The following is a 72089-nucleotide window of genomic DNA, read 5'->3' on the forward strand; positions in this document are numbered from 1 at the left end:
GGAACAACGACGACTGCTCGCCCAACATCTCTGTTAAGGAAGACAACAAGCTGGTGTTCCACCGGCACCCCGTGGCGCAGAGCACGGACGCCATCCGCGGCCGGGCGGGCTACACGCGAGGACTGCACGCGTGGGAGGTCAGCTGGGCCAAGCACCAGAGGGGGTCCCACGCCGTGGTCGGAGTGGCCACGGGCGACGCGCCGCTGCATTCGGTGGGCTACACGGCCCTAGTGGGAAACAACACCGAATCCTGGGGCTGGGACCTGGGCCGGTGTAAACTCTACCACGACGGCAAGAACCACGCGGGCAGAACCTACCCCGCCTTCCTGGAACCCGACGACACCTTCATAATACCAGACTCGCTCTTAGTCGTCTTGGACATGGATGAGGGAACGTTGCGTTTCATAGTAAATGGCCATGATCTAGGGGTGGCTTTCAGAGAACTTAGGGGCAGGAAAGTGTACCCAGTAGTGAGCGCCGTGTGGGGACACTGCGAAATACGAATTCGGTACATAAACGGACTCGATGCGGAGCCCCTCCCTCTGAGGGACCTGTGCAAGCGTTCAGTGCGAGCGGCCCTAGGAAGGGAGCGCCTGAGCGAAATCCACGGACTGCCCCTGCCCCCCTCTCTCAAGAACTACCTGCTCTACCAATGACGGGGTCGATGACCGGGGGGGAGAGCGCGCTCCGGGCCCGGAGCGGCCGCAGCCATGCAATTCTCATGTCCAAGTCTCATCCATCCGCGGCCCCGTTCTGTTCGGGCCGCCAAGCCACCCAGTCTCCAAGCGTCCGCTGTTCCGACCCTGCTAATCAAGCCATCATAAGCGTAGGTCCTGCTCCATCATCGTTCTCGGCACGACGCAGTTCCACGACGTGGCCGGGGAACTCGGCCCCACGATTAAATGCTATCCAGCCGGGACGGCTCGCAGCATCGCCAGCCCCGAGCGCAGGGAACGCCCGCGGAGCGCGTCCCGGACAGCAGTCGAGCGCAACGGTAACGTAATCACCTCTTTAATACATAACAGTGCCATATCATTTTAGCAACCAAATCTTAATTTCAAATCACTTCGGCGTGCTTCAAAACAATCATCTAACCATTCCCTGCGGTCCGCACGTCGGGCGCGAAGGAAACGAGCTGGGCACAAGTAGCAATGCATTCATCATAGTGAACGAACGATCTCTTGACAATCTCCGTGAACTGGTCGTTATATCCTCGCCTACAGCTAAAGAAAGACGGCGGAGCTACACTAAATGTCTCTTCATCCAATAACGTGAAATTAAATAACCTGGCGCATTCGAGAGCAAAACGAAGAGGCTAAATCTATGGAGAACTACACACATCTCTAACGTGTTAAATAATTAGGCCCAAACAATTAACATCAAATGTATTCACACATCGTGCTCAAATTGCATTCATTGCATTTATTGCACAATTTACAATAGTCAACAGCCAGCCAGAATCATTGCAAACGGACGTTCAAAGCATCAGTTAGCAATAGCGTTCAGTTAATCAACGTCTAATGACAGCCAGATTCCGTTTTAACAAAAAAAAAAAAAAAAAAAAAAAAAAAAATCCCTTCGAGTCGATGCTCCAGCCACCCAGTCAAATTAACAGAAGCCGTGCTGCTCACTGAATATACCTTTCTCCGAGTCGATGCTCCAGCCACCCAGTCAAATTAACAGAAGCCGTGCTGCTCACTGAATATACATACAGTATATATACATATAACATACATATATATATGATCGGACATTTAACCGTGCGGCGGGCGATGCCCATCACCGGTATACGGCTCCACATATAGGCCTACTCTCACTCCACGGTAACAATGCTGCAAGTTAAAAATATCCATTCAGCGACCATTGGTGTCCAGGCTTCTCCAGGCATTGCCGGGCCGTCATCACCGTGCGTCACCGCATCCTTGCATCACTCACAATAATAATGCTTCCTGGTATCATGCCGCTTGCGGAGGGGGCGTTAGTTCATGCATGCCTATAATTGCGATATTTGAACGTGCTATCCTGCTGGCCAAGATTTCCAGAGTTCAAGCAGTAGCAATGCCCCGGAGTAAGCCGGCGGAGCGCGGAACAAGTGTTCCCTTCCAGCGCCTCCCCGAAGTTATAGCGCAAGGGGGGCGCTAAAGTCATATACATAAACTTCATTCCAGACTCGGGTCCATATAAAATACGTACACAAACACAGACAGCACAATAAGAAAGAACTAAAATAAAATAAAACCACACAACTAATAGATCTAAAACACATACAAGCAGCTATTGCAGTGCTTCCAGAAGTGCATCATAAATTTTGCTCACTTCGTGCAGGCACCCGCTAGTGCCATAATAACTCCATTCTCCGACCGGCTAGTCGACGCATAAAACTGTAAACAAACCGTCCCAGAACAGCACGGAAAGCGAGCACACTACCGCTCACAAACACATGGCTAGCACCTTTGCCGCCATGGCCCGCTACCTAGGGATTTGACCCCAGACCGGCCCGTCCGCCCCCCTGTTCCTCATCTCACCCCTCCATCTCATGACAAGAGCCTGGTTCACTCTCCACCTCAAGCGGATCCTCCAGATGTGCAACCTCCCAGCGGAGCACTATTCCGGCCACTCCTTCAGGATCGGCGCGGCCACATCAGCCGCCGCGCAAGGGGCGTCCTCCGCCTCCCTGCAACAGATGGGCCGCTGGTCCTCGTCAGCCTACGCGGCCTACATCCGACCAGAGCAGGCCGCCATATTGTCTGCCCAAAGATCTCTCCTCCCCTAGGCGTCACACGGTAAGCACATGGCATCCATCCCTACATTCCTCGCAATAGCCGTGACTTCACATTCATTGGTGGTGGACTCCCCGAATCAGTGTCGATCTAATTGATTAAGCGCTCCAGGTGTCGAGCAGCCCGCAAGTGCTCGGCGTTGAACAGCCCGCAACAAATCACTAATTCCGACCACGGTAGACTACTCGAAGTGTTCTAGGTGCCGAGCAGCCTGCAAGTGTTCTAGGTGCCGAGCAGCCTGTAGTCACACCACTAATTCAGACCCCAGCAGACTACTCAAAGTGTTCTAGGTGCCGAGCAGCCTGCAAGTGTTCCGGGTGCCGAGCAGCCCGTAGTCTCCCCACTAATCAGTGTCGATCTAATTGATTAAGCGCTCCAGGCGTCGAGCAGCCTGCAAGTGCTCGGCGTTGAACAGCCCGCAACAAATCACAAATTCCGTTCTCGGCTCTCACCCTCTCATGAGTCCGGACCCACGCCCTAGGCCCCCAGCACCCCCTCACGATCCCCGCCTCACCCAGCTACTCCACGTCACTCAGTCCTACATCAGGGGGGGGGCTGGCCAGCTCCACAGCCAGAGCCTACGACGGCGCCTGGCGGTCGTTCTCCTTTTTCTGTGCCTCGGTCAATCTCCCCGTTCTCCCAATCCTGATCCCCCGGGGGGGGGCTCAATCCAAATCTCAACACTGAGGCAGCGTCACTAATTCGTCGATCTAATAGATTAAGCGTTCCAGGTGTCGAGCAGCCTGCAAGTGCTCGGCGTTGAACAGCCCGCAACAAATCACTAATTCCAACCACGGTAGACTACTCGAAGCGTTCTAGGTGCCGAGCAGCCTGCAAGTGTTCTAGGTGCCGAGCAGCCCGTAGTCACACCACTAATTCAGACCCCAGCAGACTACTCAAAGTGTTCTAGGTGCCGAGCAGCCTGCAAGTGTTCCGGGTGCCGAGCAGCCCGTAGTCTCCCCACTAATCCAGACCCCTGGACTACTCAAAGTGTTCTAGGGTGCCGAGCAGCCTGCAAGTGTTCCAGGTGCCGAGCAGCCTGTAGTCAGGGGGGGGGCTCAATCCAAATCTCAAAACCGAGGGGGCTCAACCCAAATCTCAACACCGAGGCAGCTTCACTAATTCAGACCTCAATAGACGACTCGAAGTGTTCTAGGTGCCGAGCAGCCTGCAAGTGTTCCAGGTGCCGAGCAGCCTGTAGTCACATAACTAATCCGGCAAGACCTCAGCAGACGACTCAAAGTGTTCTGGGTGCCGAGCAGCCCGCAAGTGTTCCAGGTGCCGAGCAGCCTGTAGTCAGTCAGTTTGGGGGGGAGTTCAACGCCGAACTATGCCAACGCCGAATTATGCCGAACTACGCCAACGCCGAATTATGCCGTAAGTCGCCGTGCTGCCGAACCAACCGGCCGGCGACGTTTCTCTCTTTTGGGGGGTTCTCCGAGCAGATGCCCTCCCGCCTCAAGAAGAGAGGCATCCTGCCACGGAGTCACTACGCCAAAGAATCAGTTGCCATGCTGCCACGCCATCAGGATTAATGCCATACCGCTTCAGGCCATGAATCCTATCGCCATGCCATACTTTAATAAAGCTTGCTGATTAACCTTACCCTCTGGTCTCTCATGATTGAAATGATGGTCTCGACCTAGTTTCAAGATGAAGACCAGACACGCTGCCTCACGCCACACGTAATCTAGAAACATAGCGACCTCAGCATCACATGTAATGCTAGCGTGTCGACAAGTGCAGTAATCCCAGAGTGACGCGCTAATGCCGTCAGTGCAGTAGTGACGCACTTGCCTAGGTGACGGCGTTAATGTCGTCAGTACCGAAGCTATGACGTGACAGTATTTATAGCCACGCCGAGCGCACCACAGCCCTTGTTCCCTGCCCTCTAGCCGCTGCATTAAGCTGATCCAATTCCTCCTCTGGAAGCCGCGTTTCACCCCACCCACCTCCCCAGTCCACCACCAATGTATTGACTCCCGAAGAATCCCCTACGGGGGGGGGTTCTCCGAGCAGATGCCCTCCCGCCTCAAGAAGAGAGGCATCCTGCCACGGAGTCACTACGCCAAAGAATCAGTTGCCATGCTGCCACGCCATCAGGATTAATGCCATACCGCTTCAGGCCATGAATCCTATCGCCATGCCATACTTTAATAAAGCTTGCTGATTAACCTTACCCTCTGGTCTCTCATGATTGAAATATATTATACAAGTGATCTGAGGTAAGGGTCTATGACATTTCAACTAACATCACATCTATTTTACAAGTGATCTGAGGTAAAGGTCTATGACATTTCAACTAACATCACATCTGTTATACAAGTGATCTGAGGTAAAGGTCTATGACATTTCAACTAACATCACATCTATTATACAAGTGATCTGAGGTAAAGGTCTATGACATTTCAACTAACACATCTATTATACAAGTGATCTGAGGTAAAGGTCTGACATTTCAACTAACATCACATCTATTATACAAGTGATCTGAGGTAAAGGTCTGACATTTCAACTAACATCACATCTATTATACAAGTGATCTGAGGTAAAGGTCTATGACATTTCAACTAACATCACATCTATTATACAAGTGATCTGAGGTAAAGGTCTATGACATTTCAACTAACATCACATCTATTATACAAGTGATCTGAGGTAAAGGTATATGACATTTCAACTAACATCACATCTATTATACAAGTGATCTGAGGTAAAGGTCTGACATTTCAACTAACATCACATCTATTATACAAGTGATCTGAGGTAAAGGTCTATAACATTTCAACTAACATCACATCTATTATACAAGTGATCTGATGTAAAGGTCTATGACATTTCAACTAACATCACATCTATTATACAAGTGATCTGATGTAAAGGTCTATGACATTTCAACTAACACATCTATTATACAAGTGATCTGAGGTAAGGGTCTATGACATTTCAACTAACATCACATCTATTATACAAGTGATCTGAGGTAAAGGTCTATGACATTTCAACTAACATCACATCTGTTATACAAGTGATCTGAGGTAAAGGTCTGACATTTCAACTAACATCACATCTGTTATACAAGTGATCTGAGGTAAAGGTCTTTGACATTTCAACTAACATCACATCTATTATACAAGTGATCTGAGGTAAAGGTCTATGACATTTCAACTAACATCACATATATTATACAAGTGATCTGAGGTAAAGGTCTATGACATTTCAACTAACACATCTATTATACAAGTGATCTGAGGTAAGGGTCTATGACATTTCAACTAACATCACATCTATTATACAAGTGATCTGAGGTAAAGGTCTATGACATTTCAACTAACATCACATCTATTATACAAGTGATCTGAGGTAAAGGTCTATGACATTTCAACTAACATCACATCTATTATACAAGTGATCTGAGGTAAAGGTCTATGACATTTCAACTAACATCACATCTATTATACAAGTGATCTGAGGTAAAGGTCTATGACATTTCAACTAACACATCTATTATACAAGTGATCTGAGGTAAAGGTCTATGACATTTCAACTAACATCACATCTATTATACAAGTGATCTGAGGTAAAGGTGTATGACATTTTGACTAACATCACATCTATTATACAAGTGATCTGAGGTAAAGGTCTATGACATTTTGACTAACATCACATCTATTATACAAGTGATCTGAGGTAAAGGTCTATGACATTTCGACTAACATCACATCTATTATACAAGTGATCTGAGGTAAAGGTCTATGACATTTTGACTAACATCACATCTATTATACAAGTGATCTGAGGTAAAGGTCTATGACATTTCGACTAACATCACATCTATTATACAAGTGATCTGAGGTAAGGGTCTATGACATTTCAACTAACATCACATCTATTATACAAGTGATCTGAGGTAAAGGTCTGACATTTCAACGAACATCACATCTATTATACAAGTGATCTGAGGTAAAGGTCTATGACATTTCAACTAACATCACATCTATTATACAAGTGATCTGAGGTAAAGGTCTGACATTTCAACTAACATCACATCTATTATACAAGTGATCTGAGGTAAAGGTCTATGACATTTCAACTAACATCACATCTATTATACAAGTGATCTGAGGTAAAGGACTATGACATTTCAACTAACATCACATCTATTATACAAGTGATCTGAGGTAAAGGACTATGACATTTCAACTAACATCACATCTATTATACAAGTGATCTGAGGTAAAGGTCTGACATTTCAACTAACATCACATCTATTATACAAGTGATCTGAGGTAAAGGTCTATGACATTTCAACTAACATCACATATATTATACAAGTGATCTGAGGTAAAGGTCTTTGACATTTCAACTAACATCACATATATTATACAAGTGATCTGAGGTAAAGGTCTATCACATTTCAACTAACATCACATCTATTATACAAGTGATCTGAGGTAAAGGTCTTTGACATTTCAACTAACACATCTATTATACAAGTGATCTGAGGTAAGGGTCTATGACATTTCAACTAACATCACATCTATTATACAAGTGATCTGAGGTAAAGGTCTATGACATTTCAACTAACATCACATCTTTTATACAAGTGATCTGAGGTAAAGGTCTATGACATTTCAACTAACATCACATCTATTATACAAGTGATCTGAGGTAAAGGTCTATGACATTTCAACTAACATCACATATATTATACAAGTGATCTGAGGTAAAGGTCTATGACATTTCAACTAACATCACATCTATTATACAAGTGATCTGAGGTAAAGGTCTATGACATTTCAACTAACATCACATATATTATACAAGTGATCTGAGGTAAAGGTCTTTGACATTTCAACTAACATCACATCTATTATACAAGTGATCTGAGGTAAAGGTCTTTGACATTTCAACTAACATCACATCTGTTATACAAGTGATCTGAGGTAAAGGTCTATGACATTTCAACTAACATCACATCTATTATACAAGTGATCTGAGGTAAAGGTCTTTGACATTTCAACTAACATCACATCTATTATACAAGTGATCTGAGGTAAAGGTCTATCACATTTCAACTAACATCACATCTATTTTACAAGTGATCTGAGGTAAAGGACTATGACATTTCAACTAACATCACATCTGTTATACAAGTGATGTGAGGTAAAGGTGTATGGGGAATACCCGAGGTCCCAGCCGGGTCTTTTTTACTTTTCCTGGAGTATTTTCTTACCAGTACTTTCACTTGTAGTAGGAGAGTAATATTTCAGTAATGTAACAGTACTTCTACTTGAGTACAGACTTTCAGTATTATTTCCACCACTGCCGGTGAGTGGCTGTCACAGCGGTCAATCACCCATTTTTATATCGTCAAATACCTCAAAACTAACTTATCAGAAAAACGAGCACTTGAACCTCCAACAGGTCTCGGGTATTACCCGAGGACCTGACCCAGACATTGATCGGGCCTGTACGGGTCCGGGTCTCGCCTTTCTAATAATAGGCGGGTCCAATTGGTTTCGGGCACACATTTCCCGGGTCCATTAGGGTCCAGGTCCGTCATTTTGGACCCATGAAGGAATGGATGGATAGATTTTGATGTGATTTGGAGGTGGAAGCATTAGCAACTACCTTTGTGGCTGGATGGAAGGTTGAGTTTAACATGGCATGAACAAAATCTTAACACAAATCACAAAAATTGAAGACTTGTCATTTGTCTCAAATTATATGTTCAATTTAATGTATCAGTGAATTATTAGTTAATGATGACACAAAGACATGAACAAACAAGCCAAATTATTTGGGCAGCTTGTTCAGTATTCATGTCCAGATTGCCAAGGTATCATTATAGCCCAATAACTGTTAAAGATGCATAAATTAGGCCAAATATGACAAGCTCTGGGTTATCTTCATTCAGTTGAAGAATGTTCTGAAATTATGAAACAGGAGGGTTTATGGTGGGAGGAGTCAATTACTTTTTAAATGGTGCATGCAAGATTAATTATTTGTTTACATTGTTTAGCACCATAAATAAAAATAACACACATATATAATACACACACACACACACACACACACACACACACACACACACACACACACACACACACACACACACACATTGGTTCCTCTCCAGACCTTTATATCTTCCTATAACTTTGGGCGTTCTGTTATTAGAGACCCGGAGGTTACAAATGGCCTGGCTGTATGAACAAGATCTAAACTTTAACTCTGGGTACATGTTTAATGAGCTATAGCCTACCATTTTGATTTGATTTTTCACACGGCTACAACTTGACTTCTACTTCAGTAAAATATGAGCAAATTAATAATACTAATTGTAGACATTAGGACATTGTAGGGCGGGCTAGTACTATTTCCACCACTGGACATCAAAAACAATGCAAGCAAAAATCCCACATAGATGTGCTTTTATTTTGAAGGGGGAAAAGCGGGGGGGGGGCTTGGAATGAGCGTCTTTTCACGTTTTCACGTTGTGAGTGAGAGGGCCACCAAGGCGTATTCAAAATCAGGTAGTATAATGTTGCCTCGCATATCAGCAAAGCATCGCCTATGTAAAATAAAAAGTAATATTTTTTGATTGGTTTGGCCAAGTTACGTACAATAAAACGGCCAGATTTGGAATCGAGTTTGGTCAGGTGTGAAGAATGAGCTTTTATTTTGGAAAAACTCTGGCCGGAAGTGGCCTCTCTTCTCTTTTCTCACGTAGCACCCGCGCACTAGTCTGGGCACCTTCCACCCCGCTTTTTGTCATGGGGGCGTAAACCCCGGACCCAGAATTAACACCGGATGGCAATGCGCCTAACAACGTCTTTGTTGCCGTTAGCTTGACGCGGTGATGTTACCTAAACTAGAGTCTGATCAAAACAAAGCTAGCGTTACATAAAACAAAACGTTTATGCAATATGGCATCTCCGCCACCACCGCCTGACACACCGGTCAAAACGGTGAAAGAGGATTCTGATACTTGGGCAAATTGTCAAGTTAACGTGAAAGTTGACGAGCTAGAAACGCTGCCATCCGGTCTAGGGCGGGCTCTAGGCGGGAACCAGTAGGGTGACAAAATCAATTGTGGGCGGGAGCCAGGCTCTTTCTCGCCGAGAAGAGCCTGGTGACGCGAGGTTACCCGCGCACTGCACTGCTCTGAGCGAGCCTGGTGACGCGAGGTTACAGCAGAGCAGAGCCGTCTGTCAACACCACACGCATCTCTCCCCCCCGGGGTAAACAAACCAGCAGGGATTTTTCACACATTGAAGAAAATGATCGAAAGGGAAACGTTTTCCACTATATGCTGGAATAAAAGTCTGTATCTGTAGACTTCCTGGTAAGTTGAATCTCATGTTCGGTCAGGCTGTCTTGCTGCCCCGCTAGCTTATATGCTAGCCAGCGGCTAACGCTAACTGCTAGCTAGGGTTAGCTAATGTTAGGCAACGCAATGCAAAGGCAGGCAGTAACGCCTAACGTTGTCTGGTCTTCTGGTCATTGTCTGGTGTTCAGTTGCAGCCAGGGGAATTTAATCATTCGCTCGTCTTCGGAACCTACCTAACGTTAAACGTGTTTGCTGTCAAATTGTATCTTATCTGAACACAATGTATAATTTCCCTCACATATTCATGTCACATCAGTGACTGACAGCAACGTCACCCAGCAAGAGGAACTGGCAGTATCTGTCTGGCAGCTAATGATAAACAAGGTGTCTTTAGTTCATCAGTAGAGAGACAGACATAAACGGACGTCCGTAGTCAGTGAAATAAACAGCTGATTTGTTGTGTTAGGAGACCTTCCCATGTCTGTTCAAGGGCAAATCTGCTGTTTGACTGACTGACTTCATGTGCCAGCTGCAGTCAGTCTTATTATTACAGTGCACTCCTCTTATAGTCATCAACACCATGGGACGGGTCAAATTGATCACTATAAGCGGATGATCATTATAAGAGATTTTTTCTTATTATTATTTCTCATGCTGATTACCATCTAATTGACATTTGTATATGTATTGCATTACATATTAAAGGAATGTTATTGGCTTTAAAAATCCATACAGTGCGTGAGTTGGGCCTCCAGCTATTTCAAACACAGTGGTCTCGTGTAGACAGAGAGACCGCAATCTCTCCATATACAGACAGACATGCACATGAGTATCGCTGCTGTATGTATCTTGTTGGCTCATTTTTGGCAGTTTATAAGTAAAAATATCTAGTCAAAAAAAATCCATTGTTCTCAAGATTCAAGATTTTTATTGTCACTCCGTAGTACAAGTATCACGTGTGAAATTCTTGTGCTGTGGACTCCGTTTACAACATAGTACAAAAAATAACAGGGCATATATGGGTGCAGGAAAACAACAAGAGACACAACAAGCAATAAGGCAGTAGAGTGATAAGACAAGTCAGAGACAGTGGCATATTCACTGCACATAGGTGCGCATGGCATGTGCATACTTTAGACGTACTTAAACATAGTTGACGTTCTGTTTGCACAGGTGCAAATAGCATATACCTAATTAAACATACAATTAAACATTAGACATAGGTAATGGTAGCAGCTACAGTACGGTGCAGTACAGCTACTACACTGTTTGTGTATGTTAGGAGTCTCGTGGCCTGCGGGAAGAAACAGGTGGGACAAGGCCCAAAATGATCACTGTAGCGGAGTATTGATCACTATAAGCAAATGATTTAAGCAGCATGTGTATAGCAATGATTCAGGACCAAGCTTTTTGATCAATATAAGCATTTGATCACTATAACCGTGTCACTATGAGCGGATTCCACTGTACTGTGATATCTTTTTTATTTTATTTATTTTATTTATTGATTTCAGGGACAGTGCAACATTAATGAACATTTGCATGTAAATGTGCCGGATTATAGCCTTAGCTAATTTCCATCCGTAGTCCCTCGACAGGTAGAGGTAAAGTACAAAAAGTTTAAAAGAAGAATAGAAAAATGAGTGCATACATAGGGCAACTGACGGGGATACGATGTAAGTGACATATACATACATATGGGGTAAAGAGGAGAGGAGACATACATATACATGAACTTTCCAATTCAGGTGTGCACATACAGACTTTCAATTCAGGTGTGCAGTACAAATAAAGCCAAAACAGGAGACATTTAGGGACATTGACTAAGGTAGACATTGGACTTTCAGGGTTATACATATACAAAAAACAACACATGAAACAAAAGGGTTTAGATGTGGTCGTAGTTTTGCGATAATAACAATTAGTAATAACTAATTGGTAATAACAATTACCTGCTCAACCTGAGAGAGACCTTTGTTGACGCTGTTGTAGCATTCAGAATGATATGGACTCGATGTGCAATAATACATCTGTTACCCCGTTAATCAAGGTTCTTAACAGTTATCATGATCTGTAAATGCATCAGGTCATAGCCAACAACGTATAGGGCTGTTGGAATAAAGATCTGCCAGTAAAGTTATTTTCCCTGCAATTGAATCATTTGAGCATGAAAAATACAAAAGAAAAAGGGCATTTTCATATGCTCTTATTAAGAACGAGACACTGGTGTGCAAAGACCTACTGTTGTAATTATTGGGAGTTAAATGTCCCTGCATCGTTCCAGATTTCCCAGTTTCACACCCAGTTTGCTCCTTGTTTGACTGCTATGAACCCAGTGAGGATTCTGCAGAGCGACATGTACACGCTTTTTCAGCATCCACTAAAGCCCTTTTCCCACATGCGCTTTGTACCGCAAAATGACCGGAACGTGGTCAAATGGCTGCATGTGGGAAAGGCGCCGTGCCGGTATAAGCGCGACCCCGTCGTCGCGGCCATTTCACCAGTTTTGAGCTAGTCAGAAGAGCGGTATGCCGCGATAGACAGACAGGTGAGAAAGGGGTCCAGTCATTTTCCGCTATCAGTGGGCTGTGACTTCGTGGACCAGGTTGCACACAGTAGACAGTCCAACACCAAATACACAGCTGATTGTTCGATATTCCCCTGGTGTTGCGTACCACCAAAGGACTATTGCCAGTCGCAAACGCGCTTCCAGTGGTTTTCGCCACCGGGTGATCTTGCGTGCGGGTCGGACCAGACTCAGCACGTAATACCGGGACATGCGAAAATGACGCTTCCATTCCACGTCGTCAAAATTGTTCAGAGCATCTTCCCAAAATAAATTCCCTCCTGGTCTCTCTCGCTTCCAGACGGCTCTAGTCTCACGCAGCAGCGCAGAGGTACATAACACTGTCATGATCTGTCCCCGGTTTAGTCTATCTTCATATTCTGCACGATGTTGAGCAGAGAAGACTGCGAACATTAATCTGTTTCTGTTCGCACGTATATCCCCTTTCCATTTTCGCCTTAATTTGTCTGCGTCGCTGTCTACGTTTGAGGAAAAAGCACGTCAGCAATATTATCAAAAGAGTGGACGCCGGCTCCATGTGTGTTTTTTTTTCTTTTTCTGACTGGCCTCAGTGGCCTGCAGCAGCACAGACCCCAGGCCACTCTCCTCCGCCCCCCGCCCGCTCCGCCGCACCCCACCCCACCCCCAACATACCGGCTATTTGACGACTAGATTCTCACTTGCGAACGCGGAGGTGTGAAGGGAAATTCAGGGAAATGTCCGATATTGACTTACAGGTAATTTTCCGGTACGCATGTGGGAAAAGGGCTTAACTGTCACACACTCAGTGTTGCCAGATACAGCTGTTGGTTTGCAGCCCAAAGACTGTTCAAAAACCACCAAAACGCACACATAACCGCACCAAGCAAATGCAGTACTACGGAAACAAGCGACTCTGTAAACCTGCCCAAGACCATTTTCCCCCGCTGTGGGCGCTGAAGGAGTGCGTGCCCGCCGTCTGCATGTCCTCGAGTGCCTGCCGCCCGGGTGGGGTCGTCAAAAGGGCCTTTTTTGTGTGGAGTTTGCATGTTCTCCCCGTGCCCCCTGGCGGTTTCCTTCATATAGGAACCCCTTCACCAAAACATGCAATATCCTCGTCGCTGAAGTGGTGCCTCCTCTGGTCGTTAGGGGCGCCTGTTCGGAGGGAGGGGAACTGGTTGGAATAGCGTGATCCTCCCACGTGCTATGTCCTACCGGTGAAGCTTCCCCTGTCAGGTGAAAAGAAGCGGCTGGCTAACTGCCCATGTCTCGGAGGAAGCATGGAGCCAGTTTCGGCTCTCCCCAGATCGGCAGAGGGTGGAGCAGCAACCAGGATAAATCGGGGGGGGGGGGGGGGGGGGGGACCATTCGCAATCCAAACCAGCCCAATGGGCGGGAAACCGCCTAATCTGGCAACACTGCACACACTTGGAAGCTGCCGAGTACAAAGTGGGACCCACTGCGCCGGTCACTCTAAATAGCCGATTCTGTGAGCCGATTTTCACATGACGTGCGCGCACCCCAAAGCACCGAGACAGGCACCCAGCCACCACACCACACACGCCAGCATACCTTCCTCGTTGTGGATTTTTTTCACCGTCAGTGAAGTAGACAAAGCTCGCAGTTTGTCACACATGCAAGTCGAAAATAAGCCGTGGAGACAGAGATGCGGCCGAGTCCCGCTCGGCTGGAGTCCAGTCAGAGCGGCTCGCTTCACCTCACTGGCCCCCCTCTCTCTGCTCTCTCTACCCGGGAAGCAGTGCTGCTGCACCCGGCCACAGCGCACAGCCGACTTGGCGAGGTGAACGCGAGCATTGTGTCCACCATTCTCCGACCTGCCTTTTCCATTCCACATCAGCGCTGGTGCCTCAGCCTGTCAGTCATGTTGTAACGTAGATACAGGAGAGACTATTTGTTTCGTATTGCAAATAGAACGACGGACATAATAATAAAAATGCATCGGACTCACAAGTGTGCAAGGATTTCTGTGCGTGACGATATTTTTTCGGATGGCAGATAAAAATACGCATACCAAACTTCGGACTGTGTGTAAACTCCGCCTGATATTCAGACTGAAGATCGTTACTGTAACTCATAAACTCATTTCCCCTCTACTCAAGAGGACTGGTCTGGAGCCAGGCTATAAACTCCTTGTCCATGGATCATTTTGATGTTCTGTTGCACCTGTTTTCTTTTGGAAAAGTAAATGCATGATAGCTGTGGGATATAGGCTATTGGATTTAATTTAATTGTTGTATTCATTGTATTTGCACAAAAAAGCTCTGTCCAGTAGCCTAACCTGGAACACTTTTATTTTGAGATGTGTTTGAGTGAGATGGTCCTACTTCATGCAAATGATAAGATAAGATAAGATTATTTGGATCCCCATTAGATGTAAGAATTGTTCTATGAATCTTAATTTTCAAACAAAGTTACAAAAACGTTTGTGTAAGCTGTCAATTGTTGTTTTTAGAGAAAAAAAATCGGAATCGGCAAAAATCGGTATCGGCAAGTCAGACTATTCAAAAATCGGAAATCGGAATCGGCCAAGAAAATGGCAATCGGTGCATCCCTACCACCCACCCTCCGAGCGTGTCCCAACCTCTCCATCCATTTCCCCAGTTTCTGCCGCCGGGTGAGGAGTGTTTCTGGCAGGAAGGAGGGATGCCGGTAGAAAGCGGGAGCAGCGGCGCCGCCCGCCAGGCCAAGCAGAAGAGGAAGTCCCACAGCCTCTCCATCCGGCGCACCAACAGCACGGAGCAGGAGCGCTCCGGCCTGCAGAGAGACATGCTGGAGGGACAAGTAAGCACTCGTTTGTTTGGCACATTAACGCTACAGACACAACAAAATGGCAGAAAACAGAGGGATGACAAAAGGGCGTAAAACACACATGGGCAAAATACGGGCCCGCGATGGAATTGCACACAATTTATTTTTATTTTTATTTTTTTACAGTGCACCTGAACGCAACATGCAAGATACCCGCTGAATAAGTGTCCAGATGTTCATGTCATTCTGGCCAATACTCCACTTCTGTTATAACATTTCAGTGTGGAATATGGAATATCTTTCAATAATCTTTATGACTAAAAGGCTACATTGAAGTAGAAATTTAAATAATTAACTCATTGGTTTTGGATTTGTTTAGCTTCAAGAGTGCATTTTTGTTCGTGTGACCCTCAACACAGGCTTTGATCATCCCGGGCCACTTTTCTGATACTTATGCTTAAATGAACCCACTCATATTCTGGTTTATTTCAAGAAAAACATTTCGGCTAGTGGAAATTCTAATTGGCTGGTAACTTTAAAATCTAGCAGCCATATTGGCAGGTGGTCAAAAAAGTTAATTTCAAGCCCTGAGAGCAGGTGGTGACATAGGAGTGAGTGAGAAAAAAGAATCAAATATTGGTGGTTAAGACTGAATAATGACATCACAACTGTTAATTTAAAATGAGTTCTTCCTCTAAACCTGGCTTCAAATGCCCCAAATTTTTCGCGCTGGCGCCGTTCGGCCCTCAGCAAAACCTGGTAGCGAGGACATTTTTTGTGGCCCTCTCTATCATCAAAGTTGCCCATCCATGGGTTATGTCATGACAATATTTGTTCGGCCCCCCGGCAACAATCTGGGTTTCTCACGTGGCCCCCCCATGAAAAATAGTTGCCCACCCCTGGCGTAAAAGGTTGCTAGATAACAATGACACACGTTCTATAAGCGCTCTCGCTGTAAGCCTAAGCCAATTAGTAGGGATGGGCATCGAATTTCGAATTTTCGAATAATCGTTGTTATTATCAAGGTCGACTTTTATTATTGAAAGTCGAAATTCGATTTTTTTTTTTTTTTTTTTGTGAGTGAAATGTTGCATTGTCTCCCCTGATTCTAAGTATAGTCGAATCGCTTGGTTTGAGCAAGTAAAACAATTTTTATAAGCATTTTAAGCAAGGTTTATGGAAAAATGAATGGCGGATGAAATCCCATGAAGAGGGAGAGGGGCTGACTTGGGCACCCCTTTGGCACTCAGACCTGAGCCTACTAAATATTTAATGAACCACTCATGATTGTCAAAACTGTTTTTTATTTTCAAAAATGTCAATGTCATGTAACATGTTCTTTACTTCAGTGGTGCAATGCTTGTTTGAGCTAAAAATCCACAGCAGAAGCTTTTTCTATTAATTAATAAAGCCTTAGACTTAGAATCAGGGGAGACAATGCAACATTTTACTCACCCAAAAAAAAAAAAAAATTTTTTTTTTTTTTTTTTTACATTTTTTTTTTTTTTTTCGAATTTCGATTAAAAGTCGACTTTGGCCAGTGAATTTCGAATAGTGTTTTTGCTAGAAATGCCCATCCCTACCAATTAGTTCTCAATGCATTGCTGCAATGCAGTGCTGGCTAGTGGTTAAAGGAACACTCCGCCCATTTTCAACCAGCTTTGTATCATTAGAACATCAGTAGTATATCAGAAAACTGTAAACGGTTTTGAAGTCTGTCATTTAATTTGACAGTTATTGAGTGTTAAAGTGTGGACCAGTGACATCACTGGTCCACACTAACTCAAATTAATAACTCATTAACTCAAATCAACTCTCAATAACTTTCAAACTATTCATCATTCATCTAGTTTGACAGTTATTGAGAGTTGATTTGAGTTAATGATGAGTTATTAATTTGAGTTAGTGTGGACCAGTGATGTCACTGGTCCACACTTTAACACTCAATAACTGTCAAATTAAATGACAGACTTCAAAACCGTTTACAGTTTTCTGATATACTACTGATGTTCTAATGATACAAAGCTGGTTGAAAATGGGCAGAGTGTTCCTTTAAGCACGCCACACGCCGTTAGTGCAGGACTGCCTTCAGGCTCTTTTTCCACTGTGGCTAAAACAGAGCGAGTCAGTAAAGTCTGATCCATTTGTGCATCACTTAGTGTGGATCAATAGTATCAAATAATGCCTGTTTTACGTTTTAAAAGAAGCAAGTCAAAACGGCGTGACAAGACCTCGCTTCTTTGAACAGCTTTTATTATAAACCGTAATTGATTTAAAAGGGCGAAGCCTAAACACGCTGAAGTGTAAGTCGCTTTGGATTATAAAAAAAACTCCATTGAATGATGGAATGTATGTAATAAAGTGGAACTTTACACCACGTTCAAGACAACTCGGAACTCGGAGCCCACTTTGAGAACCACTGGGTTAGAGGAAGAAATGGGGCAGGGCGATATGGTTAAAAATCAATATTATAATATAAGGAGTTTTAAAATGTCAATATATATATTTATATCAAGATATGGCTCCCGGCGCATGTTAAACAATCAAATTCATGTTCATCCCATGAAACCAAATCTTAATTTCAGGTGTGATGTCAAACAAACATTTTCAAATAATATTCCTTATCAAATGTATCATACCTCCTTTTTGTTTTAGAATGAGATGTGCTTGCTATAAGTTTAGACAACAGAATTCTGTGCCACGATGTCACAAAATCACCATTATGATTCCACTTCAAGATGATCATATTGAACGAATTGAGTAAAGCTAAAACCGAGATATACGAGTTTACACAAATAACTGTGCAGACCAAGTGCAAGGTAGCTTCTGTTGTACCCATAGCCAGTTGTGAGGAGCCGCTTCTGATTGGATGTGTGGTACAGTCAGCGGCGGGGTTAACCCATTGATACCTGATGCAGCATTTGTGTGCGTATCCCTTTAAGACCGCGAACCGCGTACGCGGTTCGCGGTCTTAAAGGGATACACACACAAATGAGGGATATACACACAAATGATGCTGCATCAGGTATCAATGGGTTAATGCCTTCCTCATGACTTGTTGTTTTTGTCCACTCTGGTCTCTCTGGTGCTAGTCCTCTGACAATCTGTCCACTCTGGTCTCTCTGGTGCTAGTCCTCTGACAATCTGTCCACTCTGGTCTCTCTGGTGCTAGTCCTCTGACAATCTGGAGTCCTACTTGAGAATGGAGGTAAGTTTCAGGTGTCAGATGGTAGTGTATCTTTAGATAGTTTAGATGTAGCTTTAGTATTGTGCTGGTGTAGTTTAGGTGTGATTAGAGTGGACAGTGGGGGGGGGTGTGTAGTGTAGACTTGACTGTTGAGTAGGGATGTTCATCGATAATCGATAATTGATCGTTGAGGAATGAATTCGATCACGTGGAATTTTTATCTATTATTATTATTATTGTTATTATTATTATTATTATTATTATTATTATTATTATTATTATTATTATTATTATTATTTTTGCGGACTAGGTTTGGGTGGAATTCGTTCCTCCTCGCCCCAACTCCATTGCACAGCCGACTAACGTGAGGTGGAGCTTCATATAGTCTCTAGTTTTCTGGCTGGGCACGGGCCTTTGTGCCAACAAAACTGTTTTAAACATGGGGAATTCACACCGGCATGCGCCGGGGACACAAACGAACGCACCCAGTGAGGCTCAGGCCTGTTGATTTGACTCTTGTGCTGTCAGCTAAGCTGGAAGACGCCGATTGCCTTACATCATGTAACCTGACATGTAACATGTTTGTTTACCTGGCCACAGCGCTAGTGTCCGATATTCTTACTACACAGCGGCATCGCCATTATAGCTGGCTGAGAACGCACAACTTTCCACCAGAGTAAAACCAGACCAGAGTAAAAAAAAAAATATATATATATATATATATTATTATTATTATTATTATTATTACGCTATCGATAATCGATAATTGATCATTAATTTTCCCGAATTTCGATTATGGAAATTGTTCAAAATGAACATCCCAACTGTTGAGTCTTCTGGAGGCATCACGGGTCCAATTGAATGGCAATTCAATTGGACCTAACTTCTCCTTGGCTACATCCGTATAGTGTATTTCTGTGTCTACAATGTGATTTCTCTGTGTTCCATAGATACAGTATAGCCTCTCCCCTAATGGTGCGATCTGCAGTTTGTTTGCTCTTGTCTGAAGTGAACCGCAGTGGAAACGTTTATTTTGTTCCATTTTTTGTGTTTGGTTCACACACTACCCCGTTGCAAACAAAAGTCACATGACTCACAAGTAGCTTGTTTATTGGACAGTGCGTTTATTCGACTTTTGGTAACCCGTTCAATTTTGTCAAAACAAATCTGATTCCAATCCCTGTAACTCTTGCTGATTATCCAATCCAAGATTGCCAGGTTGATACTCGTGTCCTTGTGGAGAAACCTGTTCTCAAGTTGTCATGGAGAGAACCATCTTGTCATGAAAGTAAGCACAGAGAAGCTACCTTACAGGTTGAGATGGGCGGTGTGCTTCATGGCACACACTTTATTTATTTATTTATGTATGTATTTATGTATGTATGTATGTATGTATGTATGTATTTATCTATCTATCTATCTATTGCCACATTTTTCTCCCCAATTGTACTTGGCCAATTTCCCCCTGCTGCCCCGGTCGCTGCTCCACCCTCTGCCGATCAGGGGAGAGCCGTAGACTAGCACCATGCTTCCTCCGAGACATGCGCAGTAATTGCCAGCCGCTTCTTTTCACCCGACAGCGGGGAGCTTCACCGGCAGGACGTAGCACGTGGGAGGATCATCGCGCTGTTCCCACCAGTTCCCTTCCGCCCCGAACAGACGCCCGCGACCACACGCTTGATTTATTAAGAGACCAGACGCACAGTTGTTCATTTTCCCACCTGTTAACTCATTCATGGCCAGTTTAGGACTGCCAATATTTAGCACAGGCCAAAGATTTTCATAATTGTTGGTCATCTTTCAAGACCCACAGTAAATTATCTATTAGCACCAGAGTGATTTGCAATACCTCAAAATGAAGATGTACGTCTCTGGGTTCACCAGGAAAAAAAAAGTGAGCTTTTAGCATGTTCTGTACTCTACTTATATCCATTTATATACACCCTGTTTTCACCCAAAAGGTCTCTCTGAGATGACAAACAGGAGAAAATGCAATTTCTGTAAAATACACATTCTCAAGCAGAACTCGCTCTCAATTCTTTTATTTTGAACTGTATTGACATTAGACATGTAAATACTATTCGTTATGACACAAATGGAAAAAAAAAAAAAATATATATATATATATATATATACACATGAAGTGCTTTTTTTTTTACATTCAACAATACAGCAGTGTGAGTGAGTGTGCAGACAGACAGACACACAGACAGACAGACAGACGGACAGACAGACAGACAGACACACCGACAGACAGACACACACACACACACACACACACACACACACACACACACACACACGATCCCCCTTCGTGGCGTGATTTCTAACCCCACATAGGATAAGCAATAACCACGCCCTGTGGCGCCGGGATTGGCCAGGAGCAACACTGGAGGGCACGCAGCCCAGCGATTTCATGAACCAACTGAATAGCTCTTGAGAACAGACAGCGGGCTGCTGTGACTGCCGCTTCTGCCTCCGTCCTCGTCCATGTCTCCCTGTCCTAGTATCCTCCCTGCTATTTGATCGTTCCAGTTTTCCCCTCGGCTATTCAACACGTCCTCACCGCCCCTCTGATCGATCATTTCCTCATTCCTCCGATGATCAAACGCATCTCTGGATTACAGTACTTTCTCCCGTTTTCTCCGGCTGGCACACAGGAAAGCGACCAGCTCCTGCAGCGTGCGAGGGGCGTTTCAATGGCGTTTCTCCTGTCTGCACATAGTGCACAAGGAAGCGTTTATCCGTTTTCTGCTTTTCCTCTTGCTCAATTTCAAAACAACAGCTGCGGTATGTGTTTGTTCACGTGTTGTCTTAGATGCTAGGGACCTGATACTATGTCACAGGCTGAGGAAGTGTTTGAACTACGCCCTGCAGTAATAAAAACAAAAACACGTCAAACACGTCTTTGGCGTGGATGGCTATTTCTGATAACACGTCAAAGACGTCTTTGGCGGTGAATGAGTTAACCGGCTGGCTTTTCAATTTGTTATCATGGTCTCTCGTCTCGATTCTCAATCCTGTCCTATCTTGCATCCTTGATATTTTGAGGTTGGCACGGAAACCTGCCCGTCCTGTCATTCTTCTGTTTTGGAATCGTGCTTCGGCGGTTAGATATGACATAAAATGCATCATGGTGGAGAACACGAGAACATGCAAGAACACATATTGATAATCAGCCCTTAGCTCAGCATCGTTGTTAAAACACATCGTTACACTCCCAGTAGTTCTCTCTTCCAGGATGGCTGCCTGTAACCTAGCAACCATTGTTTCTACATGAATGAATGAATGAATGAAAAAAATGTATTGGTTACCACCACCACCACCAAGCATACACTTAGGTCATAACCAAAGGTTTGGGGCAGAAGCAAACGCTTATGTAAAGCCCCCCCTTTTCTTACAATTAAAATAAGAAGATCATCATGATCAGACATTTTGGACATTGTCCTTACTTGCCATCAAATAAACAACAAAGGATTGCAAGGAAAAATATCCTAATACAAGAAACAAACAACAAAAAAAACAAAACAAAAAAAGCAAAAACAAAAAAATAAGTAATACAACAGTCAAAAACCAGTGGGTAGCAAATAACAAAACAAACACAATCCATACATGCATATTCATACATTTTATAATCATTGTTTTATTATTATTATTATTATTATTATTATTATTATTATTATATATATATACATATACCTATATATATATATATATACGGTACTTATACATACTTTTTTTTTTTTATTTTTTTTTTATTATTATTATTATTATTATTTATTTGTTTATTTCTTTTTTCTCTTTGTCCCCTACATCATTCAGTTACCTAGGAACTAGACTGTAATTTTCCAACATCATGTCTTTATACCTTTTTTTAAAGATCAACACATTCTTACTGGTTTTTAAGTCTTCCGGCAAAGCGTTCCACAACTTCACACCACAGACAGATATGCACCTGCTTTTCATAGCTGTGTTACAGAAGGGTTGTTTCCAATTTTGTTCGCCTCTGAGTAGGGATGCAACGATTATTTTTTTTGATCCACGATTATAGTCTGAGAAAAAACCACGATTATCACGGTTTCACGATTATTGTTATGGACGTATAAAAATCACATGAGCATTCTCTAAATAGAGGTTTTATTGTATTTCCCCCACAATCTTAACAGTTGCTGCCTTCCGGAATACTAATGCACGATATGGATTTTTACAGCCGATAGTATAGGCCTACGCTAACCGATAAATATTCTCCTGGCCAATAACCGATACGATAAACATACTATGTTACTTTTTTCACATTTTTGTATTTAAAAAAATAAGTTCTTAACCTGTATTTTATGCACACCTGGGATTAAAAAAAGAAGAAAGGGCAGATGTAGTGAGCAAAGATGGATGATTTAATATTCCATGGCTCTGACCTAATCAAATCTAACTGACATCACTATTGTGAACATAAAACAAACAACATTTCTGATATAATATGATTGTATTAGTAAAGTGTATCACTCAATATTCAATACAAAAAATATTTTATTATTACTTTATAGAAGCGAAAGCCTATAGCTGCTTAGTCTGCAGAAAAAAACACAAAAGGCATAGTAACTTAGACTCTTATTGGCATGTTACTGGCAACTAAATGTGCCGTCTGAAATGAATTTTGCATTGGGGTCAGTTCTATTGAAGTGATGATGGGGCAGGCATGGAAAGCCTCACTATAAGCCATCATGTGTCGTTTCACTTTTTACTGGAAAATGCTCCCTCTGGATTAAAGAAAGGACACTCTGTGGTGTTGACTGGTGTTTGTTATGTAAATGTGCGCATTTGTTTTCCTTGTCTCAGTCAGATCATGACTGCCAAGCAGCTAGCTACGTTAGCTTCACGTTATTAGGCCTACATGTAACGTTAGCGGGTTGCTTTTGGAGTTGACACAAACCCTTGATGTTTCTTTTCATGTAAAGCATGAGGTTCTCTATGGTTTAGGCCAGCGCTGGGAGCATGAAGTGCTTTAAATGCGGGGATGTTTGGTCACAACGAGCTTGAGGAACTATGTACGCCAGGCCATGGCCAGCTAGCTAACATTAGCCACAACAGCTAACGTTAACGTCAATGACTGTATGTTAACGCTAAACAAATCCGCTGCCTCTTCCCCACGTTTGGCTTAACGTAACACCAGCTCAGACTTTCCCCTAATCTCAGAAACCTTGCGGGACATGTATTGCAACATTTATGTTGGGCTGGCATCCATGGCTAGGCTACAGACTGGCTACTACTGGGAGACATGGCAGCTGCCTGTGTTTGGTGCCTCCGCTAAATAGTCCGTGCGGAAACGAAGCGAGAGAGACAGGTTCCTCTCCTTCCAGCGCCGTCTGCGCCGCATGGGAGTTTAAACTGACGGACTGTTGTGAAACAAAACACTCGGTGTAGCGGAGCCTCTGCGGTTATATAACCGTGACGTTTTAAATCGTGGTTAATAGTCAAACCGGTTAACCCCTGCATCCCTACCTCTGAGGGCATAACCCCCCTCTCTTTCTTTGAACATTATGGGCTCTATTCTCCCACAGGCCATCGGCGCTATTACGGGCCTTAACCGCAAAAAAACGTGCCTTGCGCCTGTTTCGGCAAGATAGCAATAGGCTTTAGGCTGCCAAATGCGCTTTAGGCCGAATGGGCGTGGCGCAGTCCCAAAGTGGGCGTGTCGGCGCTAAATACCAGCCTAGTGATATCTTGGGACCTGCCGTACATTTAGCGCTTTGCGCTTTTGAAAAGCAGGCCTATTCTGTGCCTTCACTGCCTCTTCTCTGTCACCCTTCTCTCTCTCTCTCTCTGAGTTCCCAGCATGCATTGTGTTTCTCCATTTCGCTACTAAATAGCAACCAAATGAGCCAAAATAGATATAAAAGGTAGTTCTAAATTAATGTGTAATGGTAACACAGCCTGCCATTGTCAACATTTCAATATTGGACCAAATAAAACATCGAAATGAAAACACCACCCTATGTGAAACATATATGTCCTCCTGGGGCTATATATACCCCTTGTCGAGTTAACGTGATTTAGAGAAGTAACAGCGGAACGCGCTTCGGAACGCGCTTCTAATGGCATCTGCTATACTGTGATGTCCCTCCAATAACTTGGCCCTATTTCACATTTAGTTTTACAATAAAAACACATTTATGCAATGACTTGACATAATGTAGGCTATATTTATGTGCATCATCCTTCCTGCAGCAGGCAAGAGAAAATGATATCTTTCTGGACAAACTTTCACCAATCTAATAGGCTATATTTTTCTAGCTGATGCATAGAACATTATTTTCACTTTGATCTTGCTATAGTGTAGCGTATTTACATGCTTGCAGTATTTAAACTGCAGTTAGATTGGTTTGAGAAGCATCATAATATGGAATAATAGCCGATATATGGAGACAGACGGGATGAAGGGAGGTGGGGGGGGGGGGATCAGAGGCTTGGGTTTCGTCTGGTTTTGCGGGACCAGTGGAATTGGAGCTAAAAAGGCAAGCGTGCCATTCGTTTATTGCACTTATCCAATGAGCATGACAGTGCATAATTTTACGCCTAAAAGGCGTGGTTGTAATGCTTTGGGCTGCATCTAGCGCCAGCACGACGATATCAAGTGCGCCTGTCCACGCCCACTGCTTTGATCTGCGCCTGCCGCTCGGCCTAGAAACTGCGCCGATGCAACGATAGGGCCCTATTTGTATGTTGGATGGGAGCACTCCCTTTCTGGCTTTATATACAATCAAAGCTGTTTTTTGATCCACCAAGTCCATCAATTTTAATGTTTTTGACTTTATAAATAATAAATTAGTATGATCATAGAATCCAACATTATTCACTATTCGTATTGCTCTTTTCTGTACTGTACAAACTGACTGTAGTGTGGTTTTGCAAGCATTACCCCAGATCTCAACACAGTAAGTTAAATAAGGTAAAATCAACGTGGAATAAAGAGTGTTCATGGATCTGTGGTTAAGGAAGTGTCTGACTTTGTTCAAAACCCCGATGTTTCTGGAGATTTTGGATCTTACTTTGTTCGCTTGGGATTTCCAACTGAATTTATGGTCTATTACTACCCCCAGGAAAGTGTTTTCGTATACTCTTTCTAAATCAACCCCTCCTATCCTTAAACCTACCTCAGTTATTAAATGTGTTTTGCGATTTCCAAAAATCATAAACTTAGTTTTATTTAAATTCAAAGATAACTTATTAACATCGAACCACATTTTAAGTTTTTCTAGTTCTACTGTCACCTTCTCCATTAACCTCTGTAAACAGACATCTGAGTAGAAAATATTGGTGTCATCAGCAAAAATTACATATTTCAAAATATCGGACACATTGCAAATATCATTTATATACATAATAAATAATTTTGGACCAACTATAGAACCCTGTGGTACTCCACACATAATGTCAGCAGGTCTGGACATGGCATCTGCCACCTGCACAAACTGACTCCTGTCCATGATGTAACTCTTCAGCCATTCCAGTCCCACCCCTCTGATTCCAAACCTTTCCATTTTCTCCAACAGAATGTTATGATCTAGGGTATCGAATGCCTTCTTCAGGTCTATGAAAATCCCCACAGCAAACTTTTTATTATCTACTGCACTTGAAAGTTCTTCCATAAGCTCCATCAAGGCCATCGAGGTTGATCTACTTTCTCTAAACCCATATTGACAATCAATTAATAATTTGTGTTTATCAATAAAGCAGTCCAGTCTGACTCTATTATAGACACAAAGTCACAGTATTTTCAATTAAAAATTCTATACAAAATACTGCCAACAAGAAAAATGCTTTTTATTTGGGGTTTGGAAAATGATCAAAATTGTCGCTTTTGTAATTCTGAAATTGAAGATATTTTGCATTTATTTTGGTTCTGTCCTCATGTGGTGACCTTTTGGTTGGAAATTAAGAGATGGCTAGTATCCCATTTACTTTTGTTGGTTATGTGCCCTCAAACAATTATACTTGGTGATTTAAGGAGTGGAGCTCCAGTTATTTTAAATACTGTTATATTATTGGGTAAGAGATTTATTTTTGAACTGAAGGGAAAAGAACAACTAGCAGTCCCTCGTTTTCTTTCTTTTCTTAAGCATTATTTTATGTTAGAAGGCATTATTGCAAATAGACAGGGAACAACGAAAGATTATGATGATAAATGGAACAGATTAAAGCCAACCTTAGCAGAATGATAATGATGATTAACACTTTTTGTTTCGTTTAATGTTTTGTTTTATGTATGTATGTATTTGTATTATCTTGTTTGTCCTGTAATTTTTTTTTTTTTTTTTTTAATTGCTCAATTGCTCAATCATGTGCTTATTGTATGTTGGCGGTGCGGGACGTGGTAGTGGACTGTGATGTATTGTTTGTTTTTATTGTAATAAAAAATAAAAAAATAAAAAAATAAAAAAGCAGTCCAGTCTGGCAACAAAAAGTTTTTCAAGAATCTTTGAAAATTGAGATAAAAGTGAAACCGGTCTATAATTGGTATATAATTTTTTATTACCAGCCTTGAACAATGGTATTACTTTAGCTATTTTCATTTTTTCAGGGAAGCTGCCCAACTGAAAAGATAAATTACAAATATGGGTTAGAGGCACTACAATGGCCGCTATTACTTCCTTAACTAGAGACATGTCTATCCCATTCCAATCTGTGGATTTTTTGTTTTTAAATGTATTAACAAGGAATAAATGGAAAAGGAATGGCTGATGGTTGCTATGTGTTGATATTTGAGAAATCTATCAACAAAAACATCATCATAATGTTAATGAGGTGTCTTATTCCTGGCTCTTGTAAAGAAGCCAGTAGAATAGTAATATCATGCTCTTCCTGTGTTTTACCTATAGTCCAGGCATTTTACGCAAATATATGGGTCAACCTCACACTAATTGCAACAAAACCAAACTCAACTGATTTTGTTGAGTTTGATTTTGTCATTTTCAATGAAGGAAAAAAAGTGTTAAGGAAATGTATGAAGGGAAAGTTTTGAAAATGACCTAAATATGATGGTAGCCTATGGAAGCCTTTTTTTTTTTTTTTTTAATGTGCCGTAAATCTCATCACTTATATCCTGTATGTGTTTTTTGCTTCAAGGAGAAAATAAAAAAAATAAAAAATAAATGTTAAAAAATAAATAAATAAACGTTTTTGGTAGCATCATATAGGTAATTTTCAAAATTTTCCCTTCATACATTTCCTTAACACTTTTTTTCCTTCATTGAGGACATATTGAGGATACAAAATCAGTTGAGTTTGGTTTTGTTGCAATTAGTGTGAGGTCAAGTGACATTTTTACTGGACTACTACTCGAGCACTGCATAAAAATGAGGCATTCTCTTTTGACAGTCGTTACCAACGGTTACACAGAACTACACATTCCATTCACAGCCTCTATTTTTGGCAAAAAAGGTTACTGTATCGATTTCAAGTCATCGATTTGTATCGTATCGCTCTAAGGCCGTGTTCACATTACAGGCAAATCCGATTTGCTGATAAAGTCATTAATCATCATCATTATCTTGATTGGTTTCCCAAATCTGATTTGGGAGTGTGTCCGCACTGCCACAAATCTGATTCTTCAAGTCAGATCTATGTGTCCAGACCTAAACAGCCTATCTGCATGGGTTGCTATGTTAACGACGTGGGCGTCAGTAAATACGTACGTTGGTGACGTGGTTTTCCTGCGCAGAAGCATTTGATGACGAGTTGCGAGTGACGTTCAAATCAGATTTGGTGGATCTGCGCATCCGCACTCAAGTCACATCGGTCAAAAGCACATTTGAAGCAGATTGGAAACTACCTCCATATGTGGTTTGGGACAAGTGACATAAATCAGACTTGGAGCGTCCAGACTCATAAGACCAATCTGGATAAAGTCACTAAAGTTCACAAATCAGATTTGGCCTCCTAGTCTGAACATGGCCTAAATGATGTCAGTATCAGTACCGTCCTTTATCGTATCGCAACCACGTATCGCTTGGTGATACGTGTCGTGGTCAAAACGCGCGGTTACATCCCTAACGGTGTGAGTGTCAGCAACAACACTGTGCGCTACATTGTTTGGTCACGTACCCTGCCCCCTGAGCCGCGCTTCCTTTTGCTCTATGCTTATTATCCTCATAATGTGTGCGCTGTAGCATCTGCCTGTGAGCGCTAGGTGCTAACATCGCACTTCACTGAGCTCCTATTCACCTTATTCACCACGCCCACTTTTTCTCTCTTCCGCGTTCGACGCAACGTATTTGTTCTTCCGGTTCAGTGCTAGTTGGCGGCCATTTTCAAAATAAAACATCAGTATGAATGAAGTTTGGCAACATTCAGAATTAAGCTACACACTGCGGCCAACTTCAGTTACATGTTCATAACGTTACTGCTGCGAGGAGCCGATGGCTGTACCCGGTCGGCATTTAACGTTAGTTACAAAAGCACGTCGACAGTGTTTTCTCACTGCCAGTAGTCTAATTACAGTAGGGTTTGACAGATACAGTAGCTAGTCCGACCGGTGTCAGCGCTCCTGGTCCTCGCTGCTCGTTAAGGATTTCCAAATAGGCGTTATTCTGATAAACTGGTCACATATATGTAACGTTCTCACCCGACAAATATTAAAACTTTAAAACATTTTTTTTTTTTTTTTTTAGCTTGAAAACAGCTTTTTGGCAAGTCTAAATCTGACTGCGGTAGGCGTACTCTACTTCCGTGTTTAAAACCGAACGATTACGAAATGACATAATGCAGAAGCGTCCTTGTATGGGCAAAGAATAAGGTGGATAGGGGCAAATACTGGGAGGGCAACCAGCGGGACATATATATATATATGTGTATATATATATATATTAGGGCTGTGGCGATCTTATCTCCCGATTCGATACTATCACGATTTTTGGGTGCCGATTCGATTTATATTGCGATTCTTAAGTATTGCGATTCTACGATTATTGCGATTCGATATTACGATTTATTGCGATTTTTGTTTATTTTTTTCTTTTATTTTTTCAGTTTGTTTGCTTTTTTACACTAGATTAGAACATGGGAAAAGTTGAATCATACACTAGAGACTGTATATTATATATCATGAGTAGGGCTGGGCGATATAGTTAAAAACAGGGGCGGACTGGGATCATAATTCAGGCCGGGCATTAGATACCAAGCAGGCCAGGCTGATATGGGCCGACGCGTGTGAAATTTGGGCCATTTGAAGCCCAATTTGGGCCGTTTGAAGCCAGATTTGGGCCGTTTGAAGTCCAATTTTACAATGAGATGCACCCACTTTAACCCTGAAGTGTAATTATTACTTCAGACTAACTAATAAAGTAATAAAACCACTAGTAAACCAGTAGGCGGCGCCTGGCCTGCTGTTCAGTGAGTGGCCTGACTGCAAGCACCCAATTTTGTTGTTGTTGTTGTTGTTGTTGTTGTTGTTGCGATTATCGATTCTGGAATAAAAGATCGATTCAAAAAATCGTGACATTAAAAATCGCGATACTTAGGTGAATCGATTTTTTTCCATCCACCCCTAATATATATATATATATATATGTCTGTGTACAGTCAGTGCTCCAGGCCATCATTTAGTTGTGGTTGTGTGTCCAGGCTTCGGTGGAGTCACTATTTAGCCCTTTCATTGATTCTCTCTTTCTGCTCTATGAAACAGGAGGCTCAGTCTCATTTCCTTCCTCAAGCGTTTTATTGTTGCAACAAGAGCGCTTTCTGCTGCGGGGCTCCAGTAAACAAAGCAGTGCCAGTCACATGGCTGGCTTCCATAACCACGCCGTTGATTTTGGATTCCCTAACTCAGGGGTTGTCAAAGTCTGAGACTGTGGCCCCCCTCCCCCCCCAAGAAAAAGCTTGGGAAAAAGGAGCCCCTCTCGCTCAATTCCTGGATGCCTATGGGATCATGATTATGTTATTTAATCCCATAGACACTCAGCATTTGAGTCTGATGTTGCCGTTTGACTTCAGACTACAACAAATACAGGAAAAAGGACGTCTGTCTGAAGGTGTTTTATTTGTTTCTGACTCTGGGAAAGTTGGGAAAAAACGGTCAAATTCCCCCAAACTACTGAACTATCTCTTTAACCAAATCACACACATTTAAATGCTATTCTATGAGATCTCCTTTGAATAAATAATGTAATATTTGTTCACCTCGCTCACTGAGCCTCCCCCATCTCCGTAATCCCTGCCCATTCTTCCCCCCCATCATGTATTTACCGTCTATTTGAGTCATTTCGCTGCTGTTTTAACCCAGTGTCTGTCTGAGCAGACAGTTCAGTGTCTTGCTCCTGTTTCAGTGATGTTCCTTATGGTTACAGGATTGTCTCTCTAACCCTTTGAATAGTGGTTCCCAACACCCCCCCCCCCCCACACACACACACACACACTTTTTGTGAGTACCCCTCTAAAGAGGCAATAAGATTTGTCGGCGGGACCCCCATTTGAGGTCTCTTTTTAATGACCTTTTCTGTAGATAAGAGCCACTCTCCCATGCTTTTCACCTCATGCACAAAAGACAGTCTGGCTTGAGAGACTTAACAGGAAGTGTAAACACAATCGGAAGTTCCGATTGTGTTTACACTTCCTGCGACTCATAAACTATAGTGTGACTCATAATGTGAGTCAAACTAGGTTTGAGCAGGTGAGTCAGACTAGTTTGACCAGGTGAGTCAGACTAGTTTGAGCAGGTGAAACAGCCGGCGTTTTGAACAGCAAGTTGTGACACAATGGGTCAAGTGGGCGGGGCTACATAAGGTGACTATTGCTGTACAGTTCTGTGCTTTTTGTTACAGTCTCTCATCGTTTGTTCAACATTTCTTTTCTATGTTTATGTATTATTCTTTTTTCAGCCCCGCCCCTGCTCCACCTTCACTCAGTAATACACATTCACATCTGGGAGCTGCGCAGTACAACCTCAGTCTCCTACTGTTGGCCAATGGGAGCTGCCCACGACAACCAGTCTTCTAGTTCAGTGTCTTGCTTAAGGGAAGCTTGGCAGTATTTGGTTTTGTTGTGGGAACTAAGACTGTTAGTTATTCACTGTCCTCCCTGGTCCCTGCAGGACTCCAAACTGCCCCTGTCCCTGAGGAGCAATCTGCTGGACCTGTTCGGTCAGATCGAGAGGGAGTTTGAGAACCTCTACATAGAAAACCTGGAATGTGAGTTCAGCAGAGACACAGACACTTCCACCATTGATTCTGAATGTTCCTTTTATTTAGCCAGGGAAAGTTGACTGAGCATTATATCCTTTTATTTACCCAGGGAAAGTTGACTGAGCATTACATCCTTTTATTTACCCAGGGAACGTTGACTGAGCATTATATCCTTTTATTTAGCCAGGGAACGTTGACTGAGCATTATATCCTTTTATTTACCCAGGGAAAGTTGACTGAGCATTATATCCTTTTATTTACTCAGGGAACGTTGACTGAGCATTATATCCTTTTATTTACCCAGGGAACGTTGACTGAGCATTATATCCTTTTATTTACCCAGGGAAAGTTGACTGAGCATTATATCCTTTTATTTACCCAGGGAAAGTTGACTGAGCATTATATCCTTTTATTTAGCCAGGGAACGTTGACTGAGCATTATATCCTTTTATTTACCCAGGGAACGTTGACTGAGCATTATATCCTTTTATTTACCCAGGGAACGTTGACTGAGCATTATATCCTTTTATTTAGCCAGGGAACGTTGACTGAGCATTATATCCTTTTATTTACCCAGGGAAAGTTGACTGAGCATTATATCCTTTTATTTAGCCAGGGAACGTTGACTGAGCATTATATCCTTTTATTTACCCAGGGAAAGTTGACTGAGCATTATATCCTTTTATTTACCCAGGGAACGTTGACTGAGCATTATATCCTTTTATTTACCCAGGGAAAGTTGACTGAGCATTATATCCTTTTATTTACCCAGGGAACGTTGACTGAGCATTATATCCTTTTATTTACCCAGGGAAAGTTGACTGAGCATTATATCCTTTTATTTACCCAGGGAACGTTGACTGAGCATTATATCCTTTTATTTAGCCAGGGAAAGTTGACTGAGCATTATATCCTTTTATTTACCCAGGGAACGTTGACTGAGCATTATATCCTTTTATTTACCCAGGGAACGTTGACTGAGCATTATATTATTTTATTTAGCCAGGGAAAGTTGACTGAGCATTATATCCTTTTATTTACCCAGGGAACGTTGACTGAGCATTATATTATTTTATTTAGCCAGGGAACGTTGACTGAGCATTATATTATTTTATTTAGCCAGGGAAAGTTGACTGAGCATTACGTATATTATTTTATTTACCCAGGGAAAGTTGACTGAGCATTACATCCTTTTATTTACCCAGGGAAAGTTAACTGAGCATTATATCCTTTTATTTACCCAGGTAAAGTTAACTGAGCATTATATCCTTTTATTTACCCAGGTAAAGTTAACTGAGCATTATATCCTTTTATTTACCCAGGGAAAGTTAACTGAGCATTATATCCTTTTATTTACCCAGGTAAAGTTAACTGAGCATTATATCCTTTTATTTACCCAGGTAAAGTTAACTGAGCATTATATCCTTTTATTTACCCAGGTAAAGTTAACTGAGCATTATATCCTTTTATTTACCCAGGTAAAGTTAACTGAGCATTATATCCTTTTATTTACCCAGGGAAAGTTAACTGAGCATTATATCCTTTTATTTACCCAGGGAAAGTTGACTGAGCATTATTTACATCCTTTTATTTACCCAGGGAAAGTTGACTGAGCATTATATCATTTTATTTACCCAGGGAAAGTTGACTGAGCATTATATAATTTAATTTACCCAGGGAAAATTGACTGAGCATTATATCATTTTTTTGTTCTCAGAGTCAAATGTTTTAGGGTCGCTCATGGTTCATCTGCTAGCTGGTTTTCTTGGTTCCAGGCTTAAAACTCTTTATGTAAGGATTTTTCAAAACATCTATGGAGAAAATGAATGGGGGGATGGATACTCTTGTGGAACCGGCGCTGCGGAAAAAGTGGGCGGTCACCGTTGAATTCTATTGTCCCCCCCCCCCAATATTTCAAATGATTCATATGAGTCATTATTCTCATGATTTTTGTTGAATTAGTGTCATACAATTGAATGGTTTTATGGACATTATGAGATGTTTGTTGGAGTGTCTTTGGCCTTTAAGCCTTTATAACACACGAGCCGTTTGCCTTTCAGTGCGCAGAGAAATGGAGACGCTGAACGATCGCTTGGCTGCGGAAGGACAGACTATCGAAGGGAGCGATTTGGCCAAGGGAGCGCTCAAAACCAAAGGTAACCTCCATCCACCTTAGGCCATTATGTCCTGTACATTTGTGTTTTCCACAGATACAAATTTATATCTGCATGATTTGGTCACTTCTTTATATTTGTTACAACGCTTCTTTTTCCATTCTCTTCTTATTGTTATCGGTGCATAAAGTGTCCCATCTTTCTGATTGTTGTGGCTTTTGTTTATAGCGAGTCATAGCACAAGTCAGCTGTCACAGAAACTAAAGACCACGTACAAAGCTTCCACAAGCAAGGTAAATATTGTCTTTTTGCCAGCTGCCATAATGCTCAAGAAATTTGGATGTAACCATTTTATTGTATTATTATGCTAGAGACATTTTAGGCTGTTGTCTGCTTGCAGATTTTCTAGTGGTGCAGTATTCTTATGAAAGCGTTGATTATAGAAAAAAATGTAAGAATTGATTGAAAAAATATGTTCAACTGTCCTTTGGCAATTGTACCATGGAAGGTGTAATACAGGTCTTATTGGCGAGTTTGCTTATGATAATTTACTGTAATTTAACTTCAAGAAGCAACACTTGGGTTTGATCTACCTCTTCAGCTTAAGATGACTTGACCTTTGAAGCTTAAGATGACTTGACCTTTTGAATTGGAAAGAAAACAAACTCTTGTCTTTTTTTCACTTTGTGCTCTTAGCCGCGTTCAAATTCTTGCTATGCCAGAGTAGGCGGAGCCCGCAACTTCAGCGTAACCAGCTGGGAGTTGTGGGGTGGAGACTCATGGGTAATTTGTTGATTTCTCCCCCCCCCCCCCCCCGTGTGCCAATATGCATGAGCAGCCCAGCCGGGGGGTGGACACGCCCTCCCCAAGGCACTTGGCCATTCAAATGTAGGAGTTTAGTTTTTTGACCTTTTCTTTTTCTTTCCTTTATTCTTACGTGAGATCAAACATTGAATATTTGATCTCGCTAACGGGCTTTTTTCAGTTGCACCTCCTTGGTTTTTTAACGTAGCTACTTGTCGGCATTCACATAATGGTACACGATGGAGACGTCTTGTCCATTCATTCAGTCATTCATTCACTCATTCACTCATTCAGCGGCGGTTTGTCGGCTGCCTTCATCACCATCGCTCCATCATCGTGGCAGAGTGTGCGCTCTGTTGAACTGAGCGAGGCCATATCAGATTTTGTGCACTGTTGTGTTTTTGTTTTTTGTTTTTTTTTACATCATTGAATAATAGTCATAACAGCGGGTCTGGGTTAGATTACTGCGCTTACGTTAGAAAACCCGATATCGTACGGTGGTGCAGTGGTAAGCACTATCGCCTCACAGCTCGAAGGTCGTGGGTTCGATTCCCACCTGGGCCGATGTGAACACTGAAGGAATGCGTGCCCGTCCGCATGTCCTCGAGTGCCCACCACCCGGGTGGGGGTCGGCAAAATGGCCTTTCTGTGTGGAGTTTGCATGTTCTCCCCGTGCCTCCCGGGGGTCTCCTTCATATAGGAACCCCCTTCACAAAAACATGCAACATCCTGGTTGCTTATATGGTTCCTCCTCTGATCGTTAAGGGCGCCTGTTCAGAGGGAGGGGAACTGGTTGGAATAGCGTGAACCTCCCACGTGCTATGTCCTACCGGTGAAGCTTCCTCGGGCAGGTGAAAAGAAGCGGCTGACTTGACTGCCCATGTCTCGGAGGATGCATGGAATCAGTCTCGGCTCTCCCCAGATCGGCAGAGGATGGAGTAGCAACCAGGATTGAGTAATTCAAATGAGCACTAAACGGGGGATAAAAATGGGATAAAAAATCGGGGGGAAAAAAACAAAAAAAGAAAACCCGATATCTCTGGGTAATACCCTGTCAAGCGATATCTCAATATGTGGTTTCACTGGCAGCTCAGCTCAGTGTATATAGAACATGACACTGAGCGTGTTAAGTTGTTTCCCTGTGTAGCTCAATATGGAGTAGGGGTGGGCGCAAAGTTTGCCTCCGATCCGATAACAAGTAATACAGGTCAAAGGTCAAGCCAGAGCGCTGACCTAAATAATGTGGACAAAACCCATCATCCACTATTTTCTGGACTCGCGCTTTGCACCAAAGTGTCGTCTGTCGCCATCTTGGGCTCGTTGCGCAGCTGCCGTGAGACGGGGGGTTTCCCAGAGCCGCAGCTCCGCCTGCTATTGGTCCGCGATCGGCAAGCTACGCGATCACTGGACAGGCGACCTGTCAATCATCCCCTTTTATATCGTCTTATTTTACTCCAACCGGGGGTGAGTTATACAAGAAGTGACCCCTCTACAGTTGTTATGAAAAGGAAAAAATTAGCTATATAGAGCAGAACCCTGTTTGGGTCCAGGCTGTGAAGATGCTTGATCACTGTTACAAAGTGGGGCATTTTAACATGGGGGGTGAACGGGAACGACGGGACTTCTGAGTCCTGCCTCAAGTGGCCATTCGAGGGACTTACAACTTTCAGGATTGCTTTCCTTCATGGGAAAAACCTGAGAGCTTGCCCTGTACTTTCATGTAAGGGAGAGCAGTGTGTCATGATTTATGAGGTGAATCCGTCATCAGTTTGCTCAATCTGAATCCATTCGTGTAGCACTTTGTAAAGAAAAAGAAAGGGCTACATAAATGAATGAATCAACTCTAGAATCTATATATTTAAGAAGTTAGTTTTATTTTAGTTTACTTTATTTCTAATCTGATTTATGTTTGGATCTTGAGACTCCGGGTGAGTTTTTTCAGTTGGCCAACAGTGTTTTTCGTTGAGTTGAACACTGACGGTAACAGCTGATGAATTGGGTACATACAGTATAGCCTGGTGTCCAGCCCCATATGAATCGCAGGGGCTGGTTACCAGGCTAACTCTGGTAACGCTACTGTTACTAGCTGTTACTCTTAACGGTAACAGCTGAGGAAATGGGAAGAGAGAAACTGAAACTGGTACCGATCTTATTGACCCTAGAATCAAATCGATTCTTCAAAAGTACTATCGATAGTAGTATCGATATCTTTGGGATCGATCCGCCCACCCCTAATATAATGCACAAGGCGTTGGCACAAAGACAGAAAAGTCTTCTTCTTCTGTGGTGTTTTATGGCAGTTGGCATCCTTTATGGTTGCATTACCGCCTCCTGGATTTATCCATCCACTGTTTCCCTACATTCTGTCCCTTCCTCCACAGAATAGTCGAGAAAAGAGAATGTAATAAAACAGGAGATCATGTATTCCGATCACTATTATCTATCTTCCACCATTACCTGGTGGTCCACGATGCATGGGATCTACGTTCCCTGTAATTGGGGGGGTTCTTGACACCCAAAATATTGGGGAACCCCTGGATTAGAGCACGGTACTAAGACTGTCCATGTGGGGTCACCGCTGGCCTGCTCCCATTTCTTTGGGTCATTTGAATTATTTGGCATCAGCCTCTCTCCACTGATTATTCAATGATGCTAAAACAAGCAAAAGTGTGATATGGCCACTACTCTACGTCATTATTATTAACCGCTGGGTGCGTTCAATTCACTACTCAGCTGCTCAATGCTTTGTGTTTTCCTTAAACCTTCCTATGCCCGTTGCTTAAATGTGGCATTTTGCACCAATGTTACATTTGAACAAGTTCTGGATTCCTAATCATCCTCGACAACCGCTGCAGGAATGCAATTACTTCTCATTCACTGCTTCAGCCAAGATCCAACCTTCTGTTAATGTTCAAATCCACCTCCAGAGCCCAAACACTTCAAATTCATGTCACATAGGGAGACGAAGTGAACGTCACTCCCTGCTTCAGCACTGTAGCAGAGATTTTCTTCCACAATTTATTTTCCCATAGACATTTCGTTAAAATGCCTATACAAATAGTTTTACTCGGTCAAACCAAACGGTTCAGCTATATGTAGAATCGGGAGAGACCATAGAACATTTCATTCTGACCGACACTTAAAAAAACAACATTGAAAAAATATTTTCTTTAAACCTGCATTTTTTTTTTTACGTTTTGGTCCGAGTGAAATGTTATGCGATCTCTTCTGTTTCTAAATATATCTGAACCGTTTGGTTTGAACAAGTAAAACTATTTTTATACGCATTTTACAAAATGTCTATGGGAAAATAAATAAAGGATGAAAATCTCTGGTACAGTGCTGAAGCAGGAAGTGACGTTCCACTTTGGCTCTCTATTGCATGGCGAGTGAGACAACATTCACATCACAGATCACACACACAACCTTGTTGCATTGCATTCATATTACATAGCAAATCATATTACATTGCATACATACTAGGATTGAAAATCAAGAATCCACATCTCTCTTAACCATTATGCCATGAATTGACTAGGGCGTCCGGGTAGTGTAGCGGTAGATTCCCTGCCTACCGACACAAGTCCGTGTTACCTCCGGCTTGGTCGGGCGTTCCATACAGGCCCGATTGGCTGTGTCTGTGGGTGGGAAGCCGGATTGGGGGTATGTGTACCGGTCGCTGTACTAGCGCCTCCTCTGGTCGGTCGGTCGGGGGGGGGGGGCGGAAGGGAGCCGGTAATAGCGCCGTGATCCTCCCACGTGCTACTGTACGTCCTGCAGGTGAAGCTCCCCGCTGTCAGCGGCTGGCAACTGCGCATGTGACGAAGGAAGCGTGGTGCTAGTCTACGGCTCTCCCCAGATCGGCAAGGGGGCGGAGCAGCAGGGGGAAATTGGCCAAGTACAATTGGGGAGAAAATGGGGGGGGGATCTGGAAAAACATACAAACAAAAACATGATGCCATGACTCACTGTGGTTCAGTGTAATTCTCAGCTGCTGTCCAGACTGGCTCTAGGTTAGCGGACCATGCTGCTTGCTAACAACCAGCAAATCCGGGTAGAAAAGAGTCCCACCAGGCTTATCAATGGCATTTTGATCAAAGCTTCAGCTATTTTTTATTTATTTATTTATTTGTTTGTTTGTTTGTTTATTTATGTATTTATTTATATATTTATTTATTTATTTATTTATGGCTATAGTGTTACTTCAGCAATTTATGACAATTTCCACAATTTGAATGATATTATGCTTTGTCCTATTGTGTACAATGAGGTTCATTTTTCAAATGTATGACGTGGTTCTTTATGCTCTCCCGCTTCCTTTCAGTTGGAACTTGTTTAGTGGTCTGTGCCCAAAGCGAACCCCAAGTCCAGTCTGTGTCCTCCCAGTGTTTCATGTAAAGAGCTCCACCCGCCGGTGCTGCTGACATGATGCCCGATAACAAGCCTTACGATGCGTAACTCCTCCCCCCCACGACCCCTCCTACAGCCATTTCTTTTGCACTTACCGTAATCCACCCTTTTCAAACGCACTATACAGTACTGGCGCATTTGTTTGTGTTGATGCCAGATCTGGGCGGAACAGTAGTTCACAGTAACTGTTAGTGCTTGTTTTAAGTCCACTCGGACGGAGCACCACGTGGGCGGGCTATTCTGTTTGGACAATTCATATAGTGGCAGAGGAGTTGTGAGTTAGAGAAATATAAAGTGAATTGATGAAGAGACGGTAAATGGACATCGCAATGGTCCGATGTAGATTTGCTCAGAGGTCGACGGGGGTCGTGCCAACCCTAATATGAAAGGAGTGTGCAATGTGCATGTATGTACATAATATATATATGTATAAATAAGCCACACATGAATTTAAACAATACTTATACAGATATATTTTCACACATTGCACAGCTATTTACTACCGTTCAATGTAAACCAGAACCAACAAAGGAAAAGGTTCAAAGAGTTTAAGCTTTGTGGCGCTCAATGTCCTGTCCTCCTCTGTGACGAAACCCACGTCCAATCCATGGTGCTCGGAGTGGATTCAAACAAATGCCGGCCGACATTTCTTTGTGAAGTGCTTTTGAACCCAGGACTGATTGACACGAATAATGCCAATGTCAGCCAACGCTTCTTAGCCTTGGCTGTACTGTCAGGGCCTCTTCCTCCTCAGTGATCCTCAGTTCTGCTGACCCCGCTTCCTCCCTCCGTTTACCCCAGGGCTCCTACACAGAAACCTCCCGACGCAAAAACAACCATCAGTCTGAGCAGCAGCTTCAAAGCGTTTCAGAATGGACTCAAAAAGTGTGGAGGACGAAACATGAGCTGTAGTGCAATATGGTACACTGCATTTGACAGTCATATTGCCAAGCCATAATTAAATGGGTATCCCAGGGCGTTCCCATGGGCCTTGAAAATCATTGAAAGTTTGTGGATTTGAAGATAGATAAATAAATAAGGCCTTAAAAGTTTTGGAAATTGATTCTTAAAAGAAAATATGTAGCACCCACATTTATTGATTTCTTGACTTGAGAAGATCATTATTAAAAAAAAAAAAACAGGGCCTCTATGGTGTCTAAACTCATGTCGTACCCCTAAAACACTGCAATTTTGACCGCATGAATTTCACCAAAGAAGACCTTGAAAGACAACGAAATGTCCAAGTGTCTGTGTGCACAAAAAGTCTCGAGCAAAGGAGGAGAAATGTGGTACTTTGAAAGGAGGGTGTGTAGGAGCCCTGTCTGTCAGGTGTGTGCGTGTGTGTTGCGCTGCCAGGGGGGGGGCGCTGTGTGTTAACACTGTGCTGCTGTCCCCGTCAGATCGTGTCCAGCTTCAAGGCCACCACGTCCCGCGCCGTGTGCCAGCTGGTCCGGGAGTACGTGGGCCACCGGGACGGCATCTGGGACCTGAGCGTGAGCCACACGCAGCCCGTGGTGCTGGGCACCGCCTCCGCAGGTCAGGGTTGTGCTCAAGTCACTGCACCTCAAGTCCCCCGGGTTTGAGTCCGAAGAGTCCGAGTTCAGTCCCCGTTACCCGAGTCCGAGTCCGAACTTACTGAACGTGAGCGTGAATCCACGTACGGATTTGAATAAGGTCATAGTATTAACAGTGTTTCCCCTACCATTCTACAGATCTGGTGCCCCCGCCTGGCCCCCACCTGCTCTCCCCAAAATTTCAATAAACCTTTATGACATATTATTACAATACAACAACTAGAGCTGTGCATCTTCACTGACCTCACGATTCGATACGATTCGATTATAGAAGTCTACGATTCGATTCGATTCGATTATACGATGCATCTCCGATGCATCTCGATGCATCGCGATGCATCTTAAATCGATGCATCACTTTTTCCGCAATACATGATTTATTTTTTCTCACTTTCTTTTTTCTCACTGTGTGGCTACTTTTAAAATAAAAGTGCATTTGGAATTGCATTGTATTATGATCCATAATTAAAATAAACAACTGCATGTACTTACATTCTATTTTATTTGATTATAAAAAAATAAAGATATATATATATATATTTTTTTAAATAATCGATTTTTGATATTTGTTAATCGATTCAGAATCGTCCTATTAAGCATCGCGATGCATCTCTGAATCGATTATTTTCGGCAGCTCTAACAACAACACTGGTGTTGACAGTAATAGAAGGTGTCAAATCATTCAAAACAATAAGCATTTTGCTTTTAGGAGCATCGTGTCAGCGTGCAGCGCTATTCCAAAATGTGTCGACGTGTGTCGTTGCCTGGGAAACGCACATCCCATAATACAACAGTTCGCATCGCATCCCATAATAGTATGATGATACTTGGGATGCCTTTGCGAACATAGATGCGAGCAGGTTAGCTAAAAGTTTAGCGTCGCCAGCGAGGGCCCCCCACCGTTGCCGTCGGGGTACGTTTCGAAATCCCTCCAGGGCTGAAACATGTTCTAGGGGAAATATAGCTATCAATATCTTATACCAGATTATTAGGGCGAACGAAAAAAACAACAACAAAACAGTCTGTATGAATTAACAAGTCGAGTCCAAATGCATGAATTTGATTTGATTTAGCTCTTTCTTATATTGTATTTCCTACTGCCATTTCTCTCTAACCATCAATCACCCTCTCTCTCTTTGGTTCTCCTTGTCAGTCTGGTTCTGTCTCTTTCTTACTTAACGTGTTCTTTGGTTCTCCTTGTCAGTCTGGTTCTGTCTCTTTCTTACTTAACGTGTCCTCTTTGGCCCTTCTCTCTAACACTATTCCTTTGAGTTTTTGTTCTCTCCCATTCTCGTTAACCCTCTTTCTTTTTCTTTCCCTTTCTATTTCTTACTTTCGCTCTTTTTCTTTCTAAGTCTCTACTAGTGGAATGCCCGTGCAGTGTGCAGTGTAAATGTGGCGTTCTCCGCACGTCCAACCCGTATGGCCTGTGTACTGGCAGGCTGGTCTGTGTACTGGCAGGCTGGCCTGTGTACTGGCAGGCTGGTCTGTGTACTGGCAGGCTGGTTGGTCTGTGTACTGGCAGGCTGGTTGGTCTGTGTACTGGCAGGCTGGTCTGTGTACTGGCAGGTTGGTCTGTGTACTGGCAGGTTGGTCTGTGTACTGGCAGGCTGGCCTGTGTACTGGCAGGCTGGTCTGTGTACTGGCAGGTTGGTCTGTGTACTGGCAGGCTGGCCTGTGTACTGGCAGGTTGGTCTGTGTACTGGCAGGTTGGTCTGTGTACTGGCAGGCTGGCCTGTGTACTGGCAGGCTGGTCTGTGTACTGGCAGGCTGGTCTGTGTACTGGCAGGCTGGTTGGTCTGTGTACTGGCAGGCTGGTCTGTGTACTGGCAGGCTGGTTGGTCTGTGTACTGGCAGGCTGGTCTGTGTACTGGCAGGCTGGCCTGTGTACTGGCAGGCTGGTCTGTGTACTGGCAGGCTGGTTGGTCTGTGTACTGGCAGGCTGGTCTGTGTACTGGCAGTCTGGTTGGTCTGTGTACTGGCAGGCTGGTCTGTGTACTGGCAGGCTGGCCTGTGTACTGGCAGGCTGGACGAGTGGGGACTGATATTTCCGCGTCTTGTTTGGTCCCGACACCCACAAATCTCGTAAAATCCGTGGATAATAGCTCCCCAACAGATAGAAATATATGAGCAATATATGTGTTTGATGTACATACAAAGAACTGACACGATCGGATTTGCGCTTTTAAAAAGTCACGATTTGCCTCTCCCTGGAGCTGCTCAACTCGCCTCAACAGGCAGCCAGACAGGGGCGCTCTTCACACTTTCTGAAAGTTTCAGCACGATCGTACGTAAAATGGCGTGGCTGTGCTCACACACACACACACACACACACACACACACACTCACTCACTCACTCACTCACTCACTCACACACTCACTCACTCACTCACTCACTCACTCACACACTCACTCACTCACTCACTCACAGACAGCAACTAACGATTATTCATTATAAATGAACCTGTGGAATATTTTCTTGACTAATCAAATAGTTGTCCGCCTGTCTGGTCAATTGACCCTATGTAGAAGAGACAGTCTGGCTTGAGAGACCAACAGGAAGTGTAAACACAATCTGAAGTTCTGCTTGTGTTTACACTTCCTGTGACTCATAAACCCTAGTCTGACTCACCTGGTCAAACTAGGTTTGACCAGGTGAGTCAGACTAGTTTGAGCAGGTGAAACAGCCGGCGTTTTGAACAGGAAGTCGTGACACAATGGGTCAAGTGGGCGGGGCTACATAAGGTGAATAAAATGAAATATGTCCACAGGTGGGGGGCACATTTCTCCGATGACAAAACTCCGATGGTGAAATAAGTTTGCTTGTCACACAATAAATCACACTCGTTTGACTTAAGAGGGCATGTATGTTGTATCCTTCACATTCGCTAACCAGTCTTTGAACTGAAATCTTTGAAGAAGTTGGGATCCCTGTCTGAGAGAAATAAACGATTTAAAACGATTTTCAGACGGCAGCCCGTCTTTATTGTCACACAACACACTACAACACATGCACGGAGGGCCACAACACACACATGCTGACGGTGGCCGGTGAAATTTGTCCTCTGCATTTAACCCATCCTGGCTTTGTCCTTTCCTCCTGGGGCAGGCCAGGAGCAGTGGTCGCTTTCTCGTACAGCGCCCGGGGACCGACTTCGGATGTTGTCGTCACTGACCAGTGACGATGACGATCTGATCTTCTGCATGTTTTTAGTGGGGGGGGTTATATACGGGTTATATACGGAGGAACCCCCCTGGGGGAGCACGGGGAGAACATGCAAACTCCACACAGACAGAAAGGCCCTTACGACGAGATACCCCACCTGGGCAGTAGGCACTGAAGATATGGGGGGGAACACAACCACAGCGCCCACAGTGTCCCAGGCGAGAATCGAACTCAGGACCTTCTGACTGCGAGGCGACAGCTCTACCACTGAGCCACCGTGCCCCTAATAGCCTGGCTGGTTCGATGTTTATCCGTTCACCTGCGTCGCGTTGAAGCACTTTTTACAGACTGGCTTCGTTTGGTGTGTCCAGGGGCTTGCCTTCGCTGTCGGCAACGTAAGCAAAATACTTCCACATTTCGCTTCGTGCATCTGCTTTCTCTACAAGCGTTGCGCGGCTTGCAAGACTCTCAGAACAAGCCGCGGCTATTTTCGCTGTGTCTGTCCCTGTGTGTCGGGCTGCTGACTGAGGAGGACTGAAGGACTGGCCAGAGAGCGAGCAGAGAGGGGAGGGGGGGAAATCGGCACGCCCACACATGAAGCAGACATACCGCTCTTATCACAAGGTCCGAAGTGGTGAAATGTCCGCGATGACGGGGACGCGCTTATACCGGAAAACAACTTTCACACATGAAGGCATTACACCGCTTTCTGGTCATTTCCCGGTATAAAGCGCATGTGGGAAAACGGCTTAAATGTTCTCTCAATCATTGTTGGTGTTCTCTTTAATAACTTTCCTCTCATTTGTCCCAACAGACCACACTGCCATGCTGTGGAGCATCGAGACGGGAAAATGCCTCCTCAAGTACATGGGCCACCAAGGATCAGGTGTGACCAGTTTGAGTTGACGTTTATTCAGGAACATATTGCATTGAGTTAAAACTAGATTTTTATTTATTTTTATTTATTTGTTTATTTGGACGGGACAGTGCAAAATTAATGAACACAAAAACCATGAAGCAGATACAGTCACCTGGAACATAATAAGAGTGTAAGAATTGCCGGATTTAGCACGAGGCTAATTTCCATCCGTTGTCCCCGAAAGACACAAAAAACAGAATATATAAAACGTAAAAACATAAGTAGCAGCAATACACTCAAAAGTACATAGCAGCAATACACTTACAAAAATACATAGTAGCAATACACACAAAAAACAAAAACATATTACCTGTGATCACATGACTGGTTGGACTTCAGCCATTGTTGAAGTTTACCTCTAAAAGTGGCAAGGGTGGGACTGTCCCTTATGGAGACGGGGAGACTAGTCCGCGTTTGGCTGCCTTTTATAGACAGGACGTTCTGACCAAACGTGGTCAGTCTACGTTGGACCTTGCAATCACCTCTGGTGTCTGACCTGGTGCCAGATGAATTACGTCTCCTTTACACTATAAATGTTAAAAGCACAAACACAAAAAGAAAAGAGGGGTTAAAATATGATAGGAGATCAAGTTACATCTTTTCATTTATAAGTCTGCTCAGGTAGGGGATGGGGGAGTTCCTATGGTGCTCGGTTCTTGTTGACGCAGACTGGAGCTTACTGGCCTGTCTGGTGCTGCGGCCAGAGACAGAGCCATTGGAGGCGGGGGAGGAGTTCTCTCAGGAGGGAGTTTTGGACATGATGAGCGTAAAGCGCAAATTCTGCTCGAGCGAAATCGACGGCGCTGACTGCGCCCGAGGGGGTCGCCGCAGCCGGGCGTCCTATCGGCGCAGCTCGGCGTAGGGGGCGTGCAGCTCCTCGAAAATGTCACTCTGCGCCGGCCCGTCTAGCGCCGTCAACTCCTTGTTGTGAGGAATGAGGAAAATGCCATTTCCTCATTTAACGTGCTTGTCCCTCATCTAGCGAAGCCTTCTGCAGGCTCACCGGGACAATAAAATGTTCCCCCCACCGACACGATTGCAAGTTCTTGGTAAACGATAACGATAACGTTTTGGACGTGTTTTGAACGAGTTACATTCTCGCTGTCGCCGCCCGGCGGCGGCAAGGCTCCAAGTCGTGGCTGCGCAAAACCATGCCGGGCGCTTAACTCCGGCACAGAACTTCTCTCCTCTCCGAGAGCCGGCAGATGCTGAGGAGACTGAGCGAGGCTCTTTTTTGGATCTTCCCCAGCTGATTGCATTGGTAGTCTGATCGGGAGGTTTGCCACACTGGAGCACGATAATACTCTATGGTGGGCCGGATGTACGTTTTAAAAGTGCTCACTAGATCAGCTCTGCCTACACCAAAACCTTGAAGCCTACGCAAGACGTGCAGCTTACGGCTGGCAGTGGAAAGCACTTGGTTGACCTGCTGGTCCCACTTCAAGTTCCCTTGGACGCACATTTCTATCAATTATAATAACTTCATTAAGATGATGAAGATGAAGATTAAGATTAAGATGAAGATAATTAAGATGAAGTTCACTCACACTGTGCCTGTAAAACTGCTTCGCAACTTATTTTGCTCACAAACCCCCAAAATGACACCATTTTGGCATCTTCTGTTCCTGTTGTCCACACCAAGAATGGAAGATGCTTAGAGGTTAAATATAAACTATTCTGCATTCATTACATAGATAAAAAATAAAAGTGTAGTAAACCGTCGATTGAGAAGCGCTGTTGTAAAGGCTGAGCATAGATTAGCTGATTAGCTACTTGCTAGGAAGTGCAAGTTCTCTTCAATTATTTATTATTTGAATAATAATTGAACAAAGTTTAGGTTCAGAATGTAAGAATCTCATTCATTTGAAGCTCATTTGAAACCGTCATGAAAAAACGTAAGGTCAGGGGGTCATGACGGCCATGACCGAGGAGATGTATAGAAAACAACTTCTAACACGTTATATGTTCTCTGTCTCTCCCTCCCCAGTCAACTCCATCAAGTTCCACCCCACTGAACAGATGGCCCTGACAGGTGATGATCCAACACTAAAGCATCCTTCAAATCTCCCTGACTCTGCATTCAGACCAGTATCAGCCACATCCAGCATCTCCTCATACTTCATTCAGACCAGTATCAGCCACATCCAGCATCTCCTCATACTGCATTCAGACCAGTATCAGCCACATCCAGCATCTCCTCATACTTCATTCAGACCAGTATCAGCCACATTCAGCATCTCCTCATACTTCATTCAGACCAGTATCAGCCACATCCAGTGTCTCCTCATACTTCATTCAGACCAGTATCAGCCACATTCAGCATCTCCTCATACTTCATTCAGACCAGTATCAGCCACATCCAGCATCTCCTCATACTTCATTCAGACCAGTATCAGCCACATCCAGCGTCTCCTCATACTTCATTCAGACCAGTATCAGCCACATCCAGCATCTCCTCATACTTCATTCAGACCAGTATCAGCCACATCCAGCGTCTCCTCATACTTCATTCAGACCAGTATCAGCCACATCCAGCGTCTCCTCATACTTCATTCAGACCAGTATCAGCCACATCCAGCATCTCCTCATACTTCATTCAGACCAGTATCAGCCACATCCAGCATCTCCTCATACTTCATTCAGACCAGTATCAGCCACATCCAGCATCTCCTCATACTGCATTTGACACAAACAGCTTTTGTAAGTGATGTTTGGAAGAAGGTTTGTGTTGGTCTTCACACTCTGCCTGTGCTCCACTCCCCCTCAGCCTCTGGAGACCAGACGGCTCATATCTGGAGATACATGGTGCAGCTGCCCACGCCACAGCCCGTCGCCGACATCAGTGTAAGCATGACCGGCGGTGGTATTACTGCCACCTGTGTGTGTTGCCCCTTTTATACAGCCTGTGAAAGCCGCCATCATTGTGGCGTTATTACGCCGGAACAGTGTGTCATTTTGTTACGCAAGGTAGTGACAGAGCCAAATCGAACAACTTTTTTCCATAGGATATTGACTTCGATACCGGTTCCTGAACGATACTTTTTTCGTTGCCAATTTTAGCAAAATCTATTTGAACAAAAATAATACGACACATTACACATTGAAATTACGATACAAATCTTTATTATTATTATTTTTTTAAAGCAGTTTTACAGCATAAAAAAATAAAACCTGTATTTAACACAACTTGAAGTTGTCTAAACTTATTGCCGACCCTACAAAAAATATTGGAGTACAAAGGAAAGAAATGTGAAATAAATAAATCAGTGCAAATAGTTTTCAGTGCAAAAGGGGAGTTGCAAGTCAGTGTTTAATGCTCAATGCTGCATACTAGGCTCCACTCAGTTCTTCTTCAGGGAACAGACAGCCTGCTGCTCCTGGCTGATGTGTGAACAGACAACCTGCTGCTCCTGGCTGCTGTGTGAACAGACAGGCTGCTGCTCCTGGCTGCTGTGTGAACAGACAGGCTGCTGCTCCTGGCTGATATGTGAACAGACAGGCTGCTGCTCCTGGCTGATATGTGAACAGACAGGCTGCTGCTCCTGGCTGATATGTGAACAGACAGGCTGCTGCTCCTGGCTGATGTGTGAACAGACAGGCTGCTGCTCCTGGCTGATGTGTGAACAGACAGCCTGCTGCTCCTGGCTGATATGTGAACAGACAACCTACTGCTCCTGGCTGATATGTGAACAGACAACCTGCTGCTCCTGGCTGATATGTGAACAGACAGCCTGCTGCTCCTGGCTGATATGTGAACAGACAACCTGCTGCTCCTGGCTGATGTGTGAACAGACAGGCTGCTGCTCCTGGCTGATATGTGAACAGACAGGCTGCTGCTCCTGGCTGATATGTGAACAGACAGGCTGCTGCTCCTGGCTGATATGTGAACAGACAGCCTACTGCTCCTGGCTGATATGTGAACAGACAGCCTGCTGCTCCTGGCTGATGTGTGAACAGACAGGCTGCTGCTCCTGGCTGATATGTGAACAGACAGGCTGCTGCTCCTGGCTGATATGTGAACAGACAGGCTGCTGCTCCTGGCTGATATGTGAACAGACAACCTGCTGCTCCTGGCTGATATGTGAACAGACAACCTGCTGCTCCTGGCTGATATGTGAACAGACAGGCTGCTGCTCCTGGCTGATATGTGAACAGACAACCTGCTGCTCCTGGCTGATATGTGAACAGACAGCCTGCTGCTCCTGGCTGATATGTGAACAGACAGCCTGCTCCTGGCTGATGTGTGAACAGACAGCCTACTGCTCCTGGCTGATGTGTGAACAGACAGGCTGCTGCTCCTGGCTGATATGTGAACAGACAGCCTGCTGCTCCTGGCTGATATGTGAACAGACAGCCTGCTGCTCCTGGCTGATATGTGAACAGACAGCCTGCTGCTCCTGGCTGATGTGTGAACAGACAGCCTGCTCCTGGCTGATATGTGAACAGACAGCCTGCTGCTCCTGGCTGATATGTGAACAGACAGGCTGCTACTCCTGGCTGATATGTGAACAGACAGGCTGCTACTCCTGGCTGATATGTGAACAGACAGCCTGCTGCTCCTGGCTGATATGTGAACAGACAGCCTACTGCTCCTGGCTGATATGTGAACAGACAGCCTGCTGCTCCTGGCTGATATGTGAACAGACAGCCTGCTGCTCCTGGCTGATATGTGAACAGACAACCTGCTGCTCCTGGCTGATATGTGAACAGACAGCCTGCTGCTCCTGGCTGATATGTGAACAGACAGCCTGCTGCTCCTGGCTGATATGTGAACAGACAGCCTACTGCTCCTGGCTGATATGTGAACAGACAGCCTGGTAGGGAGGGGAGGCTGGCCAGCGAGACTAGTCGACGTGTAGACGCCGGCTGTCGCTGCTGCCCATTCATTTTTATTTGTATTGGATCGCGTCGCCAGGTATATTTAGAATCGGGAGAGACTACAACATTTCACTCTGACTTTTTGTTTGTCTGACTGAAATGTTCTATGGTCTCGCCTGATTCTAAACATAGCTGAATGGATCGGTTTGACGAAGTAAAACTATTTTTTTATAAGCATTTTAAGAAATGTCTATGGAAAAATTCATGTGAAAGTGAAATCCCGTGGTTCTTATGCCTAACCCGGAAGTGGGTGTGACTTTGGCTTTTGTATTGCTGTTTGTGGTGCTGATCCCCCGCCTCTCTACAGCAGCAGGCGCCGTGCGACGATGACGTGGACTTCTCGGACAAAGACGAGGCGGACGGCGAGGCAGACTGTGCCAACGACTGCCCGTCGCTCCGCCTGGCCGCCACCACCCTGCGCAGCCACCAGGGGGTGGTCATCGCTGCCGACTGGCTGGTGGGGGGAAAGCAGGCGGTGACGGCCTCCTGGGACCGAGCTGCCAACCTGTATGACGTGGAAACCTCCGAACTGGTCCACTCCCTCACCGGTAGGACAGGGATCATTGATATTCCCCAAAAATCGTGTAATATAATGTGTATATATAATGTAAGAATATCGGCCGATGGGGGGGGTACGGTGGTGCAGTGGTAAGCGCTGTCGCCTCACAGCTCGAAGGTCCTGGGTTCGATTCCCACCTGGGACGCTGTGAACGCTGAAGGAATGCGTGCCCGGCGTCCGCATGTCCTCGAGTGCCCGCCGCCCGGGTGGGGTCGTCAAAAAGGGCCTTTCTGTGTGGAGTTTGCATGTTCTCCCCGTGCCTCCCGGGGGTTTCCTTCATATAGGAACCCCTCAACAAAACATGCAATATCCTGGTTGCTGATGTGGTGACTCCTCTGGTCGTTAGGGGCGCCTGTTCAGAGGGAGGGGAACTCGTTGGAATAGCGTGATCCTCCCACGTGCTATGTCCTACCGGTGAAGCTTCCCCTGTCAGGTGAAAAGAAGCGGCTGGCTAACTGCCCATGTCTCGGAGGAAGCATGGATCGGCTCTCCCCAGATCGGCAGAGGGTGGAGCAGCAACAAGGATAAATAAATAAGAAATTTAAATAATAATAATATCGGCCGATATATCGATATCGGAATTTTTTTACTCCTTAATATCGGCATCGGCATCGGCCTCAAAAATCCAGTATCGGTCGGGCTCTACTAATGAACCCTTTTAACTTTTGAACTCTTCATGAGAAAGATGAACTGTTGGAAGCAAGCGGCTGTGTCCACAGGACACGTGTGTATTTGAGAAGCCAGCGCCTTTCTGCAATTCATTCTCGATGGTAAGGACGCGCTACGAGCCCTCCTCTTCTGACCTGGCGTGTAAGCGCTCTTGGCGGCTAGTGTTTTTGGGCGTCTCAAGCTGAAAAACGTGGAACATTTGGAGGAAGAGCGCGCTGCTCGTCAATGTCACTGCCAAAGCCGGCGGGGCTCCGCTCTCGGCTATTTTAGGCCGAGGTCTTAATTTGCATAAACTGTGTGAGTCCCCGCGCGTGACTGGGCCATAGGTTGAGTCGATGTCTCGTCATAGACGCTGGGGTAGCTGGCTGGGGGCGTGGTCAGGGTGGGGTAAATCCTCCCGTTCTCCCCATTCAGCGTAGTTAGCATTTAGCTGCTATAGCCCAGCCCAGGCAAGACACGATCGGGGATTTAACCACCGCAGTAGACGCACATCTGAACAGACGTCTTATGTACCTGCTCTAGAATCCCCAATCCTGTAGGGTAGAGCCGCAGCACCGTCCTTTGGTGAGTCAGCCCATTGAGATAATATGGGGGGTTTTACCCCACTCGCGCGCCAGCCGTATAACATTTTGTGGGCGTTCCCACACGGACCGACTGTATCTATGCAAACGGCAGGGGGGGGGGGGGGGGACACAAAAAAACGCTCCGTGCGCGTCGGAAGCGCTCTGGACATGATTTCCAAATTATTCTGATCTGAAATACACGTGTCTTATGGTGTGTGTGTGTGTGTGTGTGTGTGTGTGTGTGTGTGTGTGTGTGTGTGTGTGTGTGTGTGTCTCTCCAGGTCATGACCAGGAATTGACCCACTGCTGCACCCACCCCACCCAGCGCCTGGTGGTCACCTCATCCAGAGACACCACCTTCCGACTGTGGGACTTCAGAGACCCCTCCATCCACTCTGTCAACGTCTTCCAGGGACACACCGAGTCAGTCGCACGCACGTGCACGCACACACACACACACGCACACACCCACGCATGCACACACACAACCTTCAGACTGTCAAATGACAGGTTTTTCACTATGGAAGAAAAACTATGCAAGATTCAAAATTATACATCAGAAATGTTTGTATGCTCCGGTGTGACTATCACATTTCTTGTTATCGATACATGCTACCGCAACCCCCCCCCTCCCCCCCGCCCACTGGCAGAAAAAACGGCTCATATCCAGTTGTTTCTAAACAAAGACCCCTCATGTTTAAAAAGGAAAATATCCTGTTCTGGCTAGCCAGACATGATCCAGACTTCATGTTTAAAAGCCACTTATCTGTCATGCCTGTATGTCTGGGCTTTCCGTTTTCTACAACTTGAACCACTTTACTCGGAAGTCGCAACAAATAACTTTCACCGTGGCAATTCAAAGTACTGTAGTCGCCAGTAAGTAGTCGCCCGGCTCTCCAAAGTCATTGTGACAGCCAGTTCTGAAAACGTCACAGAAGAGTGGATTTCACTTTGGGAAGCGTGTCGCCACCAGTAATACAGCATTAATTAGTCCTAATTAAGCCATATGTCAGTTTAGATTGGAAGTCTGGATGTGGTCTCTCACACCAGCTGCCGGCACGCCAAATGACCCATTAAAGTTAACAACCAGAACCAAAGGCCCGCACTCTCTGGTCTGTGAGGCGGAGGGAAAGCCAGTGATGTGTGAGGGAAACGTCACATTTACTGTCAGATATAACCATAAATTAAACGACAAATCTGTTTTTCTTTTGCAGAGATTCTACATTCAATGCATTCAAAACTAGGCTTTTATTTTGAACATAAACCCAACTTACATCCCGTCTTAGGTCGCTTTCACATATAAGCTATTTGGTCCGCTTTAAACGAACCAGAGTTTGTTTCCTCGGATAGTCCGCTTCGTTTGTGGCGGTGTGAAAGCGCAAACTCTGGTGCGGAAACAAACAAGTGAACTCTGGTCCGCTTGAAAACGTAGGTCTCGGTTCGCTTCCAAGGGAACCCGGGCGCGTTTCGTTTGTGGTGTCAAGGCAAACCGGACCAAACGCAAGAGCAAAAATATAGGAAACAGCAGTGCATCATGAGTAAAAGGCGGTAGAAGGAAGCAAAACAAACACTGCGGCGCGCACACGTGTACAGTACTGTACACGTGTGCGCGCCGCATGACGTACGTCGTCATCTGTGTAAACAACACATCGTTGTCTCTCATCCTCGGGCTCGCCTTCTCCTTCGGTACCTCCTCGCTCGTCTCCTCTGCAGAATGAAATGTTCAACAGCTCGCTGCCTCACCTGCTGCTCATATTGGGCGCATTCTTGTAAAACATACTACCACCAAAGTAAACCCAGAAATCCCAAGATCGCATAAAGGAAGGTGGTGTTGCTCCATGGTTTGTGTTTCGCGGATTCACTTCTGTTGTTCAGTCAGCCCTCAGCCAGGCAAGAAGCCTGCTGAAGAGAGGAGATATTTCCCTTCTCTATTCTGTCCAATAGATGAGTGACTGTTTCGACCACGTGACATTGTTCAGAAAGTTTGGTCCTTGTGACAAATTGCTGTGTGAAAGAGAACCAGACCAAATGAAAAATGCAACAATGTTGCAACTTCACCCCCCCAAATCGCACCGAGTCCACCAGCTTATATGTGAAAGTGACCTTTGTCTGGCTTGATGTGTACACTCACTGCTACTTTGAAGCAACCTTCAGTTTAACTGCAGCAACACAAATGAAACCGTTTATACAAAGTTGGCTACTTGACAAATGTATTTAGTGACCGACATGTACAATATTTGGTGCCAGTATCGGTTTTAGTAAATGTTCAGTATATTGCCCCGGCACTAATTTCAAGGTCTGTGAAAGTTTCCGAACTGGACCAAAAAAATCTGGTAAAGGTATGGAAAAAATATTGTTCAGGTGGGATACACATACACTACACTCATTATTATTTCACATATTGATATGGTGTACCTGACACATAGACTACACTCATTATTATTTCACATATTGATATGGTGTACCTGACAGATTGCTCAAGACACATCAGCATAATTATATTGAGCATCAACCAAAATCTTACATTCCAGTCTAGAAATTCAGATCTGGATTAAAGACTGGGACTTACTTACTCAGTCATTACTCCCGTGATCTGTTGTTTATCTGAGTTATTTGTTGGTTTCAGTGTTGTTTATTGTTGTGATGTCTTTACTACATGTTGTTTCATGTGTTCTTATCAGGATTTTGAAACCCTGGCTGTGTTTCTGTCTCGCCCTCTCGCAGCACGGTGACGTCTGCTGTCTTCACGGTGGGAGACAACGTGGTGTCAGGGAGCGACGACCGAACCGTCAAAGTCTGGGACCTGAAAAACATGAGGTCGCCCATAGCAACCATCCGCACCGACTCCGCCGTCAACAGGTAGCAGAACCGTAGGCCTGCCGACGCACCGTAACACAGGCAGAGATGTGTAGCCCGTGTTTAGCCATGTACAGTGGTGTACTGCAGCCGCAACACTACCGCTATTACAGATGAAACGATATGAACATTTCATACTTTACTTTACTTTATTTGGCAGACGCCTTTCTCCAAAGCGACGTACAGAGGGATGAAAAAAACAAGCATAGATCAAGTAACATACATAGTGGAAAGCAGAGATAATGAAAAAGAAACAAAAAAACAGTTGACAGTTTGTGTTAGAAACAAGTCAGTGGGCAGCATATAAGGGAGATGAAGAAGTAAGGTTAGGGGGAGGTAAAATGGAGAGAAAAGATGTGGAGTTTTTAGCCGATTGCAGAAGATGGGGAGAGATGCTGATGTCCTGACCATGGGGGGGAGCTCGTTCCACCATTTGGGGGCGAGACATGAGAAAAGGCGAGCTTGAGAGCGGCCCTTGAGCCCGCGAAGCAAGAGGGGGGGGAGGGGGGGGGGGGGGGGGGGCGAGACGGCTTGTGCTAGTGGAGGGGCGGTGGGAGGGGCTAGTGGAGGGGTTGTGGGAGGGGCTAGTGGAGGGGCGGAGGGAGCGGTGGGAGGGGCGGAGGGAGCGGTGGGAGGGTTGGAACGTGACCAAGGGTTGAAGGTATTGGGGGGCGGTTGAGTGGACAGCTCTGTATGTGAGGACCAGGGATTTGAATGTGATGCGTGACAGGATGGGGAGCCAGTGGAGGTCATGGAGGAGAGGGGTGACTTTGGGTTGGCTAAAAACAAGGCGGGCAGCAGAATTCTGGATGAGTTGAAGGGGTTGGATGGCAGAGGAGGGGAGACCGGCTAAAATAACATTGCAGTAATCAAGACGAGATAAAACCATGGCCTGAACTAAAAATTTGGGTTGCTTCTGAGGTTAAAAAAGGGCGGATCTTTCGGATGTTAAAGAGAGAGAATCTACAGGAACGTGCCGTCTAGGGGTGTCAAAAATAATCGATTATAAGATGCATCGCGATGCGGACCTGCACGATTCTGCATCGATTCACAAATGTCAAAAATTGATTATTAAAAAAAAAAAAAAAAAAATTATATAATCAAATAAAATATAATGGAAGTACATGTAGTTGTTTATTTTAATTATGGATCATAATACAATGCAATTCTAAATGCACTTTTATTTAAAAAGTAGCCACACAGTGAGAAAAAAGAAAGTGAGAAAAAAAATCATGTATTCAGGAAAAAAAGTGATGCATCGATTTAAGATGCATCGAGATGCATCGATAATCGTTATCGAATCGAATCGTAGCCCTCTGAATCTTAATCGAATCGAATCGTGAGGCCAGTGAAGATTCACAGCCCTAGTGCCGTCGCTGTGATGTGGGCAGAGAAGGATAGTTGGTTATCGATGGTAATTCCGAGATTTTTGGCTGATTGAGAGGGGAGGACGGTGGTGTTGTCGATGGATAGGGACCAAAATTGGCACGGTTATTATCAGTATTATTTACGGTATTGTTAAAATGTGCTGATATACTTACTGAAATCATTTCACCAAGGCTGCACGCCTGGGACAGGGAGACTGTTGCTAACTTTGGTTGATGGCGGATAGTATTTACTGTGTTTTTCAAAGCGCTGGGATCACGGTAACACGGTAGTCACGGGAATATGGTTTTAATGATAATGAAAATTTTGAAACTGTACGTTACCGTAAGGGAATTCTATTACGGTTTATCATTAAACCAGCTAAAAAAAAATGCATAAGATTGGTAGACATGTAGAATATTGGTAGCCTGGCATTGCCAGACCAATTCACATTGCACTGCATTGCATTTGCAAATGTGAACTGCTGCCACAGCAAATGAAACATGAGCTAGCTGGCAAATTGGTCAGGTTCCTCGGCTAGAATATTGATGCAGTGGCACATTTATACCTTTTATACCTTTTGACTTTGAAAGAATAGAATAATGATGCAGTGGCACATTTATACCTTTTATACCCTTTGACTTTGAAAGAATGTCTGCTGCTGTTGTGGAAAATAGTCAAGATGCTGATGGGGTGCAAAAAGTCGAAATAATTTAGTTCCACAAATCATCACGATTAGTGATTGGGATTAATAATCATGATCAAAAGATTTTGCAAAAAAAAAAATATATATAGGATTGCCTTTTCCCCGGGGTGGTCTGTTGAGACGAAGGAGGAGCCCGGCCTGGAGTCATCCACAGGGCCTGAGCCTCCATGCACCGAAGGGTCTTTCAATACTGCGGTGTAGCACTAACTCTATTGCAGTGGATTGGGCGTGATCAACCCTTCCGCGGGCAACGTTGCAGACAGAGTAGGAAGGCTGATCTGTGAGCGGCTGCTTCTGGGACCCGGGTCGGGGTCTTAATCGGCCTCGGCTGGGTCTACTGGGCGAGCGTGTATGATGTTCGACAGACCCGAAACACCTTACGACCCCAGTTAACATCACTGATGACGCGTCCCAGCGCATGCTGTAGTATGTATTTTAAACAATACATGTATTTTTTTACTGTAATAGAGTACCACAGGGATGACGTATTTTTGTAGTGGGAAGGTGGAAGTCCCGGATTTCCTGGATCTTACGGGGAATTGATTGATTGATTGAGTTCTTTATTGATAATGAACAAACAGTATATACATATATACATACACAGGCCCACCATTATCAAAAGGATAAAAAACGCAATAAAGCTAACAGCTTATTTCCATTGCGGTCCTTAAGATGTCTGTGATAAAATGTGCACTGGTGAGTGTATGCCTGGATGTGTGTAAGTGTATGACAGTATGAGTGCATAGTACCCCATGCACTTGTCAGAGTCTGCGGGTAACGCGTGGGTGTGCCTGCCACGCAGGGGGGAGGATAACATGGGGAAGTAAGGCACAGTGAATAATCAATAAAAATAAGCATAAAATAAAAAAAATAAAAAAAGACAATTAGTACAATTAAAAATATACCCAACAAATCCTAATAAAATACCGTACAATAAAATATAATCAAGTAAAATAAATAAAATAAAATAAAATCGAATAAAATACAGGATCGATTAAGATACCGGATCAGTTACTGGCTGGCCGATAACAACACTCTTGCTACCATTAAATCCAGGTTCTGCTTCTCCTGATCCAGCTCTTGACTTTTATTTTAAAAGAAGAATAGGGGCTGATTGACTTAATGTCTGCTGGAAGACTGTTCCAGGCTACTGCCGCTGAGTATAGAAATGAATTCTGGCCAATGCATCTTTTGCATTTTAGAAAATTTTGCATTTTGTTATTTTGCATTTTAGGAAAAGTCAATCGGGTTTTTAGAATGGGGATTTAACTTTAATGCATAAAATAAGGCTGTGGTTAACAAAAGTTTATGGGAGTGGTAATTTGGGTTCAGCAGGATAATCTTCACAAACGTGAATCACTTTGATGTGACTTGTAGGAAATATGACCATGTTTTGCAGTTGACCTCTTGCCTCCTTCATCCTGTACAGGATCAGCGTGTCGGTGAACCAAAGAATCATCGCTCTTCCTCACGACAATCGGCAGGTCCGGCTGTTTGACATGTCCGGTGTGCGACTGGCTCGACTGCCACGGAGCAACAGACAGGTAAGAACATGGAGCAACAGACAGGTCAGAGCACGAAGCAACAGACAGGTCAGAGCACGGAGCAACAGACAGGTCAGAGCACGGAGCAACAGACAGGTCAGAGCACGGAGCAACAGACAGGTCAAAGCACGGAGCAACAGACAGGTCAGAGCACGAAGCAACAGACAGGTCAGATCACGAAGCAACAGACAGGTCAGAGCACGGAGCAACAGACAGGTCAGAGCACGGAGCAACAGACAGGTCAGATCACGGAGCAACAGACAGGTCAGAGCACGGAGCAACAGACAGGTCAGAGCAAGAAGCAACAGACAGGTCAGAGCACGGAGCAACAGACAGGTCAGAGCACGGAGCAACAGACAGGTCAGAGCACGGAGCAACAGACGGGTCAGAGCACGGAGCAACAGACAGGTCAGAGCACGGAGCAACAGACGGGTCAGAGCACGGAGCAACACACAGGTCAGAGCACGGAGCAACAGACAGGTCAGAGCACGGAGCAACAGACAGGTCAGAGCACGAAGCAACAGACAGGTCAGAGCTACATATTTTCAGAAGGTACCACTTCAGTCCAACTTCCTCGAAGTTCACTTTCCTCCAAGCGCTCTCCTTTTTATTGCAGTCCCGATATTCCACGAGTAATGATTTAGCTGTGAAAAAAGGGTGTAAAAATCCCTCCTTCAATCGCAACCAATAAGCTTGCAGTTTGAAAGCTTCTAACGCTGTAGCCCCGCCCCTCACGTTCATGCACAAAGGAAGACAACACAGGTCAGCAAGGTGGCTGGAGACAAACCACGAAGGGGGCGGAGTCATAGGTCACAAGGTGTTTTTTCATTCTGTGCCTTTCTGAAGGTCAGTGATATGAAAGTGTTTCAGATCAAATAATAATAATAATTCGTTTATTTTATAGATCAGAACTCAAAGACGCTTAACAGTAAACAAAAGACAAGCAACAGAAACAGGCAACAGATACAGGCAACAGGTAGAAATAACAGTGGCGATTCAGGGCAAGGTTGTATGGAGAGGCAGAGGAGAGGAAGAGAACAGGAGGGGGGGAAGGGGAGGCGGAGGGTGGTGGTTAGGAGGAGGTGGTCAGGGGTAGGGGAGGTTGTAGGCTTGGGAGAACAGGTAGGTTTTAAGTGGGGTTTTGAAAGTGGGGAGTGAGGGAGAGTCTCGGACGGTCTGGGGGAGGGAGTTCCAAAGTCGGGGTGCGGCGCGGGAGAAAGCACGGTCACCAAAGGTTTTGAGTCTGGATGGGGGGACGATGAGGGTGGCAGTAGAAGAGGATCGGAGTGTACGGGAGGGGCGATGGGGGATGAGGAGGTCAAAGGATTGCATTCTGTCACTGAGTATAGACTGTACAGCCATTTATATTTTACTATCATTGCTAAATACATGTAGGCTAGTGATTTATTTCGTTGTTATCGGAGCAATAGTCTAAAGGTTAAATGGTCGCGTATAAATGGTCTTGAAAATGGTCTCGCATTTGTCTGGTCTTGGTCTCGGTCTCGGGTTAGGTGGTCTCGACTCCAACACTAACAGCGGCACGCGAATTCTCCGCTAGAGTTGAAAGATGTCAACTGGAGGGAGGTGACAGGAACAAACACAGTCCTTCATTTAGTAAACAACAACAACACTGTTGTGCGTGGTGTTTCCCTCAGGGTCACCGGCGCATGGTGTGCTGCTCGGCCTGGTGCGAAGACAACAACACTGCAAACCTGTTCAGCTGCGGCTTCGACCGGCAGGCCATCGGCTGGAACATCAACATCCCCGCGCTGCTGCAGGACAAATGACACCCCAACACCCCGGGTGTCACACCTCGTCATCACCACCCATGGGATTAGTCAGACATCTTCCCCTCACCCCCCAACACCCGCCCTGAAGGAGGGAGGGGAAAGGGACTCTCTCTCACTCACACCGACCGTGTTCTTTGATTGGACGCATGAAGCCTAGCCCCGCCCCCCGTGTGTGTTGTGTGTGTCTATAAGCAAACATTCAAGCGTGTGTGCGTCAGAGCGAACTCACCCCCCCCCCCCCCCCCTAAAACAAAATCAAAAACAAACCCTGCGGTGTACCACAATGTGAAGGACGCCTTTTTTGCTTTTGTACCGAGTGCGTTTTTTTTTTTTTTATGCCATATAGTTTTTCTGAATCTGCTGCTGATGAAAAGAGCACAGGGATGAGTTAAGAGCACTGACCTAAATAATATGGACTGAGCTATCCCATTGATCTTGGTCTCCCGTTTGGAGTTGAAACGTTGGCGGTCGCCATCTCGATTTCTCGAGTCCTTCCGCACCTCACGTGAGATGGGGGGTTTCCCAGAGCTGCAGCTCCGCCTGCTATTGGTCCGTGATCGGCAAGCTGCGCGATCACTGGACAGGCGATCTGTCAATCACCCCGTTTTCTATCATCTATTTTCCTCCAAACGGGCGAGTTATATAAAAAATGACCCCCCCCCCCTACAGTTGTTATGAAAAGGTGAAATTAGCTATACAGACCAAAACCTTGTTAAGGCCCAGGCTGTAAAGATGTTTAATTACCGTTACAAAGTGGGGCATTTTAACAGGAACGACGGGACTTCTGAGTCTTGCCTCAAGTGGCCATTCGAGGAATTACAGCTTAAACAAAGACTTCCGCATCTTCAGGGGAAAGGGGGTGGTTAAGAGACCCCCCCCCCCCCCCCAAAAAAAATAGTGCACAACTGAAATGCTGCACATATAGCTTCTGCTGGACGACAGTCTAACCAACAATAACAGAGCCAGACTAACCTGTGCCATCAATAACAGTCCTGTTTGATTTTCCAGAATGCCTTTAGACTGCAGGCAGATGCCACTTGTTTCTCTAATCAGCTTTTTGATTTGTTTCCCAAATCTGATTTGTAAAGCCACTTCTTAACATGCAGTGGAATCAGGATCATAACCAGCTCCTAGCCCGTTGGCCTGCATGTTAAACAACAATTAGCCGGCTTACGCGCACTCCCGCGAGTCCGTATCATATCCATCTCAACCCCAAGTATATGATCCGCATTATATGAAAAGTGGCTGTTGTTAAACACTGGCAGGTCATGATCCTGATCATGTAGCTGCTATGTGGGCGGGTGGTGGCACTTCACGTTCACGTAGTTTATTAATTAACGAATCGTTCGGGCGATCGCTTATATCAACGAATTAAACGAGCAAACTCACGGTTTCCTCAAGTGCTGCGAACGGCTTGAATTGTTTGGTAGAGGGATCCCAACGTGCTCCGCCCCCACCCCACCTCTCGCTTTTCCTCTTTCATGCCCGTCTCGCATATGCTCCCCAAACAAATGAATCTCACGGCAGTTTAACAAGCGTGTAAACAACGCGACTCTATAGCAAGATTGTCTGGACAAGTGAGGACACAAACACATCGGCTACCAAAATATATTTCCCTGCTGCATGTCATGATGAGATCGGCAAAAGTTTGGATGAACTGGATTGCTTCATAGCAGCAATGCCTTTTCCCCCCCACACTGCCTGATAGACAGGTAGGAGATTAACAGCCTCTGACTGGCAGGGGCTTTGAAACTACGGTATAACAACTTTTTATTCATTGGTCATTCATTGTGATATAAATTAGTGACATTTTCCCCAAAATACTCATGGTTCTGTGCTGTTGGTATTTGGTAGCCTATCTGATGCCTGCAGTGCGGGTGCCGCGTCAATTAACGATAATGACGGGAGTCTCGCGCAGCAGCAGGATGATGTATTCGTGCAGATTTTCAGTCCTAAATATCAAACATGTTTGATATGAAAGCATTCATATTGACTTAAATATTTTGTTCATATAAAAACGTGTGTAGAGCACAGTGGTAGAGTACATGTAGGCTATGTTATGAAAAAAGTATCCATCGCTGCTGTAATTTTAAGGAAAATAAAAAAATATATATATTTCCTATCTATCCCTTGCTGCCACTGGAAAAATAAATAAATAAAATAAATTCCCTGCCGACCCATCACCTCAACTGACAACCAACAGGAACCAAACTTTATTTTTTTTTAGGCCCTGGCAGAGAGAATACTGACCATTTCCAGCTGTTTCTAAACACAGACTCCTCATGTCTAGAAAGGTAAAACCGGAAAATATCCTGCTCTGGCTAGCCAGACATGATCCAGTCTTCATGTTAAGAAGTAGCTTAAGACTGTCCGCACTGCCACAAATCTGATTTGGGCAAGTGATCAAGTCGGATTTGTGTGTCCAGACACCACCAACCTATCTGCATGGGTTGCTGTACTAACTGTATAGGTGTCGGTAAACAACTAGGCTTTCTGACGCAGAAGCATGAGAAATGGCCATCATCTCTCGATCTCCAAACCAATCGCACTCCCTGAAAAAGAGAGGATAGCTCTCAGCGAGACTCCCGCTGTATAAATAAATGTGTCCGAGCGATGCCAGGTTTATTTTCCCCTCCTGACACACACAGCGTCAAGTATACGGCAATGAACACAACTACTTCCGTTTATAGTCTTCAAAATACCCTGTTCTGTACTATAACTGTTACCTTCCAAATACAAGGCAACTCCATAAATTCCATAAAACAGCGAACATAAATGTAAAAAAAAAAAAAAAACAGTGCAGAACTCTTCGACGTTTGGCAGTGCAGCAGCTGAAGCCTGGAAAAGACGGGGATTTTTATTTTGAAAGTTATGACCAGAAAGTGGTGTATGTAACTCCGGCTGGCTTGACACTGATGCTTGTCCGCTCACCAGGTAGCCGCGGTGCTGAGAGGTAGTTGTGAAAAATAAATGTCGATAAAGAAGGAAGTACACATTCTTTCCTATTTCCAATGAGCACATGTTTGTTTCTATCTATGAAGTAGCTCCATTAGGAGTTAAGGTTACTAGGTGGTTGTTTCTGCCAGTGTTCGCCTGCAGCCTGTCTGCAAAAGACACTCTGAAATGCGCTTTTTGAGTGACCCGAGTGTCTGCAATGAAGACACACATCAGTCGAAAGCAGATTGGAATCCCATTTCAAACTACCTCCATATGTGGGTTGGGTCAAGTTGCAAAAAAATTGCTTTATTGCTGTTCACACTTAAAGGTTCTGTAAGTGATGTTTTTGTGTTAAAATAGGTCTAAAACAGCTCTCTATTCCATCAGGAATCACTATTATAGAGAATCTGATCTATGGCATTAGTGCCACAGACCAGACCCACAAGTTGTTGGGTCACCCACCCACTTTATCCAATCGGAAGGCAGGACTCCGCATGGAGGCGGTCCTCTATGTGCACATCCACAAATGGGAGGGGGACTGCTCCCTGATGTTTGGAAAACGGGACCTAAGAATCCAATCAAACTGGACAAATCGCTGACGGCACCTTTTAATCAAATCAATCTGGATACAATCTGGATAGGCCAAACATTGGATTTGGCCCACCAGTCTGAACAAGGCCTTAAGACAACCAACGGCGAAAAGGCGTGAACTTGTTGCCTTCAGTCAGCGTGTGATGCCATTTTGCTCAGAGAGAGATATGATTGCAGAGAAAATGTCTGCTACGTTGCATGCTGGTCTCCTGCGCCTGTGGGTGGAGAAATGTTCTCCCTGTATGATTGATTGCTGAACGTCTCTTGACGCAAAATGGCGGCTCTAGAAACAAGCCCTCGCCAGAGACGGTGGGATCTCAAAGCGAGACACCCCATCTTCCAGTCACCTCCTGTGCGTCACGTGGGTTTTGCCCCAGCCACGCCCACTTAGGAGACTTGCGGCAGGTCCTCAGTCCATTAGAGTCAATGGGAGGAGTGAATGTGATCACAGAAGGACAGGCCTACGTGGGCACAGCTCAGTCAAGACCCTCTAGAGCCCATGTGATGAAGCACATCACCAGTAAGCGTCCTTCAGTATCCGCTCCCCCAGACTGACTCACCTGACATTGCCGTGTGTCGGCCACGCTGCAGCGCCACTGGCACTGTGTGAAGAAATACACAACAAAATGGATCCAGAAATACAAGGCACATCACCAGTTGCTGTCTTAATGTGTTCTAGGGTGGATTCCTCCCTCAATTTTAACAGTTTCATTCCAAACTATGTTTTTAGAAAAAGTTTCTGCCTGAAATTCATAGCTTAATATTTAAAATACACATAATCAATCCTATCGTCTATAAAAATGTAAAAAATGTATCTTCAAAGCTCATAAGATGGCTATAACTGCAGTAATATTCATTTAGAGTTTAGAGCCAGCTATAATTTTGGAATGAAACACTGTTCAGTTTTCAGATAGAGGGAGTCTCTATGATCCAGTAATGCACTTTCTTTTTAAATACCAATTACTGTTACAATTTAATTTTGTCGCTCTTAAAAACGCCTTTGGAGCTCTTCTTATACATGACACAATCCTCATCGGTGGGGTGGGAAATTCTCATCAGCCAACAGCCAACTGCTGGTAAATTTTGGCTGTAGTTTAAGTTTGTCGACTCAACCAGACGCTTTGGCAGGAAACCCACCAGGATGTTATTTCCTGGTCCGGTTCTATCGCTAAAACCTAGTTGACTGGTTAAAAAAGTGAAAATGGCTGGTGTATTTTGAGATGTACCAGAACTCAATTTCCTGCTCTGGTGGGACAGTATGCTGATGATAGTCTGTCTTCTATATGGGTATAGTAGTAAGTACATGTAGGACATTATGCCATCTAAAAGACCCATGTGCCGGGGGACAAGTGTGATTTTCAGTGTGTCAATAACCACTTTGTTTGTGTGTGTGTGTGTGTGTGTGTGTGTGTGTGTGTGTGTGTGTGTGTGTGTGTGTGTGTGTGTGTAAATGCAATCTTTAGCGTCAGAGCGAGACGCGGTGGCATGTCTGTTAGCTGGGGCTGGGTAGAGCTGCCATAGTGGTTGGTTGGTGGTATCGGTGTCCATTTTTAAATGACTACACCAACTTTGTTCCCGCTCTGTCTGGTGCACATGCTAACGCTTTAGCTTTAGCTTGCTTGAACAGGCTTTTCTGAAATATTAGGAAAGTTGTAGATGACATAGCACAAGTTAAGGTTTGTCTCAAGTCAGCCGCGCAGCTGACAAATAAAATAATCTATGTGGGGGATGCACTGAGCCTTATACCATGACACCCCTCATACAACAGCAAGACATTATGGAATACAAGCACTTTGAAATATTAGCTTTAAAAAACAGTTCATTAATGGACAGACGGATGAGTGAGCAGAACTAAACTTACAGCGCTAAGGTTGGATGGTTAGTTATTTTTAGTCTTTAGTATTATGTTATTTTTAATATTTTTAATGTAAACTTGTCAGGTTTGTTTAGGGGATTCGTAGAATAGACATAAGATTTGACCAAAAAAATGATGACACTTTCAATAGCAGAAGATGAGGGAGGGAGTTAATCTAGGGGGGGCAACTAAAGTGTTTTGCTTTGTTGATTCATAATCACAACAGACTGATATCTTGTTTTCAGAAGTGATGAATCTTCAGAATGAAAACCAATTAGAAATTTGGATGACTGAAATGTTTATTTTCATACTTTGGATAAAAGCTAGGAGCTTGCGATTACTGGACATACTCGTGTGCCAGTGTTAACATGTGCACTGGATGGAGAAAGCTTTTCTACTGGAGAGACAGAAATGATTTTGGTGCCAATCGTTGTTGAATTGCGTCGTGGGTAAAGAGATGAATGGGCAAAAAAACAAAAAGCAGTCCTAATGTGGAAAACATGCTACAGCGCTGGAAGCGTGCCGGCCGGCGCAGCTGGCGTGCACCCACCCCCCCACCCCCCGATAATGTGACTCAGCGCAGCTGATGCAAACAGTGCAAGTATAAGTCGATGGCGAGCCAACGGGACAGAGTGAAAGCTATTACCGAGTATATGCACTATTCTCTCCTTGGGCCTGACTTCTAGTCATTGGAAATCCTAATGAAATCACACAATTTACTCATTTTGCTGGGGACTCCCCTGCGACCACCCTCGTCAAGCTGGCGTTTGCGTGTGTAGGTCTAGGTGCCGTCGGCAAGGCTCCAAGTGGAGGCCGACGTCGGAGCGTGTTCCAAGCTTAAGTGTTGTTCTCGTTAAGTTTAAGGGGCATTTGTAGGGAATCAAATGACCTCTGGTCTGATTCTGTCTATAGAATACTTCATCATATGAATGAAACCTGTTTTCATTAAGCAACAAAGGGATCTATATAAGAGAAGCATTCAAGAGAATATCAGAAACTGCAATCAAAACATGTCCTGCAATACAAAACATCATTATTATTGTTGTTCTTTTTGGCAGTGCCCTTTCTTTAGTCATCGGCGTTGAAACACTGACACGGATTCTATCCGTGTCATATTTGTTATGGTACTTTAAAACAAGTGAAATCTCTTAGGAGTCTTGTGATGCAATAGCTGTAACCTGCTTGCTTGCCCACTGCCACTAAATACCCGTCAGCCAAAAAAATTCCTACAAACTGCGTAGAAGTGAATGGGGGAGGATGATGATGTCATGTGTTTGTGTGTGTGTGTGACCTCATAGAAGTGAATGGGGGATGATGATGTCATGTGTTTGTGTGTGTGTACTGATGCTGTCACCAGAACGATGTCTGTCTGTCGGTCCATCTGTCCGCTGTTGTACTTTGCCGTACTGTGTATTTTCAAAAGTCAGCACAAACAAGCACAGTTTTTTGCAAAGTGAGCGCTTCTGTCTGAATCTAGCTGTAGATCTGTGGTGTGTTTCTGTCTGAATCTAGCTGTAGATCTGTGGTGTGTTTCGCAGATTTGTAACCAACAGTTGAATCGTTGAAACGATTACAACACTGACGTGACGGACATTTCTCCCTGCAGTGTGTAAAGAAAAGTGCGCATTCTTTGTGGATATCTGCAATTTTTGTATATACCGTATATTTTGGTAACACTTTATTATAGCACTTATTCCAGTATATTAGCATGTGTTTAACGTATAGAAAGGCGTTTGTAACACAGTAACAATATGTAAAAAAAAAAAAAAAAAATGTAATGTTACATGAGATACATTGTGATTTTGGGTCAGTAGCCTATTGGCAAAATTTTGCTGGTGGCTCGAAAGTATTCAAGCTACATCATCACATCGAAGACAAAATACGTGGAGATTTTCATTAAACAAAGTATTACTGTGTAGGTACAATACTTTCCCACAGTGAATACACGTTAATACAGTGGCATAAGGTGTAAAGTGTTACCTTTTCTTTAAAACCATAACATTTGTATCATATAAATTGTAATATATGAAGAAAAGTAGCCCATTTGGCTTTATAGTGTTTGCAGCGTTTTATTGGCCTTTATAACTTGATGAGGTTGGTCTTGCATTTCTGTTTTCATTTCATTTTGTGCAAAATCCTTTTCAGTGCTTCACTGTACCGCTGTCAGAGGTTTTGAATTCACCTATAACTGATCGAGATGCGTGTCGGACTCGGTCGAGTTCATTTTCTTATTTACACCAGGGATGACTCATTTGATTTTTCACTTCTTTGTTTCTCAGTTGAACGGTCCAAATTGCTATATCCATTTTGGGAACAAATAATATTGAAGTTGTTCTTAAATACCCCTAAAATATAGAGAATACACTCTAAAACAAGCGCAAACCTTTTAAGACATGGTGCCACTTTTCCCTCACCCACCCATCGCCAACCACCACCCATATCCCCCTAGGCACTAATCCTACCCACCCCTCGAATCCCGACTCACTAGCACCTTCCTATCCCGAGCTACGCCCTTTAACCTCTCTAGCACCTTCCTATCCCTAGCTACGCCCTTTAACCTCTCTAGCACCTTCCTATCCCTAGCTACGCCCTTTAACCTCTCTAGCACCTTCCTATCCCTAGCTACGCCCTTTAACCTCTCTAGCACCTTCCTATCCCTAGCTACGCCCTTTAACCTCTCTAGCACCTTCCTATCCCTAGCTACGCCCCTTTAACCTCTCTAGCACCTTCCTATCCCTAGCTACGCCCTTTAACCTCTCTAGCACCTTCCTATCCCGAGCTACGCCCTTTAACCTCTCTAGCACCTTCCTATCCCTAGCTACGCCCTTTAACCTCTCTAGCACCTTCCTATCCCTAGCTACGCCCCTTTAACCTCTCTAGCACCTTCCTATCCCTAGCTACGCCCTTTAACCTCTCTAGCACCTTCCTATCCCTAGCTACGCCCTTTAACCTCTCTAGCACCTTCCTATCCCTAGCTACGCCCTTTAACCTCTCTAGCACCTTCCTATCCCTAGCTACGCCCTTTAACCTCTCTAGCACCTTCCTATCCCTAGCTACGCCCTTTAACCTCTCTAGCACCTTCCTATCCCTAGCTACGCCCTTTAACCTCTCTAGCACCTTCCTATCCCGAGCTATGCCCCTTTAACCTCTCTAGCACCTTCCTATCCCTAGCTACGCCCTTTAACCTCTCTAGCACCTTCCTATCCCTAGCTACGCCCTTTAACCTCTCTAGCACCTTCCTATCCCTAGCTACGCCCCTTTAACCTCTCTAGCACCTTCCTATCCCGAGCTACGCCCTTTAACCTCTCTAGCACCTTCCTATCCCTAGCTACGCCCTTTAACCTCTCTAGCACCTTCCTATCCCTAGCTACGCCCTTTAACCTCTCTAGCACCTTCCTATCCCTAGCTACGCCCTTTAACCTCTCTAGCACCTTCATATCCCTAGCTACGCCCTTTAACCTCTAGCACCTTCCTATCCCTAGCTACGCCCTTTAACCTCTCTAGCACCTTCCTATCCCTAGCTACGCCCCTTTAACCTCTCTAGCACCTTCCTATCCCGAGCTACGCCCTTTAACCTCTCTAGCACCTTCCTATCCCTAGCTATGCCCTTTAACCTCTCTAGCACCTTCCTATCCCTAGCTACGGCCCTTTAACCGCTAAACTCACTCAACGTTTATGACAGCAATCTGGCAACACAGTTTATTTCGGCACCTAAATAGACTCTGGGACAGCCATACTTTTTTTTTAGCTTCCTGTACAGCGCGGATCTTCCGCCCGGGACTTCTACTTCCACGCAGCGGTGCCTTTTAAAAACATAGATTGCGTTGCTTTTATTTTGAATGCGAAACGTCAAAATTGGTATATATTCACTATCGTTCAGGACCGGAACTTTTATATTCGCCGGTACAACAACAGCGGCACTGCGCGGAGGTGGAAGTCCCGTGCGGAAGATTTGCACTATACAGGAAGCCTAAAAAAAAGTCGTCTGGCCCGACGCCGTGGTAAAAAATGTACGCTTTCAACTGCAGGCTCTTTAAATGAAAATTGGAGCTTAAAGCAACAGTCTCCATAGGAAACTCTTTCCTTCAATCTGTTCCTATCTCATTTGTTTGACAGAAGCACAAGTCGTCATCCCTGGTTTAAGTGACACGACAGGAGGAAATCTCAAAAGCTGTGTGTGTGTGTGTGTGAATACCGATCTTTAGTTTGCTGATAGGCTGTTTTCTTCTTAGCACACAGTTTGAAACAAGTTCCACTGCACTCGAGTGTATTTTATACGACTCTGAGCCAGTTACATGTTCAGAACTCGCCTGTTCTCACTGAATGTTCACGATGCTCACACTTTAACGTTCACGTAAATCACATCGTCACCAATCGCCGGACATCTCACTCTGAAGCTCCACGCCTTGTCAAAACTGTGGCTACTTGGTGTTAACAGTGTTTTGTGTGAGGGCAGCGGTTTATGTACAAGACCAACAGCACAGACTCTCAGTTCTCTCACAGGAATCTTGTTGTGTTGATTAAGCAGTGGTTGTGTGAGATTTAGCTATGTAATAAGGGACAAGCACCTACTTGTCAAATCAAAATAAACCGTTTGTGCTGTTTCATTCTTCGTGGTTGCCTTTCTTGTTGGCGTCATATTTGGTCAGTGTACTAAAAGATGGTGGGCTGGTTCAAAATGAGCTGTGTCAATGGCGAGAAGCAACTATTTGACAATCCTGACTGGTTCATTTGAACATTCCCTCCTTGAGTTCAGTTTGCCATCAAATAAAGGCACAGAGACACCTGGAAAGGCGATTTAGCCCTTTAACCAGCAAAATGCAAAGTAGAATCTAATCCGAACCAACTATACAGGAAACTAATCTAATCCGAACCAACTATACAGAAAACTAATCCACATGTAATCTGAACCAACTACAGTATACAGGAAACTAATCTGAATCAACTATACAGGAAACGAATCTAATCTGAACCGACTATACAGAAAACGAATCTACATGTAATCTCAACCAACTATACAGGAAACTCAAATCTGAACCAACTATACAGGAAACGAATCTAATCTGAACCGACTATACAGGAAACTAATTTAATCTGAACCGACTATACAGGAAACTATAATCTAATCTGAACCGACTATAGACTACAGGAAACTATAATCTAATCTAATCTGAACCGACTATACAGGAAACTAATCTAATCTGAACCAACTATAGGCTACAGGAAATTAATCTAATCTGAACCGACTATACAGGAAACTATAATCTAATCTGAACCGACTATACAAGAAACTATAATCTAATCTGAACCGACTATACAGGAAACTATAATCTAATCTGACCCAACTATACAGGAAACTAATCTAATCTGAACCAATTTTACAGGAAACCAATCTAATCTGAACCGACTATATAGGAAACTATAATCTAATCTGAACCGACTATACAGGAAACTATAATCTAATCTGACCCAACTATACAGGAAACTAATCTAATCTGAACCAATTTTACAGGAAACCAATCTAATCTGAACCGACTATATAGGAAACTATAATCTAATCTGAACCGACTATACAGGAAACTATAATCTAATCTGACCCAACTATACAGGAAACTAATCTAATCTGAACCAATTTTACAGGAAACCAATCTAATCTGAACCGACTATATAGGAAACTATAATCTAATCTGAACCGACTATACAGGAAACTATAATCTAATCTGAACCGACTATACAGGAAACTAATCTAATTTGAACCAACTATACAGAAAACCAGGCCAAAAACACTTAGAAGGCAAAGACTCATGCTTGGAAAACATTAGCCTAGCAGAACAAACTGCAATGGCCTGATGCTCACGTTTTGAATGGTATGAACACCAGAGAAAGTTACAGGATTGTCCAGTGAACAAGTCCATGGTTAAAGTTACAAGATGACAGGTTACTGTCCAGTCAACAAGCTGTTTGTCCACCATGCTTAAAGTTACAGGATGACAGGTTACTTACTGTCCAGTGAACAAGTCCACCATGCTTAAAGTTACAGGATGACAGGTTATTGTCCAGTGAACAAGTCCACCATGCTTAAAGTTACAGGATGACAGGTTATTGTCCAGTGAACAAGTCCACCATGCTTAAAGTTACAGGATGACAGGTTATTGTCCAGTGAACAAGTCCACCATGCTTAAAGTTACAGGATGACAGGTTATTGTCCAGTGAACAAGTCCACCATGCTTAAAGTTACAGGATGACAGGTTACTTACTGTCCAGTGAACAAGTCCACCATGCTTAAAGTTACAGGATGACAGGTTACTTACTGTCCAGTGAACAAGTCCACCATGCTTAAAGTTACAGGATGACAGGTTACTTACTGTCCAGTGAACAAGTCCACCATGCTTAAAGTTACAGGATGACAGGTTACTTACTGTCCAGTGAACAAGTCCACCATGCTTAAAGTTACAGGATGACAGGTTACTTACTGTCCAGTGAACAAGTCCACCATGCTTAAAGTTACAGGATGACAGGTTACTTACTGTCCAGTGAACAAGTCCATGCTTAAAGTTACAGGATGACAGGTTACTTACTGTCCAGTGAACAAGTCCATGCTTAAAGTTACAGGATGACAGGTTACTTACTGTCCAGTGAACAAGTCCATGCTTAAAGTTACAGGATGACAGGTTACTTACTGTCCAGTGAACAAGTCCATGCTTAAAGTTACAGGATGACAGGTACTTACTGTCCAGTGAACAAGTCCACCATGCTTAAAGTTACAGGATGACAGGTTACTTACTGTCCAGTGAACAAGTCCATGCTTAAAGTTACAGGATGACAGGTTACTTACTGTCCAGTGAACAAGTCCACCATGCTTAAAGTTACAGGATGACAGGTTATTGTCCAGTGAACAAGTCCACCATGCTTAAAGTTACAGGATGACAGGTTATTGTCCAGTGAACAAGTCCACCATGCTTAAAGTTACAGGATGACAGGTTATTGTCCAGTGAACAAG

General features: G+C 44.2%; 1 protein-coding gene and 1 pseudogene across 2 annotated transcripts in view; both read left to right on the plus strand.

Moving 5' to 3' along the window:
- The window catches only part of LOC310792230 (SPRY domain-containing SOCS box protein 1 pseudogene), a 1215-nt pseudogene extending 559 nt beyond the window's left edge, over positions 1 to 656 (plus strand). The window contains exon 1 of the transcript in view: positions 1 to 656. This exon is cut by the window's left edge and continues 559 nt beyond it. The product of the transcript in view is annotated as an SPRY domain-containing SOCS box protein 1 pseudogene (transcript).
- Positions 657 to 15322: 14666 nt separating this feature from the next.
- Positions 15323 to 59883, plus strand: LOC310791811 (WD repeat-containing protein 37; the record flags this gene model as incomplete). The annotated part of the gene is made up of 13 exons (XM_083653485.1): positions 15323 to 15460; positions 31699 to 31795; positions 33850 to 33945; positions 34132 to 34196; positions 40518 to 40653; positions 44672 to 44743; positions 46764 to 46808; positions 47544 to 47620; positions 49968 to 50202; positions 51727 to 51868; positions 54170 to 54304; positions 57802 to 57916; positions 59572 to 59883. 13 exons carry the CDS (start codon positions 15323 to 15325, stop codon positions 59701 to 59703), a joined length of 1485 nt encoding a protein of 494 aa, XP_083509611.1. The 3' UTR covers positions 59704 to 59883.
- Between the last annotated feature and the right edge of the window lie 12206 nt (positions 59884 to 72089).

The sequence above is a fragment of the Poromitra crassiceps genome (genome assembly GCF_964638095.1).
Source record: "Poromitra crassiceps genome assembly, chromosome: 17".
Lineage (NCBI taxonomy): Eukaryota > Metazoa > Chordata > Actinopteri > Beryciformes > Melamphaidae > Poromitra > Poromitra crassiceps.